At 34.5% G+C, this 72,089-nt stretch overlaps 1 pseudogene; it reads right to left on the bottom strand.

Annotated features, from left to right (window-relative positions):
- Positions 1-44,644: 44,644 nt before the first annotated feature.
- On the bottom strand, positions 44,645-45,676 carry LOC124993488 (N-lysine methyltransferase KMT5A-like; annotated as a pseudogene).
- Between the last annotated feature and the right edge of the window lie 26,413 nt (positions 45,677-72,089).

Here is a 72,089-nt window from a genome sequence, read left to right as displayed (position 1 = left end):
AAATTTCAATGCAAACACTTAATAGTCTCCATCATTAAAATTATTCTACATGGGAGATTTGTCTATTCTCATTCATTTACTCAAACATATATTTACATCATCAGCATGAACTCAAGGATATTTTATTTTAAGGGTTATAATTCAATAGTTCATTATTTATTTTATGGTTGAAATTGTTCCATATTTTACCATTAGGAATCTTTTTATTTGAGTCTAAAATTCCATTGATATACCGCCATAATTATGGATACATTTTTATGGATACATAATTTTTATGGATACATAATTATGGATACATGCTGTATGGATACAGTACTTCCTCACTTTCTGGCACTAGAAGATGTCCCTGGCTCATCATATTTATTTCTTTGTGAGTCTCAGAATCAGTCATTTCTCTAAGGAAACCAAGTGTCTTTAATTGGAGAATATAATTAAAAATGAAGTCATAAATGCTGGCTGCTCATGGCTTATAGGTTGAAATTTCTTCTAACTGCTTTCTGCTGACAGAACAAGTGAACTCAAATATTTATAAATATTTATATTATCTGTATTAGACCTGTTTTAATCAACTTTTTTGTTGCTATGACCAAAAGACCTGACAAGAACAATTACAGGAGGAAAAATATGTTCTGGGGCTCATGGTTTCAGAGATCTTAGTCTATAGACAGCTGACTCCATTCTTTGGGGCCCAAGATGAGGCAGAACATCATGGTAGAAAACTATGGTGGAATGAAGTGGCTCAGGACATGGAATCTGGAAGCAGAGAGAGATAAAGTTCTCCTTACCATGGAAAAAATATAAACCCTAGGGGCATGCCCCTAGTCACCCACTCGCACAAGTCATACAATACCTGCCTCTAGTTATCCCCAGTTAAACTCTATGGGGGATTAATACACTGATTAGGTTCAAGCTCTTGTAACACAATCCTTTCACCTCTAAACCCGTTTGCATTGTCTCACACATGAGCTTTGAAAAGGACACCTACTATCCAAACCATAACAAGACCGAACATAATTTTATGTTGATGTCTTCATCTTTCATCCATTAAAATTTGGGTCTTGACAGCTTATACCCCTTGCTTATCTATATAATCCCATCCCAGGAGTAAGAAACCTAATTCTCACCATTCACTATTCATTACTTAATTAAGCAGTATCTAAAATGTTAACCTATACTCTTTGAGAAACAATTTTATCAACTAGAGTATACTACTTAAGCATTATTTTTTACTTTAGTCTTGCAGACAGACTAATTAGATCAACATTTTATTCTCCACCCTGTTCAGGAAGATTGGCATATATTTTAAATACTATTAGATAACTTTTTCACATTCTTCATTCTATTCTGAGATTCCCCTGATCTCCTAAATGATTTTAAAAAATTTGTTGACATTAAGATTTGTGTTTTATGCAATGAGTTTTGACAAATGCATAGTGTTATGTATTCTCTTTCATGGTATGTTCACCTTTTCATTTATTGAAGTGTATCTTGGTTATTTCCTGTTTGGGGAATTTTGAATAGAACTATGAAATTTTACATTTCAGATTTTGTGTTACATCAGTTTGAGTACTGTGAGTTCTCTAAATTTGTTCTCCTCCTCAAATATTATGTTAACTAGTCTAAGTCTTTTTCCTTTCCAAGTAAATTTTAGAACCTGTTTCTTATTATCTACAGAATAGCTTTCCATGATTGTGATTATATGATTGTAGATCTGTAGATCAGTTTGGTAAGAGTTGAAATCTTAACAATATTGATGTTAGATAGAAGTTAGTAAAGGATATTAAGTGCATAGCAAGGTCATGGGTTTCACTCTAAGTTACTCTTAAAGTTTTATTTAAATTACTGCCAAGGCAGATGAGTAAGTAACCTGTAACTGATAACCTATAGAGAAATATGGGTACACAGACCTTGTGACTTAGCAAATAAAAACAGGAGGAGCTAGTTGGCAGGGGGCTAATTAGAGAAATGCATTAAGAAAGAATGATTAATGAGACTAATTTTTGACAGGGTCCACTTAGATCTGGGTAAAGTTAGGAGTTATGGCTGTAGAACCTCCCTATATCTTAGAAGAGAGATTTCCTTAGTAACATAAACACACTAAGGTAACTTCTGACTGACCATAGTATTCATATTATAATAGGAATTACTTGCAGATGAAGCCCTCCTGAATAGGATGGCCACCGTGACAGTCCAGAAAGAACAAATTAGTGTAAAAAACTCACCACTAGATGTGAAGGAGGAATTGAATACCTGCTGGCAGAAGGTGGACCTTAGTTCTCAGCACAAACATCAAACAGTAATACGTTTGGAGACAACAGTTTTCTTTGCCATTCTCTGTTCTGAAATGACCCACTCTGTCTCTTGAGAATGCTCTTTAATTAAGCCTCACTTTTCTTTTACTCTGCTTTCACTTACAATAAAGTTATCTTGTATGGCTTTTGGTGTCTGACTTTAAATTCTGTTTTACTGAAACATGAGAACCCATGTTTGGAGTTTCAGCTCCCCAATTCTCTGGGACATTGAGACTTTCAAACTGTGAACATGAATGATATTTTTATGTCTTTCTATTTAAGTATCCTTTCTTTAAAATGTTGGCATTCTCTTACACAAAAATACAGAATTGTTTTTTAGATTTGTATTATGTATTTCAGGATTTTGGAATATTATCTTAAATGATAGTGAATTTTCAAATTTACATGTCAATTCTCCTTTTCTGGCATATAGGAAATAAAATGACTTTTTAAAACATCAGTCTTAGGGCCTGACATCTCTCTTACTTGCTTATTAGTTGCAAGAGTTCCTTTTCAAATCTTTGGTACTTGTTCCGTTGGTAATTATGTTATCTTTGCACACTAATAGTTTTCCTTCCTCTGTTGCCAATCTGCATACATTTTTATTGTCTTTGTTAGGGCTTCTAGTATGATGTTCAATAAGAAAGATGAGAAAGAATGTTCTTCCCTTGATTCTGATATTAGGAAGAAAGCATCAGATTTATCACTAAGATATTTAGCTGTATTCTAAGTTTAACGAAGCATTTGTCATTAATAGGTGCTGGCGTTCAATTAAAGCTTATTTATTTATTTATTTTTGCATCAACAGGTGCATTCATGATTTTGTTCATTAACTCATTGGTAAAATAAATGCCATTGACAGAATTTATTTTTTCCCAAATTTATTGAGATATGTGACAAAATCACTTATACATAAATTGTACAGTGTAAAGTTTTCATATAAGTAAACATTTAAAATGATTACTGCATCTAGTTAAAAAACATAAACACAACATTTAATAATTAGTTTTTTGTGTGCATGTGATAAAAATATTCATTATCTACTCTAAGCAACTTTCTGGTATAAATATGTTATTGTTAACTATAGTCTCGATGCTGTACATTAGTTCTCTATAAATTTTAATAATGAATTTGTATTTTTTGAGCAATCTTTCCCCATTCCTTCACCTTTAGCAACAATCCTTTTACCCTCTGTTTCTATGAGTTTGGCTTTTTTGTATTCAACATATAAGTGAAGTCATGGAGTAATTTTTTGTGCCTGGCTTATTTTATTTAGCAAAATGTTCTTTAGGTTCATCCATGTTGTTATAAATGGAAAGATTTTCTTTTTTAAGGCTGAATGATCTTAATACAGGCACAAACATAAACCCACACATATTTTCTTAATCCACTAATCTGTTAAGAGGCACTTTGGTTCTTTCCTTATCTTAGTTATTGTGCCTGATTTTCAAATGTGAAACTATGCATACACATTTAAATAAGTCCCCCTGGGCCATGGTGGTCCATCCGTGGAATCCCTTGGACTCTGAAGGCTGAGGCAAGAGGATCATAAATTCAAGACCAGCAAGGTCAAGCAAAAGAGATCCTGTCCCAAAATAAAATTTAAAAAGGACTGGAGTTACAGATTAGTAGGAGAGCAACCCTGGGTTCAATTTCCAGTGGCACAAAAATAAATAATTAAATAAAGATAAAACATTTAAACAAATCTTATTGTTCACTTGATCATTTCATACTAATTATTTTATGCATTGTTATATTTCATTTGTTAATATTTTGGTGAAGATTATTGCATCTCTCTTCATGAGAGACATTAATCTGCAATTTTTATTTCTTGCAAAACCTTTATCTGATTTTGGAATTAGCATAATATTAGTCTCAACTGAGCTAGAGAATGTTCTTTTCTGCTATTATTCTCTGGATTTGGTTGTAGGGACTTCATATAATTTCCTACTGAAATGTTTGGTAGAATATGCCATTGAAACCCTCTGATTCTGGTGGCATCTTTTTTGGAAAGTTATTAATTATTAAATGATTTTAAAAAATAGATATGTGTCTATTCAAACTATAGACCTGACTTTGCATGAGTTTTGGTAGTTTGTGTCTTTCAAAGAATTTGCCTAATTTACATAAATGTCCCAAGTTGTATAAATAGAATTATTTGTACTTTTTTAAATGATCTGTTTAATAGACATGTGATCAATAGTGATGACCTTTCTTTCATTTCTGATATTGTCAATTTAAGTCATCTCTCTTTCTCTTAATTATCCTGACCAGAGATCTAAATTTTATGGATCTTTTCAAAGAACCATCTTTTGATTGTATTGGTTTTCTTTATTGTTTTCCTATTTTAAATATCAATGTTTCTTCACTCTTAATTGTTTCTTTGCTTCTGATTACTTAGGCTTAAATTGCTTTTTTCCTCTTGTTTTCTCAAGGGAAAGGTTGGGTCATTTGTTTTGGGTCTTTCTTCTTTCTAATATATTCATTAATAATGTGTATTTCCTTCTAAGCATTACTTTTGTAGCATCACACACATTTTGGGAAGTTAGATTTTTCTTTTCAGTTGGTTGAAAAATCAGAAGTGAATTCCTATCTTTTCATCAATCATGTATTTTGGAGAAGCTAAAGAATCTACTCAGGATTCTTTCTTGAATATAGAACACTCTATGTCCTATGGCTGGGAAACCAAAGAGTTATGGTGCAAAGGAAGAAACACACATCCAAACTAACAGATTAGTAAAAGTACAATTTTTAAAATGCTACATTGGTGTTTGGGAAGTATTGATTGATCTAATATATGCATACATAGGGAATTAATTCTTGAAAATATATCAAAGTTTTTTCTTGGAGAATGGAGATAACAATTAATATATGCATATATGTGTGTATATAAAAATCATTTTAAATGGTGAACTGAGAAGAGTTGAATTGTAAATACTTATAAATGTAGCGCTGATATATACAAGATTGTTTTTGTTTCAATGAAGACTTGGTGTTGGTGAGGGAACTGTGCTTTCAAACTCATACACATTCATGTGGGTTTTGGGGGGAGAGTAATTAATTTGTGCTTGGAAGATTTGAAGTTATTTCCTGGTGAGTCAAAAATTGTGAAACAATCTCCAAAAAAAGCCCCAATTTCCTTATTTGGTGATTCCCTTTACAACCAACGTAAATATCTGACATCTTCTCTCATTCAGGTCTGAAGACTTGCAAACAAAGTTCACTTCCATAGAAAAGGAAATTAAAAGGTTTGATTCAGGAGAGGACTGTGTTGGTTCTATCTGTGAAAAAATGCATATGTACATATTTCAAACTACCTGCAGTCCAAGGGCTTGCTTACTCCTTTCTCATCAGGCTTCAGATTTAACCAATCACCCAGGAAGTGGTACACATACGATCTCCAATGGAATAGACTAGGACTATGTGATGGGAGCAATTTTTATTGACTTCTCTAAGGCATTTGCTTTAGCTGGCCATAAATTACCCCTACCAAACATCAGGGATTTGGGGCCTTGCAGTGACTACATAAAGTGGTTTGTGTTAACTTGAGGAATTGTACAGGAAAGCAAACCTTGTGAACATAGATTCAAGGGAATTACAAATGGGACGCCTGAGGATGTATTTTATTTTCTATGCTTGATGATTATCTTACAGTCTAATGTTTTTCTCCCCTGTGTACATGTATGCTGATGATATAGTATGATTTTACAGAACAACAGTGATGCCCTGGGGTAGCCCTAGCAGCCTATAGTCCTACTTACTGAGCTGTTTTTTCTTCAGAAAGTTGCTTCAAATAAAACCTGGTGCCAAAATCTTAGTCTTCTGTTTCACTTCAAGGTTTCATAAATTTGGTACCTCATTAATGATTAACAGCCAGGTAGCATTTCAGAACAGGCTGAGTAAGCTTTGTGTCTGTATTGTGGGCTTTCCTTGCTTCAGACTTAAAAAAAAAAAAAATCACACTTTCCTGGTTTTCTTCAATGCCAGCAAAAATGTCTTTCTGGGTTGTGTTACTTTAAATATGATCACATTAGTTTCTTCTTGGTGTTGAGGGAGAATGTGGAGGAGTTGGCACCACACATGCCTGAATATTTCGTGGGCAGTTGCTGCCCCAGTGCACCTGGTTTGACAGGTGTCTAAGTGTCCCTTAGAGTCTCTTAGGAGCTTGCATTGCCCAGCAGCTGTGGCAGCTGATAAAGCCATTGTGAAGTGAAAATCTAGCATCCTCACAGGCAGAATGTGTCCTTACCTCAATGGCTGGCATGAGTGTGCTGGTGCATCGTACCAAGCCAGAAGGGGAGGATTGAGAAACGCATTCACACCAAAATGAGCACTTGCAAATCTAGTCTCTGATCATTACTTTAATTATCATAATGTATAAATGCACAATCTGGTATCCAAAGGAGCAACTGAGATTGTCAATTTTTATGGAAGAAAAGTAAAATATGGAAATTTGGAATCATGAAATGATCCATGGAATGGTTCATTTAAATGGTAGTACTATTTTTTCAAGAAGGAAAACTAAGGTTCAGAAAACTTACATAATTACTTGAAGTCATAGAGCTATATAAGTAACTAATTTGGTATTAAAGAGATAGTTTTAGGATTATAAAATCATAAGATTTTTATCCTTCATTTTGTTAATGATATCTAGGAGGAATATCTAATAGGGATGCAAGATAATGAAAGAAATAACACAGAATTTAAACATCTTTTGAAAAAATTGCTGCTTAGTCAATTACCACATTTCTGTTATTATTTGAAACTATTGTGTAAATTGTTAGCATGGAAACAATACATTTGTTATACTGATTAAAATGTAGCACAGTTAGTGTGAAAATGTTTGGCCCTTCACTGAAACTCAGAACTATTAATTATTTGTGTGGAATTTGTCAAACTCTACTAAACTCTAAGGTTACTTAATAGTCAGAGATACTGTGTGTATGTGTGTGTGTGTGCGTGTGTGTGTGTGTGTGTGTAACAATACAATGGATTAATCTGCTGAAAACCTTAATTTGATTCTTGGAAATTAGACAAAAAAAGTTTCTTTCTAAAATCTAAATAAATGATTGTTTTAATTTAAGTTACTTTAATTATCGTCTTTATTTATAATATAGATCAAAATCACATTTCTAAGATAATGACTAGTAAACTCATTTTCACCAAGATGACATGAAATGTTTTGATATACTACAGTAAAGCAGCCACCTCAATGTTCATAGCTGCTCAGTTCACAATAGCTAGATTGTGGAACTAAACTAGATGCCCTTCACTTGATGAATAAATAAAGAAACGGTGGTATATATACCCAATGGAATACTACTCAGTCATAAAGTAGAATAAAATTATGGCATTTGCTGGTAAATGGATGAAGTTGGAGAATATCATGCTAAGTGAAATAAGTCAAGCACAAAAAATCCAGAGGCTGAATGTTTTCTCTGACGAGTGGATGATGACACATACGAGGGGAGAGAGGGAATGGCAGGGGTAGGGTAAGAGAAGAATGGAGGCACTTTGGATTATGTAGAGGGGAATGGGGTGGGAAGGAAAGACAATGGACTGAGACAGAAATTATTACCTTATTTATATGTTTCATTACACTAATGGTGTGTGAATCTACAATGTGCACAATCATAGAAATGAAAAGTTGTATCCCATTTGTGTATGATGAATCAAAACGCAGTCTGTAAAAATTAAAAAAAAAAAAGAAAAAATACAAAAAAAAATAAAGTATTTCACCAGGGACATAAAGAATCACAACTTCTGAAATTTCATAAAACTGCATACAGCTGAGAAAGATACATTCTGAAGAAGTTTTGTGTATGCACATGCAGATTTTCTGTTTTTCAAAAATGTTTTTCATAAGTAATTGTCAACAGTACTTCCTGCAAGTGCTTGAACACTAAGAAACAAAAAGCCAAATATCAGAATGAAGACGCTTTGGGAAACACATATTCATCTTCCTTTGTTTCCACCAACCTTAAGTCTTTTGTTTCTTCTCTTCTTTTCCTCCTATGAATCTGGCCTTCCTGATTTACAAGGCTTCTCGCCTTCCAGTCCAACTATAATTCTGGATGCTTCTCAAAAACTCCTGTATTCTGTTTCCTGTAGGAATTGGCTAAAAATATGTCATTTGTTAGAAGTTTCCTTCTACTCATGGGCTCCTATGAAAATCCTCCCTATCTTTTAAGACAAAGCAATTTCTATGTGAAAGTTTTCTCAGTCATACTGCACAGAAAAAGGGTCTCCATTTAAAACTTCATCATTAATTATTTGCATCAGCTACATCATAATTATATTATCTGAACAAATTTCCTATGTCACATTGCCTTATTAGATTGTTGATTTTGTTGTTGTTTTAGTGAACTTTTTTTTTTTTTTTTTTTTTGCCTCTGTGACTGAAAGACCTGACAAGAACAATTGGAGGAGGAAAAGTTTACTCTGGCTCATGATTTCAGAGGTCCTAGTTCATAAATGGCTGACTCCATAGCACCAGGCCCCAGGTGAGGCAGAACATCATGGTGGAAGACCATGGTGGGGGAAAGCAACTCTGGACATGGCCGCTGGGAAGTAGAGAGAAAGTTCTACTTGACTAGAGACAAAATTTATACACCAAAGGCAAGCCCCTATTTACCTTTCTTCTCTAGTCACACCCTATCTGCCTAATTAATCCACTGATTAAATTACAGCTCTCATAATCTGGTCATTTCACCTTTGAACTTTCTTGCATTATCTCACACATGAACTTTTGGAGGATATCTTTTATATAAACCATAATAAGGCTATATATTTTAACTCATGCAGAATGTTTAGCATTGCTTTACCTATAGTAGTCACTCAAGACTCCATTGAAAAGTAAATGACATTGATTCAACATGAGTATGTCAGCAAACTTCAGGGTCTGTGACAGTAGCATTATTAGACTTTATAAATGTTGAAACCCTTTATAGGAGCCACCTCAAGCTCTATATTACCACATTGATATGGAGAATATACACTTCTTTTTCTGTTATCATATTCATAAAAATGTAATAAGCAAACATCATCTTCCATAATGGTAAACAAATAAACATTTCAGGGTATGATTTAATAGATGATATCTACAATTTTAACTGCTGTTTTGTATTATGAATGTCAATCAAGTAAACTGTTGTTAATGTCAGCTAAGATATATAACATCTAGAAAATCATAATATTGAGCTATTAAACCCTTAGAAGAGACTGACTTTATGTTTATAGTTTCCATCTATATTTTTGCTGTTAAGAAGCAATACGAAGACTATATTCATCCTCAAAGTGGATGAAATTTGTAGAAAATTTTGGCAGCTCCAATTTGTCTTGTGAAATTTCAGTGACAGGTAAGTATTTTTATTTTGATGGGTGACATGTTCTTGTAACTTTCTTTGAAATGTATCCAAAATGGTTTTTAGTAGTCTTGGTATTTTCAAAAGTTTTATGTTTGATATTTGATTGTGTGTGTGTGTGTTTAATTCTTCCTAGGTATTATATTGGTTAGCTGATCAAGTAGTTTGTATTCTTGGATTATGTTTGTTTCCCTAAGATTCCACATGGTCAAATGAGAATTTAGGAATTGAGTTTGTGTAAATGGAATAAAGCAAAACTTCTTTAATTTCTAACAAGTGAGCTATTGTCTTGAATGTATCACAGTTTGCTCCACTCAAATGCTCATGAACATCTATGTCCTATATTATGTTGTACATGCTGTGAGTCATTAAATAAGGGGAATAAAATAATGGAAGCAAAATGTTTTAGTTAGTTTTTCTTCACTGTGACAAAAATATCCAAAAAGAATAATTTAGAGGAAGAAAAGTTTATTGAGGAACCACAGTTTTGGAGATCAACTCCATTGTTCTGAGCCCAAGATGAGGCAGCACATAATGGGGATAGGGCCCAGAAGAGGAAAGTTGCTCAGCTCGTGATGAGGTTGGGAAGCAAAAGAGGGGGAGAGAGAGAGAGAGAGAGAAAGAGAAAAAGAGAGGGGAAAGGGACTGCAGGTCCCTTCCAGTGACCTACCTCCTCTGGTCACACTGCACTTGCCTATAGTCACCACTCAGTCATTCCAACTAGATGGACTTATTAAGTTAAACTATCACAATCCAATCAGATCACCTTTGAACATTACTGCATTACTATAGGACCTTTTGGGGGATACCTCCTAGGTAAATCCTAGGAGGTAAATCCTAGGTAACATGATAGTAGCCAAAAGGCATTTTTTTTCCAATAAAAATTTGATTGACCTAATAGTTGTGCATTGGGTACAAAGTGATATTTCATCATAGAGTTGTTAACCTATTATATGGACTAAATTGTTTCCCTTCCTACTTGAAATTTTATGTTTTATTACATGTATACATTATATAGTGTTCAAATCAAGGCAATATGCACATCCATGAATGACCTCATAACATTTAAAAATTTTTCATGGTGGGGGCATTTATTCCTTCCAGCTATTTTGAAGCTTACAATACCTTATTATGGTCTCTAACTTTTTCATTTTGACTCCAAAGTGAAAAAGTATTATGATAATGTATGCTCCCTGGACTTTTAAGAAATACCAGAGAGAAAATGTATTTCTAAATAGATGTTTGTTCTTTTCATTTCAGTCTAATAAAAGTTTAACAATGTCCATAGAAAGTGTTGGAAGTACTTGATTTAGGGTTGTGTAAGCTGCAATGGGTGGATGAATGACGCATTTTTGTATGATCAATGTTATCGAGATGGAGGTTGTGTAGGAAAGTGTAGCTGTTGAGGTTTGGGATGATTCCTGTTAAGGATTAAACATTCTTTTAGGAGAAATCCTTTACTCTAAGGGATTACCTATATACCTGTTGCAAATAAAATTCACCCTGCATGATACAGACTCTTTCCATGCTTCATATTTTATTTCCCCAAATTTCCCATATTCTTCAGTTGCAATCAGTTCCATATCTTACTGTTATTTTCTTTTCCTTTAACTTAAAACATCATTAAGCATCACATTTTTACAACTTTTTTTTATTGTAAATTCAAAGTGGACCAGTTGCAGTGACACAAGCCTGTATGTAATCCCAGATACTTGAAGGACTGAGGTAGGAGGATCACAAGACTGAGGTCAGCCTCAACAATTTAGTGAAACCCTGTATCAAAATTAAAAAAAAAAAAAAAAAATGAAAAGGGATAGGAGTATAGATCAGTGGTAGATCCCAGGTAGTAGTCCTGGGTTCAACTCCCAGTACTACAAAACAAACAAACAAAACCAAAGTATAAACTGAATGAGCTTTGGTCAAGGTGAAAGTACGTAGTGAAAAAAACTCATCTTTCAGCATTTGTTTAATGTATTACATGGACTAAATTGTGTCCCTTCCATATCAAAATTTACATTGAAGCCCTGGTACTATCTATACACTCCACTCTGCTTTCCTCATCATGTCAGGGAATTGCCACTCATGAGGTCCTTTTATGCAGTGGCTTGTAACAGTTCCTGGCATTGCATACAGACTTGATGACATATTAAGAAAAGAAGCTTTTTCTCCTACACATGGTTTCTTAACCTGGTACTCTTTTTCAGAATTGGGTCATATGTTCATGACTCAACTATTCACAATTAAAGCAAAATAAATCAGCATGATGGACAGGGGCCAGTCAATTTTCTGCCTGCAGTGTTAGGAGTCCTTCAATTCTATTAAGGTCATAACTACTGGATAGCAGAAAAGAATTTGGATATGTTAGAGAGTAGAATTGGAAATGGCTGTTAATGAAGCAATGCCTGCCACTCTAGGAATGAAACATATATAAAATCGATAACATGCATCTGTCTACGTATTTATCATTTATCCATCTTTCTATCACCTATCTATCATTAAATCGGTGAGGTTTTTTCCCCCCATTAAAATGACTAAACTATTTTAGAATTGGCATGGTAGACTGGAGCACGCTGTGTTGTAATCATGTAGTGAATAAACAGCTGGCAGTGTGTAGGATGTCCTTACTTATTTCTGGATGTGATTCCTGTCCTGAGGCACTACTAAAGCACCGGGTAATGGTTGCTGAATGGCCATTCATCCAAAGGAACAAATAATATGTGAATCTGCCTGGGGACACAACCAGCTAAAATTGGTTGGAGTCATGTAATATGCATTGAGCTTGGTCAAGAGAGGAAGTTGGTCATAAGCTCAGACAGGGTGTAATTGGCTCAGGACAAAAGAATGGATGAGACTGGGTCATGGTAAAGGATCTGGATAATGTACTCAACTCATTTGAAGCTTTTTTCATTCTTAGCCTCATTTTACAGAATTTCCTTTGTTGCCACGATGCAGCAGTTCCTCTGGTGGCGTAAGAAGATGATTCCATAATAAAAATAACCAACGAAAAAAATTAAGAATGGTAAGAGAAAGGGAAAACTCCAGGTGCCAAGAAGTTCACTTTCTCAGCATGCATTTTAATCTCAGCACTGGGGGTGCATTATGATCCCCTGGTGGCAGAGAGCTTGTGTCTCTGCTAGCTGAAAAACGTGAGAATGTAAGACACCTTAATTAAAGTTGGAAGCAAAATTTACAGTCAGAAGTTTATGAAAATTGGAGTAGCAAAAATTGTTTTTATTTCTCTCCTTCTTTCCAGCTTTCTGGTTTCAAAACCACAGGGAAGAAACACAAAGGATTATAAAAAGAAGAATGTCTAATTGCCATATACTCACCACATGCTATGTGGAATAAATTCCTGCAGTAGGTGATGTATATAAGTATTTCTTGCCAGTAGTCAGGGAAGTAGGTTTAAATATTAAGTTTGTGAGTAAAATGTGTAGAAATGACCTTTATCTTCTGTGAATAGAACTACAGTGCAGAGAGACCTTAGATGGTGGCAGAGAGCAGATGCTTGGGGAGCAATCCTGCTTTCTGAATTGTTTCTGGTGGCTGTGCTATACCTTTGGATCTACTCGTTAATTGGGTAAGCATCATTAAGCCTCTTTGAAATGGAGGATGTGTAGCATAGGGATACATTTAAATATTTGTTCAAGTTTTATCAAGATCATTGAGAGGAGAATACAGAGTAGGGAGGACAATGGGGACAGTAACTTCTAAAATGAGCATTTACCAGAACCTTGTTGGTATTTCATGATAAATGATTTGACATAATATCAGCTGCCTATACTTATCCTTCTCCAAACAATAATATGCCTATGATATTGGTATTATTGAATGTTATCATTATGCTTATCAGAGATCATTGTCCATTCTTGTTTTGTGATGATCCGCTGCCAGTGGCAAATAAATTTTGCCCATATCAGGCATGCCATCTCCCAAAATTTATTTTTAGCCTTCTGTCTTGTTATGTCCTTTTCCTTGTTTATCATCTATGAGTAGGATGATAACATCTTAACCCTGTATTCATTGAATTTTTTCATATACTACACCTTATTTCAGAAAAGACTTAAGATAGCTATATTCATAAATTTGTATGTTTCAAACTATATGACTTCTCTTAAATGATTTAGACTTCTGATTTTAAAAACATATAACATAGGTTATATTGCTGGCTAGTAGTTTTCTGGCTGTTTTTCATTTCCTATTTAGATTGTACAGCTCCCAATTTCTCAGTTTGGACTGTTTTACAGAAGCAACAGATGAAGTACTAGTGTTTTCAGGTGATCAGTAACATTCAAATGTCTTATAGATCATAGCTTCTTGCATTCTTTTTAAAAAGAGTCTTCCTCTTCCTGAAATTAAAGAAGATATTTAAAGTCTTTGAAATGAGAGCTTTCTTCTTCCACATGGTAGAAAAGCCAAGAAGGGCTGTCAAGTGGTGGTGATGATACTTTGTACACATTTCTACTGATGCTTTCACCAGGCCACATCAGTTTTCTGTTTATATAGCTGCCTTTTTATCAGTCTCCAAGTTGACAGAGTTCATACCCTATCAATTGAATATTCCAAAAACCCACATCTTAGAAACATGGTACCTGTCATAGAGTGGTTGTATAATAAATATGAATTGAATGAACAAAGTCTAGAAAGGAGACGACTTGTCTTTTTTGTCCTGTGGGGGAAATGTATTTTTGCTTAAAAGAATCATCTTCTTCAGTACAGATCCACAGCCAGAAAGCATAGGCTGAGATGCCTGTGAGCACTCTTAGCTTAGAGTTTTTCCTTCTGCAGTGAAGCTAAGCTGGCAGAGTGAGGATTGGTCAGAGGGGAGCCGGGCAGGGAGGGAGAAGGGACTCCTTATCTTATCCAGTAAGCCAGAACACCTGGGTAGTTACCCCATTGACTTTTTGTCCAAAGATGATGCTCAATTGGGAGTGAAACTGAGACCAGGTTTTACTTTATCCACTTGCCACTCAGGACAAGTGTGTTGTAACAACTGTCACAGACCGCAGCTCTTTTGTTGAACTCTCTGCTCCAAATGCTCTGATAGCATTTACGTTGCTACTCAAAGTTATAGTCTCATATTCCGTTCTCATAACAGAAAATCCCTCAGGTAAAAGGGCTAATTAAATATACATGGGTTTTCCCTTTTGCCAAAGGACAGCCAAATACCACTTCCTTCACATTTGCTTAAGGACAAGAGTATTTCAGTTTCAAAAAGGAATGCATTTTGTTCTAAAATAAAATATGGCACCTATGAAATCATGTAAGATGTAATTTAAGGAAAACCAGCTCAGTATTATAACAGGATTTTCTTATCAAGCTCTCTCCAGATGCTGCAGCTGTCACTTAGGCCATGCCAGTGTCTGGTGTCATGCCAGTTTGATGCAAGTTGGTTCCACTTGTCACCCTTTCAATTTCCCAGATGGCCTCAATTTTAAAGGGCATATTAGCATTATCATAGCAATCTTAAAGATGTGTCTTGGCGTGACTTTAAGCTCATTTTGTTTCTAAGTCACAAAGTATAATGAAATACCACTGAGATAAAAAGGATTTTATTGTCTATATATGACATCAAATGCTTCTAATCTCTGACCAAAGAAATTGAAGGTTTTAAAAAAGGTTGTTCCATGGAATACACTGCAGTGTAGCATCAAAGAGAGTAAGAGGTGCTTTAGAACACAGTGGTTTAAATAACAGGTAGGGAGTACTTGCCTTTGCACATTTTGAAAACCCCAGGCCTATCATGTGCAGAAGTAGTTTTAGTGGAAGTCTGTCAAAGCATTACAGAACTGTATGACAAAATAGAAAAACCTGAAAACATAAATGCACTCTAAATTTAATTATTAAACAGTAAAATTACTTGGTCTGTCAATTATTAATGTAAAATTCAAGCTTTCTTGAAATATAGATATTTACTTCAGCATTTTTAGATACCTTCTGTTTGTGTGTTGAATTGCTGCCTCAGTAGTGCATGATTAGATTCTGTGATAAGGATGTTTGTTTAAGAAGAAGGAATGTCTCCAGGAGACTGTTAGTTGCTAATAACACTATTTATTTGGCACTTGGAGTCATCGCTAAGGAATCTATGTTTAAATTAAAGATTGTCAGCACTTTTTAATCCTTTTGCCTGTATCATTTTCGACTTCTCTCTGATATCTCAGAAACTCAGAACTTTACTTTTTTTTTTTTTCCTCCACAAAATAAGGAAAATGAAACTGACTTCACTGGGTTGTTGAGAAGTCATAGAATAGATACAGCTTTAGCAGAGTGCTGGAAATGTCCTTAGTACTCCATGATTGCTGAACCCACTCTCTCAAACAGAAGTGCATACTTGCATGCAGTCACGCACACACACACAGAAATGCACACACAGACAGAGAAACAGACATAAATTTTGAAATCTATATCAGAAAAACTTATCAGCAACTGGTTTGCGTGGGTCTGGCTAATTTTTTGGAAAAATAATTTAAATTTGATAACAATCTTTAGGACTGTCAATCACACTATGTAGAAACAGTGAACATCAGCCTAGTGGAGGAAATAGAAGGGCTGTGTGACCTTCCTTTTAACATAATCAAAGTGAAATTTCAGAGCTGGAATATCTTCAGTTCTCTGAGTCCCTAGCCCAGCATTAGAACAAAATATGTCCTCGATGTTCCAGTTCTATAATTGTCTACTGCCCTCATTTGGTCCTGGAACAGGGAATAACTGCACTTCTCAAAGGGATAGAACAAGGTGCGGAGATAGGGTCAGATTGTGAAAGGACTGTTTACATGTTAAGGGTCAGTTATGGAGGAACCTTGAAATTACTTTTGTACAATTGAGCTGTATGTCCAGATCTTTGTTTTAGAAAGATGATTTCCTCAGCTGCATCACTGATACACTGAAGTAAGGAAGAACTGGTACAGGGAAAATTTAAAAAGAAATACAATAGCAATTTGGAAGTGATTTTCTTGTTATGTGCTTACCACATCCTCTAAAGTAGTAGAGGGTGGTGATTAAAAGCTTTGTTCCTAAACCTGGGTTTGAATTTTTGATCTACGATCACTAACTGTGGAGACTATGGGCAACTTAACTAATTTTTCTGTGATAATGACTCAGTTCTTTCATGTATGAAACCTCAGGAGATACATCATAGGTTTGTGACGACTAAGGAAACTTATACACATAAATTTATGGGAATTACTCCTGGCTTATATAAATAAGGACATGCACTAGAAACTTCCAACGATTAGCAATTCATTGAGTGTCTTGACAGAGAAAGGATAGTTTGTGTATTTAGATTTTATTTTTTCTCTGTTTGTGTTTTACAGTGCTAGAAAATTAATCCAGGGTATTATGTGTGGTAGGCATGTGCTCTACCTCCGAGCTACATCATCAATCCTCGTTTAAGTTTTAAATTAGTGAGACACAGATTAAATACTTGCATGAACTTCTTAACACATTGTATCTATCCCTCTCTTGTTTGAAATTTGAGATCAGCAGTTAAATCTTATGATAATACATATTAATAAATCATCATATTATGAACAATGATAACTCAATGACCTGAGTTCATTGGAGACATAAATAGGACCTGAACCCCTCTAAGTCACCATTTGGTAATCCTTGTCCTGTGATATTATCAGGGTGGTTAACTGGGATTTCTAAATGAAAATGCCTAAAAAATAAGAAATTTGGGGGTTTGGGTTGTGGCTCAGTGGTACAGCAATTGCCTAATATGGATGAGGCACTGGGTTCCATCCTCAGCACCACATAAAATAAATAAATAAATAAAATGAAAGTATTGTGTCCATCTACCACTAAATATATATGTATGCATATTTAAAAAATAAGAATTTCTGTTTTTTTTTTTTTGTACCAGGGATTGAACCCAGGGGCACTCAACCACTGAGTCAAATCCCCAGGTTTTTTTTATATTTTACTTAGAGACAGGGCTCACTAACTTACTGAGGCTGGCTTTGAACTTGGATCCTCCTGCCTTAGCCTCCCAAGTCACTGGGATTATAGATGTGTGTAACTATGCCTGGCTAAGAACTAAGAAATTCTTAATTCATTTTTGTGGAATTTAAATTTTATTTTCATTTTAAAGAAAAAATAAAATAACAAAAGTTTTTAGATTAAAACATTATTCCAAATTTGGAATAAATGTACATTCAAGTATAATACTTAGACACAACAGCAATGTTTTAAACCACTGCTCTCTCTGGGAAAGTCATGTTTCGTCTAGCTGTGGATTGATAGATCCTTTGCTCTGATTGGATGAAATTTCTCCAACACCAGAAGTCCTAAAGAGGATCATATCTGCATTAGTTTTGACTCTACCTCTGATCAGCAGAGAGCATGGGCAGGTTTTCTCAGCTTCCTCTTTAAGAAGTCGTGGATAATGACTTCTTTACCACATTTCTTAGACTGTTGTGGGACAAATTCACCTTATAAAGTTCTACAAATACATGGGATTTTATATCTGGTACCAGCAGCTTACCACCAGAGGCACCATTTTGGTGCAGAGGTCTTCTTGGTTCACATGAAGAGAACTACTTGGTTCAGACCTCAGTTGAACTTGTTTCTCCTCTTCTTTCCCAGTTATGTGTGTTTAGGTAAATCTCTTGATTTATTTCAGTCCAACACCATCTGGAGAATGGAGATAATGATGTTGCGAGAAGAGTGTGGTAAATTACCATCATTCAAGTATCTGAAAATTAGGGTTCTGTGAATTGAGTTCGCTGCCACGCCTAATTTCTGTTGCTTTCTTTTATAGAGGTTCCCCACAGTCACAGATGCTGATGGCCCAGATAACCGTTTAGGACATTTGTTGGTGGGTTGAGTGGGGGAGTTCATAGGATTAGAATGCATGCACCATGAATCCTATGGGGACTAACGTCTGCAGATATGAATAAGTAGAGTGAACCAGATGTATCTGGTTATTTTGATAAGCATTATCTCTGTTACATACATCCAGGCTGGCTTTTGAAGGTGTCTTAACTTAGGTAGCTTGAAGCTTCTCTAATATGAAACATGTCACAAGGCTCGTCTGTTTAGAGTTTTATTTTTAAATGTGTTCAAAGTTCTATAAAAGAAATAGTAGTTAATATAATGAAAATTATGACTTCCTCTTAGTGCAGTGTCCACTGACAACCATTTTCAACTCTTGTGGTCTTGTAGCTATTACCTTTTTTTCTTTCTTTTTTCTTTTTACATTGATATTCTTAAAAGTGATTGTGCTGTTTCTTAAATTCTGTATTTGGTATTTTCCATCTATTTTGTACTATTTAGTAATTAAAAATTAGGAATTAGAATTTATAATTTAGCTATCTTTTTATCATTCATTATATTGAGATAATATTATATAATATACACATATAATATATGTATAATATATATCTTTCTTCTGTCCTTAAAATGTAGTTGTAAATTTTGGTTAATTACATGTTGACAGGTTTTCATCATCAAAATGATGTAATGTTCTTTTTATTATAGAGTCAATTGCAGACTTATGTTCACTTTCATAAAGAATTTTATTTATTTTTTTCCCTGAAATTAGTTGGCTCCTTTATTTCATTTGTCTGGCACTCATTGTGTTCTAGTTTTCCACAAAGCCAAACCTGTCTGATATCTATCACTTCGATTTTTCCTGGTATTCTTTGGAAACTCCTCTTCATTTCTTTGCCCCAGTGCTATCTAGCAGGCTGCCAAACTATCATCTTGGGTCTTCCTTTTGTGTATAGTGATTCTCTTTATTACCCTCCTCTGTTCCGTCTTTTATTCTTGGATTCCCATGTCTCCCTTATTCTTTCTTCTCTGTTTTCTCTACTTGCTGAGTGAACTTTCAGTGTTGTCTTTCTGTTTCTGTGTAGCAACCACTACATGAGCTAGTTTGATCATTTCCTTGCAATTTGGGAAGAACTAGAAATGTTCATTACAGATACAATAGCTTTCTTCAATAATAAAATATTGATTTGATAGTGAGAATAACTGAAGTATCGTTTCAGTCTTCATAATGTACCTGCACTGACCAGTGGAGCAGGCCCCGTACCACAGCTAAATTTGTTCAAATTTTCTAGTTTGACTTGATATCTGTTTTGTTACAGGGAGTTTGTAACTCTTGTAATTTTTTTTTTTTTTAAATCTTGAATTTTGTGTGATTGCCTACTATGGGTATAACTAGAAGAAAGCATCTAAGAAATAAAATTTATAAGGGAAAAACAAAGCAAAACTTAATTTTTTTGCATTTCCCTGATTCTTTAGAAGTACAAATTTAAAATGACAGCCTTTATTAGTGGTTAGAAAAATAAACATTTGATAAGCAACAATAATACCATACCTGTAATTTAAAAGATAAATTTTGTCAAAAGTTACAAATATGAATACTAAAGAATTTCTATTGCTTCAAGGTCATAAATTTGGAGCATTTAGAAAATGTTAGTAGCTAAGAACGAATGTACATCAGCCAGTAGCTTAATATTATCTCTTCACAATATTGAACAAAATAGTAAAATTTGCTTCAAGGGTATTAGCAAGTAGCAAAAGGCAAACTGCAGGAGCTTTCTCAATTTATTTACCTTATATTACATTTTTTTCTTAGAATCACATACAACTTAGAATGTGTTGACATAGGGGAAAGAATGCATTCATAATGATTCATATTATATTTTAAAGATATAATTTCTATCATAAGGCAAAGGAAATAAGAAATAATGCTGATATTTTAAGATAGCCCAGTGATAAAACATAGGTAGATGGTCATTTCATACAGTTTCAATGCAAGGGCTTTATCGGTGCAGTTTAATAAATATTTGTTGTTGATATACTGAACATAAGTGCTTGTCCTAGACCCTGTGATGCCTAACACCAAGCAGCAATAAGCTTAAAACCTAATGGAGCTGACTGAATGTACCCAAATAGGTATGACTCAGAATAGAAGGTGAATTTCCAAAGCAGAGACCTTAGCCAAGGACTGTATGTGCAGAGAAGACACAAAAGGTTTTCATAAAGAAGGTGGACTCTGTGTTTTTAATGGCAGTATGATAACTCACAAGGTTAGGAACCCAAGGATATATAATTTCATACATATGTTATTTTGCAGTCTACAAAATTCTTACAAGTATAATATAGTGGTTGTTATTTTTATTGTCCATTTTACAAATGAGGAATGTGAAATGCTAATGTCTGTATGATTTTCTTAAAGTCATAATTATTACAAGTACTTAGGAATGGCATAGTTCAAAAATGCTTCCAAAATCCAATTTGATGATGACTTTAAGTATAATCCACTCTCATGATGTTATGGTTGGCAGAGACCTAGAAATGTCAGTCTTACCAGATGTGATTTGATGTACAGGAACACAGTGTTTCTTTGACTCTAAATTATGTCTGTAATAATTCTAAAAATTATTTGCCACAATGAATATAGATGGCCTATAAGAGTGCTTTCAAATCTTCTAGATCATCAGAATCACCTATGAAGATATTTTAAGAACTCAGTCAGTTCTCATTAGCATAAACAGTCTTATCTATTTTATCTGAAAAACTAGGACTCATGCTAATATATCAGTATGTTTAATTGCTCCTTGGATAGCTGGGATTATGTGCTGGAAATGGAATATAGTATTCAATAGTGAATTGAGAAATGTAATTATTTTCATCAAATCACCATCATTTTCCAATATAGCATTTTGTATTGCATTAGCTTTCTATTATAACTAATTTTTTTATGTAACAAGGGACTCTGATGTGAAACCAAAAATGTTAATGTCATATGATTAAAATGGGAAATATTTGATTTCCTAATTTTGACAAGAATTAACATATCTTTTACCCAGAGATTTCCAGTGAACACACTTTTCAGGCCCAGAGAATTTCTTCATTCCACTACCTCTAAATATAACCAGTTTAGTTACTATTCCAATTCTCATGAAAATTCTTTTTATTTGTAGATACATAACTTCTTCAAGTAGGAAAATCAACTACAAAAGTTCATGTTGTATATTTTAAAATTCTCCTTATTTCAAGTGAATTTGAGTGGTTTGGCCACCTTTCTGAACCATAGAAGAACATTTGAGATCATAGGAATAAGAGGAATATAGAATAAAGGACTCTAGAGTAACTATCTAAGGCAGTAATAAACAACTTACTGTTAATCACAGGTATCCCTGCCCTGAGAGGTAGGGGATTTGACTTTAGTTGTGGGTTAGAAACTGGATCAGCCAGTCACAATCCTTGTGTGACATTAACTGTATGATTTCCTTTTTCTAAGTCTCAGCTTTCCAATCTGAGTTGTTACGTGGTTCAAGTGATAAAATAGAGATCACATAATTTAATAAACTGTAATGTGTGATTCAGATATGATGGTGGTAAGATGGTGAAGGTGCTGAAGATGATTTGGCCTTAAGATGACCAAGAATGCCTTAGTAAAGGGAAAACAGAACACACATCAGAACTACACCATTTTACAAAAAAAAAAAAAAAAAAAAAAAGAACTATACCATCTTACATACATGTAAAAAAGAGGTCTACATAGAGATGTTTATAGAAAAGTGTTGTGATTCTGTATTTAGCTAGTGATTTATAACACAAGTCATATTGGTTGTGTTTGTTTATATCGATGATAAATGTATTTAGTTGAAAAAGCAACTTAATAAAACTCCTGATCATATTGTGCACATTGGGGAGACAGGACTGAATCCATCCCAAAAAATGATGTAAAAAGACATTTGTTCAAATTCCAACTTTGTTAGTAATCTTTAATTTTTGATAAATTATTTTAAGTCCTGAAGCCTTGATGTTATCATTCATTGCTAATTAAGGTAGCAGGTTTATCAGGATTCCAAAACAATGCATGTAGGTAGATACTCCCTCCAAAGACTGGCTTGGTTATTCCTAAATGTATCTTTATTAAATATACTGTTGAGAATACAATGCTCAAATGCTGTTGCACAATTGTATGTACTTCCTTTTATGATGGACTGAATATGTTCTCCAGCAAAATACCTATGTTGTAGTCCTAATCCCCAGTAGGTCAGAATGTGACCATATTTGAAAACATTTCAAATACATTTTTAGAGAAATGGGTAATCTAAAATGAGTTCATTAATGTGAGTTCTAACCTACTATGTCTAGTGTCCTCATAAGAAAAAGAAATTAGGGCACAAAATGTATACAGGAGAAGCCACACGGAGAAGATAGCCATTTACAAGCCAAGGAGAGAGACCAAGAACAGATCCCTCCCGCACAGCCCTCAAAAGAAATCTGAGCTAGAAATTTTATCTTGAAGTTCTACTATCCACAAATGTAAGAAGAAGAATTTTTCTTGTTTAAGACATTGAGTGTGTAGTATGTTGTTGTGACTGCATTACAAAATGAATACACTGATATAGATGTCCTTTTAAAAACATGTTGGCAATGTTGAGTGTGCAAGGCCTAGCCTAGAGATTGCTGCAAGCCCCATGTTTGTCCCCTTCTCTCCTGCATATAGTAGGCTGGTTTCCAAAGGGCACCCTTTGACAGACACAATCCTTAGGTTCACCTGAGAAGGAAGTACAGAAAATATCACTCCCTAGAGGAAAGGATGTGAGGTTCATTGTTTACCCATGTTGGAGGCGCTTTGGGTTCAAGGAGTCTCTGAATTCAATTGAGGATGATCATTCTGCCTTGCTGTGTCACAGAGGGTCAGGGGATAGGCACATCATCCAAATTTAAAAGACAAATGTCTTTTAAAATTAAAGTGCTGTTGAGTGTGAAAAACCTTCACTTTTCTGGAGTTTTAAGAACTTGTCATAAGTCAGAATTATCACTTAAACTTTCCATAGAGATGGGCCAATCTCAGTAAAGAAGCAATGAAAAGTGAGAAGACAGAAAGATCTGACTATATGCATATCTCTGATGTCAGATTTCAACAAAGTTAAGTTCTAATTCTGTCTTTCCTAATTTGATTATTTTAACCAAGGCATACTTCATTGCAACAAAGAAAGACTTAACTAACACAGGATGTATGGTTTAAAAAAAAAGAAAAGAGCAAAAGGGCTAATGAATGTGAAATTTAAAAATATGAAGGTGCCATTTTCCTCTATAATGAGCAATGGTTAATAGATTAATATCTACTTTTTGTTTTTGCATCTACTACTAAATTCATATAGGTAAAATACATAATAAGATAATAAGTAGCAACTTTAAATAAGAACTCTATAAAATGGTATAGCTTGGCAATGTAGCACATGCTGTAATCCAAGATACTCAGGAGGCTGAGGCAGGAGGATTTCTAGTTCAAGGTCAGCTTGCATAATTTAGTGAGACTGTCTTAAAATAAAAAGAGCTAGGATATGACTCAGTGGTAGACTACACCTGGGTTCAATCCTCAGTACCACAAAACAAAAACAAAAACAAGGAGAAAAAGAATTCCATAAAAGAAAAAGTGATACTTCTTTCTGTGTACTTTCATTCCCTAGTATAATCATGATTACCCGTTTGTGTGCAAACTTCAAGAAATTTTTAATAATGTCCACATTAAATATTTCAACACTATTTTAACCACAAAAATAGAGGATGCTTTTAGCTACTAGTAATAAAAAATTTCAATTAAAAGTGCCTTTGGCATTGAGAAAAACTTATTAATTCATATAACAAAAATCTGGATGTGCCATTTTCCAGCACTCTTGAGATTAAGTGAATGCCACAATGATGCCTTTCACACAATGTTTCCTTTAGCATGTTATGATATCCCCCTTCATGGCCACAGGATAATTGAAGTCGTTCCCAGTGTCACACCTGGACATCACAATACTAGCAATGAACAGAGAGGCATTTCTTCCTGAGTGTCTGTTTTACTAGTGAACTGTTTCCAGAAGGTTACAAGCAGATATACTTCCACAATTATTACTAAGGGAAATAAGAATTTCTGTAACTGAATTACACCAAGCATGTACTTTCTTCCTGTTTCCTGAATTCAGGAAGGATTGTCTAAACTGAATACTTCAGAACATGATACCCTAAAGAATTCTGAAGAAAGAGACTGAAAAGTGAAAGATCTGATGTTTGTAGTTTAAGAGGGCAACTAATGGTGTCTGTATACAAGACTCATGAAATACAAAACCTTGACATTTTTTGAACTCAGCAATATATAAAATGCTTATATAACACTATTTTATAAATGAAAATATAGTATTTACCTTATTCACTTTTAAAATTGAGGCTAAAGTAATATAACATAAAATTAAACAATTTATAGGAACAATGTGGTGGCAATACACACATTTACAAAATTGTCAAATAATCACTTAGATATAATGATAGAATATCGTGTGTACTTTGATGACAGTCCAGTTTCTCAATAAAAGCTAATTGATTAACTTTATAACTAGTTGTCTCTTTTAGTATTGAATAATAAAATGCTGACCCCTTTTTCCCTGATAATATTTTTGAATGTATGAAAGTTAGCTCAATTAAAAACCTTGCTTGCAGAAAGTTTAGCCATTAGTCAAGAAAATTCTGTCACATTCTTGTTTTGATAAGATCATTTACATTCCCGGTGTCTATTATAATTTTTAAAAATTAAGTAAATATCTTTTATTCTTCAATTTGGATATATATTTCATGTAATTTGAATTGTAGATTGCTGACATTTACAGAACATGAAGGAAATTACCTTTCACTATGCAGTTGGTAGCAGGAAGACATGTACATATTTATTTCAGTTTGCTAGATGCAATTTGGTAGGTGGGTAGAGAGCCAGGTAGGAAAATGTGCTGTGTATCATATTTTCAAAAGGCGACCAGATGTAATTCATCTGGTTATGTAGGTTGACTGTGCTTTCAGAAGTTGATCATTATCATTTAATATCATATTGGAATGTTTTCAAATCTGCTGTGCCAGGCACAGATTGTTCTCTTTGAACTTGATGCATGTCAAAGAACTTTGTAGTTAAATATAGAGTTGGGATTTCATGGCTAAAGTATGTCTGCTAGAAAAAAGTAAAAGTGTGCAGAGACTAATCATTTTCCTCTTAGAGTTAGAAACACCAACCTATTACCAGCATGAGCTTTTTCTTCCTCTCTCCCCTCTTTCCCTCTCTTTTTAATTTTATAACACATTATCTATTTAGTTTCTTGCACTGCATATACTGCAATCACATTAGGGAACTTGAGAAATTAATTGACTCAATATCTCAGAAACTTGCTATTTAAATGGGTAGAGAAACTCATTATGGGAAAGATGAAACTGAAATGACTGAAAGTAGGTGTTACGATTGCCTTCGTAAAACACATTTCAGCTTGGGGCTGATTTCTTAAAACATCCTGTGACTAAGGTATGCAAATCTGTCAATATCAGTTTGATTTGTTACAAAATAGAGCAAATATAAAATTATTGCAGTGTTGAGAAAAAGCATACATGAAGAAGTAATTTGAATTCTAATTAATTGAGAGAGATTTAAAGTGAGAAGAAATCAGTGGGACTGTTTTTCTGCATACCATTAAAAGAATGTTGAGGCCTACTTTGACACCATCTTTGAGTCCACTTGATAATGTTCTGGGGTGGGAAACACTCTGAGGTCTTGAAATATTATACATTGAATGTTAGGCCTCTGATGTTCAGAAACTGAGAAAACTTCAACAAATTGATCTACTTCACCTAGACTCTATTTGCATCTGATAAATTTGTTTTATACCATTTCCTCATTTATTCTGGAGACTATTAAAAAGGGTATTTTTAAATAATTCATAAATTGTTGAGATTAGTGCTAAGCTAAGAGTAGGTACTTATAAAGTTCAAGCTATTATTTTTTATCTATACAGCACTCTGATAGGCAGGATTCTTTAGATGTTCTTATTATGGCAATGTGTCATCTGTCTTTTAAAATAAAAGGTATTTGGGAAGGGTGATGTGAATCTATGGTTCTTGGTGTCCTGACATGCCTGAAGGATAGATAATGTTTCACCACGGTAGCGATTCCCAAATTTGCCAGGTTGTGCGTGCGTACCTGTGTACATGGGTGTGCAAAGTCCTCAATGACACCAACATTCATACAAATGGGGATGGCATGATTTCAAATTCAATTATTCCTTGAAATTTTATGCAAATAATTTTGGAGTTTTATTGTTATCTCCAAAAAAGAGAAATATGCCTTATGAAGTGGACATGAATAAAATAACACTGATATGAGTTGATAATTCTAGTTTCTGAACTTCACTCTGGGTAAGAGCTCATTTGCTTTCCTGTTACCATTTCAGAGGAAACTGCAGTATATGCTTCTTAATTATCAGATGAAGAAATGTACATACTTGTGCTGCTGTTTTTTTCCTCACTTCTCTGATAAGTGGATTTACTCTGATTTTGTTTAGTTTTGTTTTGTTTCTTAACATGTGGTAAATGTGAGAAAGTTAAAGAAGCTGAAAGCAAGGTTTTGATATGATTGAAGATATCTGAGCAGTATCCTAAAAGACACATAAAACATGTAAAATAATTCCTACTGTTTTTATCTATTTCCTTTTCTTCTTTGTGTCCTAGCTGCCAGTCTATCAGAGCCACTTGGTGATGAGGAGCAGTTCTGGTTGAAAGAGCTGACATTCAGTCTACTTCTCTGTAAGCCACTGAAGGGACAGTCAGGTCCTGAGAATTTCTTGGGACATTTGGATTCTGTAAAATCTGTAATTTGACAAATTTTGGTTAACTTCAGCCAAGAGATACAAACAAGAAGAAACAGATTTCTGTCAAAATGACTCCCAGTGTTCTCGAGTGCAACCTAAGAACTCTCAGGAGTAAGATTCCTGTAAGGTTTAAAATTGTCTAACACTCTTCATGCTCTTCATTTCTCCACAATTATCTGCATTTCAACTGCCTGTATGTCAGCAAAAGAAAACAGACAAAATGGTTTTCAGTACAGGAAAATATAGCTCCTTGGGAATAACTATTTACAGATATATTTTGAGTAAAACATTCTGAAAGTTTTGATATTGTGGTTCACTTTCATCTTTGTTTATCAAAATATTTTTTTTGCTAGATTTAGACATCAACAGAAAGTTATCATAAAATAACTACATCAATGGGGCATTTTCAAACATCATGCACCTTTAATCCACATGTACTCCTTTCATATTGTCTATGTGCTGGTAAGAAATGTTTTAAGATGCACATATGGATACTTTCTCTAGGTAGCGCAGAATTGTTGCAGATAAAGCTTTGATAAAGAAAGATAAAGCCTATTTTTATAGAATGATTATGTCTCCATACTCTGTACACCTTAGTTCAAATTAGAGGATAAGATTGACACAGATTTCATTAAAAAGGTCCATTGCAGAGAAGAATCTGCCACAGTGCTTCCATGTCTAGTTTGGAAAGTCATAATTTGCAGCAGCATAGAAGGTTAGATCCAGAAAGGACCTAACACATATTTTTGTCCAATGATTTGTAGATGAAGAAGTTTAGATGGAGACTGAAAGGATCTTCCTGCTCCAGAAAAGAAATTAGGTTTAGATCACAATAATATTTATTCCAGAAATATTGAGTTCCAGGTTTCAGGTACTATATGTACATCATGATTAGCTCGTTGTATGTTAAAAACTTCTTAGCTGAAAATTCATTTAAAACACCTAACTTACCACACATCTTATTTTAGCAATGCAGTACACTGTAGGGTAAGGATTGTTTGGTGGTCTTGGGGCTGACTGTGAGCTGTGGCTCACTCCCCCTTCTTAGCATCAAAGGAGAATATTATTATGCTGAGAAAAGGTCAAAATTCAAAACTCAAAGTATGGTGTGTATTTCTTTTGCACAAACATAAAGTTGAAAAATCTTGAGTGAACCATTGTGGGTGGGAACCATCTGTACTGTATTTTAAATCCTATAACCATTTTAAGAAGTTGGCATTTGTATTTCTGTTTAACAGATAAGACAGATTTAAAGAAATGAGATGATCACCTGTATTCTGGTTAGTTAGCAAGTGATTAATCAGCTTGAAACCTAGTTGTCTTTTGGGGATATTTAATAGTAAGACAATAAATATTTGTTGGGTAAGTGAATAAATGGATGGATTTACAAGAGTCATTTCAATGCATCATTGTCCCCCAACACATCATTGTAGCTCCAGTATATAATTACTTGTTTTAGTTTAATTTCATTCACAAAAGCTTAATAGACATGTATAACCTTAGCTGAGTATTCTCCTCTAAGACTAATACAATTATAATGGTACATGTCTTCGCGATAGAGAAATGACCTACGATTATTCATTATTAAATATATATGTGCAAATTCCAGACCTATCAAAAAAGGATGTCTTGGCCTAATTAACTTTGATTTATGATCTATCTAGGAAATGACTATGAGTGGGCAGATATTGAAGTCATTATATTCCTACAAACTATCTTCCAATGGAAATAAGTGCGTATTTAATTGGTTGCACATGTGATTCCTCTTCTATCATAAAAATTAGAATATTGAAACATGATTTAAACAATTTTGAATAATTTGCAATCTAAAGCACATGTGAAAATGCAATCAAATATATTTCTGATAATATTATTTTCATTTTTAAAGTTTAACCAGTTTATTAAATGAATAATCACAGATAAACTCAGAGTATGATATAAATCTACTATGATGATATAAATGATATAAATCTTTTAATAGTATTTCAAAAAATCAAAATATTTTAACTATCTTATTTAGGCTAGAATATTATCAGTTTTGCTTGATAATTAAACTTCTGTACCTACAGAGATATTTAATTCTCCTTATTCATGTACACATGGTAATCAAAATCTGTAACAATTACTTCTCATTCATTTATAGAGTAGGCATGGAAACCCACCAAATTTTCCAGAAGCCAGTAACCAGTTTTGTTTGTTTATTTTGAGAATAACCAGTGAATTTATTTTTTATAATAAAGTCAAACACTTGTTAGAATACTGTTTAGGACAATGAGAATATTAATTTTCTTTCTTTGCATTCCTTATTAATTTTGTAGAATACAAATTCAAGAGAGAGTAGCTTGATAGACCTGATTCTGTAGTAATGGGTCATGAAACAGTTACATAATGACATGAAAAGATGAGTATTTGTATTGGAGGGAAAATAATCTGTGGCTTAATGTCAGCATTACTATAGATAAGCTGCAAAAACTTGGCCAGTGTTTTTCTATCCCTTTGAACTTCAATTTTTCAATCTATGAAAAATGGACACAATAGGTACTATTCATATCATACAGTTGTAAGAAACTAAAATGAACATTCACTTAGCATTTACTATATCCTTAGTAGGCGTTTCCACATAAATCATCACTATTTTGGTCCTCTGAATGACGACGTACAATAAGAATTATAACCTACCTCATTTTCAACATTAAAAACTTTCTCATCCTTATAAGGTTCGGTGAGATTGATAAGGAAGAAAAACATCCTTTGATTCAAACTCAGGACAATTCGATTAAAAGTCCCTGCTCACTCAAAATATTAACATCATATGAGAAAATTAATTAAATATGAAAAAATACTTAGTGCCTGTTTGGCTCTCACCAATCGTCAAATATGAATGGATACAGGAGCTTTCTCCTCTTGAATGCAAATTTACCCTTTCTTTAATCTTATTTTTCATTTTAGCTTCAGTTCAAAAGTGAAACAAGAGTGATACCTTCCATTTTTGCATGTGTGTGCAAGTACTTTTAAGTTTATGTCCTAATGTAGAAAGCACTGAACATTTTTCTTTGACCACAAAACAACCTAACTTCAATTTGATTCTCCAGTCACAGACCAACAGGGGGCATGAGAGCACTGCTAACTATTGGAGTGGTTGTCCAGTTGAACGAGAATTTTCATTTGATGTTCCTGAGACATTTAAAATATCATTATAACTGGCCTTAGCATTTGCAATTACTCTACTAGAACTCGATGCTGAAATTTAGTGTATTAATAAAGTCTTGTAATTCTTCGCAATGTTAATGAATCAAACATTTTGATTAACTAGGCATGTGCGGGGGAAAAAGTTAAGATGGCGTATTCAAATGGAAGTAATTAAAATGAACACAGAGCTGGAAATGAAAATGTGACACACATAAATGACTCTATTATCACAAGATAACAGAATGCTGTTCAGGCATTTTTCCTGTAACCGAGTGGACCACTAGCTAATTGTCTGTCCCTTTGCTCTCATCCTTCCCACTTAGCAAGACTTTTGTCTCTGCTACTTGGAAGAAAGAAAGTTTGAAGAGGGAAGTCCAAAAGGGTTGGGGCTGGATCCTTAGAGGGCATCGCCTTTCAAAAGAAATCGAATAGTATGCCACTTGCTTTGATTTGTATAATATATAGATAATTATATATATTATAACTTTCTAGCAAATGTTTCAAAGGCTAGTGTCAGAAGGAAAAGAGAAATGAAGTTATGTTTGATTTGTGTCCTATGTCCCTGAAGAAATTCAAGAGTCCTCAGGACCTTAGAGCAAGCCGTAGAGCTTCATGAATAGAACTTCCATCAGGAGTATGCCCAAACTTTGCCAGAAAGGCATTGTTTTTCTTAAGCAAGGGAAGAAAGAAGAATTATCTTCCTTGTGGATGAAGCAGGATAGGACAAAGTAAGTAGACAGATTTGTGGGTTAAAAAGGAAAAAGGTGAACACAAACTGACCCATGCACTCATTTTTTTTTTTTTTCCTAAGCACATTTTATGATTGTTTTTTTTATTATTATTATTGTATACAAATGGGATACATGTTGTTTCTCTATTTGTACATGGAGTCAAGGCATACCATTTGTGTAATCATACGTTTACATAGGGCAATGATGTTTGATTCATTATTTTTTTCCCTTCCCCCCCACCCCTCTTTTCCCTCTATACAGTCCTTCTTTCCTTCATTCTTACCACACTCCTTACCCCTAACCCTAAACCTAACCCTAAACCTAATGCTAACCCCTCCCACCCCCCATTATATGTCCTCATCCGCTTATCAGCGAGATCATTCGTCCTTTAGTTTTTTGAGATTTTAATTCTTATAAAGCCCACTTCTTTCCCCAGAGGTGACTTTTTCAGTGGTCATACTTCCAGATTTTCACCTGGGACAAAGTGAACATAACAAGGATTTCTTTTTTATTTATCTGAGAATATCATAAAACTGAGTCCCAGATGTGGTGATTTTAAAAAGTAAAATTATATAAATAGGATGACTTATAATACATTTGTCATATATGTGTTGAGTACATTGTACACAGTTGTAAAAGATTTTCTAGTAGTCTTAAGATACTGAGATAAATTGGAATTGCTTGGAAATTTTCCTTTAAGAGAAGGCAGACTTGTGGATGTCTTTGGTATCTTTTGTAATTGGTTTGGGTCAGGATTTGTCTACGACTTCACATTCATTTAATTTGAAATGGATCACAACTCTGCAGGGTATTAGAGTCCAATGGTAAGATTAAGTGCGTAGGTCTGGACACTAAGTCTATTTCAGACTGAGTAAACAATAAAGAGACTGTCTGTTCTTTACCTCTGTGGTTCCATGACCAGTATTTCTTTCTTTTATTTGCTTTCCTTCCTTGTTCAGTCCTAAAGACTATTTCTCTCTTTGCTACTCCCACTGCCCACCCCCTGCAGATTTGATGCAGCCCAATTGAAACCTATTTTCAATCAGAAAGACTATAATAAGTTTATCAAACCAACTTCTCCTGATTTGGAAAAGGACCTAATTATAATGTTCATAAGTCTTAATTTTTGTCTCAGTTTTCACTGCTCAGAATTTTGTAAGCATTTTCTCAATTTTAAGTAATTGAAATGAAGTCCACACTATAACCCTGCTCTTGATAGTAGTGTTTTGAGGTGGTTTTAACAGTGGCATAAATGAATTTTCTGTAATCCATCCTCTCTTGTCTAGTTCCTCTTGTGACCAATAGAATTCATTTGGTCAGTAGCCATGGAATTGAGCGAGGCTAACTGGCCCATATGGCAATTGAACTTGCAATCTTGACTTCATTAGCACCATGCTCCAACCAGCTGAGCTAACAAGCCAAGAAAATCAAATTAGACATTATACAGAGCTCCTCGTTAATTGCATTTTCCTCTTTGGGGTTCTTCATTACAGCTACTTTCACCAATTACCAGCTTTGAAAGTGTGAGGATTGAGTCTATGGGGCTCATGTTCATTTTGCCCCTTAGCTTGAGATTAGAGAATGGAATACACTATTTAAGTTCAGGCAGCAAAGGCATAAGACTATATCAGCAAAATTATAGCGCCTAATGTTCTTTGTCAGAGGCTGAAGTAGCACATTTCAAACATCCCAAGAGCAAAGCTGCTGCTTTTGTGGGCAAAATGGGGGTAGATATGGTTTTGGCAGCTCTTAGATCCTTTTTCTGTGCACTTCCTGTCTAATCTATGAATATTATTTCTGTCTTTAGTTTCCATTCACTTCATTCAAGAATATGTATTTGTGCTTTCATGTGAACTCTGGATTCCAGATGAAACCTAACTTCTATCATGCTTAACAACCTGGCAGCCCAGCCTTGTATCTGAAATTCAAATCTGTTTTGCCCAGAAATCTGACTTTCTAAGTAGCATGTTCAAATAACAACAATCTACCTGTGATTCTTGATAATTAATCCAGTGTCCTACTCACTAGATAGCATGTGAATAGGACTTAGTTCTTTCTTTGACTAAATTGCTAGGCATGGATAATAATAGTTTGGATGAATTTAATTCATTTTAATTAATTAACATTTTGACACATACATACTTATAAATTCCCTAGGCATTTACTAGATTAATGTTTTATGATGAACCACCATGCCAACAAATATTGTGGCTGAAGTGTTTAAATAGGCTGATTATTTGGATGCATTTTTGGCAATGTCATACAAAGTATTATTTAAGATATTGATTTTTGACATTGAAAGGAGTGATGATTACAGACTCTGTCTCTTAACACAATCTTTTAGATTTTATTACTCCATGGATTAAGATAATTTAGTAGAATTTAAAAAAACACTGAATATTACAGTTGATCATAACAAATTATCCAAATGAGGTAGGAGTTTAGGGATATCAAGATGGTGGAGGCAGGGTACAAGAAAAATGCCAGCAGGAGAGGAAGACTGAAGATAAGTCACCATGTCCCTGTTGATAGGTCTCATTACCATGGCAACTCCCGCCATGGAGGGCTTATCACCTTAGCAACTCCTTCCACAAGTTCTATATAGTCCCATTACCATGGCAACTCCTGTCACAAGTTCTGTATTCTAATTAGGTGAAAACAAAGTAACCAATGGGGACAAATAGGGCAAGGCCTTCTGTCAGGTCTATAGGGAGATGAATGTGACATAGCTCAGCATATAAGACAAGATTCCCCCAGACATGGGATGGGATATTAAGTCACTCTTGCTAAGCCCACTCCATCCTACTTTATAGAGGATACTTTCCCCTTCCTTTCAATAAACCTATGCTCTGCCTGTTACTTCTGTACATCCTGCTTAATTCTTTGTTCAGGATGGCAAGAACATGAACCCTATCTGGACACCCCACCTTTATGACTAGAATTCAAGTTCTGGTAGGAGAAGTTTTTGTCTTATTTATTACTTGAAATAATCTATTTTCTTGGAGGACAAAGTTAGAATTTTTAAAGATCTGCAGAGATCATCTATTTTGACTTCATTTTACCCATGGAAAAATAGGACATAGATAGAAAAAAATAAGTAGAATAGAAAAAAATAAGTGAGAAAGATCTGCAAGCAACTCAGTATCAGAGCTAAGGGTAGAACTCAGGTCCAGGTGTTATGGACTGAATTTTGTTCCCTTCTGAGGATACTTAGAAGTCTAAGTATTACATTTAAAAATAATGCCTTCAAAAAGATAATTACAGTTAAATGACATCTTAAGGAGAGACCCTAAATCAATGTGGATATCCTTATAAAATCACCAGAAAAATGTCTCTGTGAGGACCCAGTGAAAAGGTGGCCATCTGCAAGCTGGAGAGAAGACCTTATAGGAAACCAACCCTGCTGGCACCTTGATCTTAGACGTCAAGCTTCCACAACTATGAGAAATAAATATCTGTGGTTTAAGCCACCAGGTCTGTGACATTTAGTTATGTAGATTGAACTCATACACCAAGTTTCTGTCAAAGGTCTTCTGATACTCTATGCGACAAGTTCTGAGGTTAAAGGAAAGCACACCTTCTACCTATGACACATATCATTCAAAAGGTGTCACAAGAGCTGACCTCCTCTGAAGATAGTAAAATTAATTTAAAAATCTAATAGTGGTAGTGACGGGATGTCTGGCTGGGATTGTATCTCTCCACTTCCCTCAGAACCTGGTACAGCCCACAGCTGGAATTTAACTTCCTTGTAACTGTATCCTTTGCAAAAGCACTCTCAAAAAAAAAAAGTTAAAAAGTCATAACTTCATCTGAAGAATCCCTTCACATATGATCTCTGAAAGGAACAGTCTTAGGTCTTTTGTTGGTTCATTTTCTATGCAAAAGCTACCCCCTTCTTTTTCTTCAGTGCTAGAAATTATTGAATCCAGAGCCTCATGTATGCTAGGCAAGTGTTCTACTACTGAACTATATCCCCTGACAAGAGGTAGAGTTTTAGAGAATAAAATTAACACTATTTACAGATTGTTATTGCATTGCAATAATTGGCATTATTTGAAATTTAAAAGATTTAAAATATTGCATTGTAATAATAATGATAATTAATTATGATATGTAATCCTTTTCCTTTTAATACCTATATAACATAAGCCCTGTGTCTTTAACCTTATTTAGGAATAAGGAATCAAAAACTGCAGTCAGTTTAAAAATTCTATTTTCATTTCCTATGTTCACCTGCTTCAGAGGTTTGGTTTTGGTACAAAATGATGGCTATAGCTCTGGCATAAAATCCCTACAGTGGGTTCAACTACAATCCCATTCACACTACAACTAGGAAAAATCATAAAAATGTGATTAATTTTATTTGAATCTGCCCAGATATTTATATCATCAGTACATAGAAGATATCAAGCCTTTTTGTATATACTTAGCCTTTGCTCCTTATCTCTATCTGAAATATTCTTGCAACAGAACTTGGCAGGCCGATTTCTTATCTTCCTTATCTTTTGGGGTGACTCTTTGGTAAGGTCTTGTTATTGCCTATGTCTACAGAATCCCTCCTTCATCAGTATTTATCTTTGCTACCCCACCTTCTTTAAAAGTACTTATTACTGATCAGTGAATACTGATACTACACAAATATTTACAGTAACTTTTGTCATGTAATTGTAGCATAAATGACTAGAATAGAGCATTATATGTACAAAGTAGTTAATTGATATGTTTTATATTATGCTATGTATTTAGTAATACATAGAATAAATTCCAGATGATGTATTATATATTAACTTTTGGCATTTAATAAGGTGTGGGTGGGTTCCAGTTGCATGTCTTCTCTTGTAAGTATAATTGTTGCCTAAAACAGGTTTGAGTATCACCTTTGACTTTAGAGTTCTTTTCAGTTTGTTTTAAATTTGGTGACATTCCTTAAAAAATAGCATCTGAATGCACATATTCACATATTTTCTGATGAAGAAATATTTTTCATTTCTATGGCTCGAAATACAAATATCAAATGGATGGTTTTTCTGTAACTTGAGGTGCATACTTGTGAATTTTACTTATGGTTTTATTCATTTGGTGTATTCATTAGTCAGATATTTATTGACTGTCAGATGCTTAGCTAAAAACTGGAAATATCTTACATGAGAAATGCTCCTTCTCTTAAGGAGATTTCAGATAGTGGAAGAGACAAAAAGTATCAAGTTAGCAAAAATGAATATGTAATTACAAAGTTTCTGATGCCAAGAGAAACTGAATTGCATTGAGTAATAGAGTGAAGCTGGAAGCCATTTAAGGAGATCAGGAAGAAATTTCTGATGAGGTGAATTTTAATTCTATGTCAGAAAAATTTAAAAACAGGTAGAAATATAATCAGTAATATCATTTTTACTGCAGTCCCCTATTTTCAGTGCATGTATCATTGAAACCAGCCCCTAGAATGGCAATGGTCTTACTGCAGTTGATAGGTTTTCTTATTATAGTTTTTCTTCAGAATCAAATGCTGAGTAAAAGGGGTATCTATTTTTCAGCAGTCTGTCAGATAAGCTGCACACTGGAAACCAGGATCAATTGTAGATCTGACAACATAGTGGAATGTTCAGTTAACTTTAAACTGCCTTTGAGAGAAAACAAAGGGGTTCTGAATAGTCTAATCACTTTTCCCAAAAGGCACCTGTGAGTTTGCTAATTTTCCTCAGAGGAAGTCCGTGCCGAGGGAAAGGAGAACATAGGGCTCCCAGTAGCTGCAGTAGGTAAACTGCTGTTTTGCACTTGTTTTCTCTTTATTCATGTTTTCCAGAGAAGAGCCATAAATTGGTTAGTAAAAAAGATGCTTGGAATGTTTTTTTCTTTTTCCCTTGGAATCTATGCAGTCTTCAATCATGTATCTATATGTGCAAAGATTATTTGGAGACTTAGAGATGCTGTAGAATGAAGCTTCAGTATTTAATATGCTAAAAGGTTTTTAAAGACTTAAAGGGCCTTGCTTTGAAGGGCTTTGCTGTTTCAATAGAATTCTGTGATACTTGGTACAATTTCCAGTACCAACTGGTCATATTTCTGAGTGCTATTAAGGTAGAACTAAGTTTCTGTTCTAGTCATAATGAAAACACACACACACACATACACACAAATGTATACATGTATCTATAGTTATATCTGTACAAATACAGTTCACACACCTGTGTGTGTAATGTGTATTAAATATCTTTTAGAAATATTTTAGACAATTTTCAATATTCATGTTATTTGTCAGAATAAAGTTTGTTTCTAAGAATACATATTCCCTGAAGGTAATTCAAGGAAGAAAAAGTTATATTCATTAAGATATTCATTGTTTTATTCTTATGAAAACAACATCTTGGAAGCTGTCCAAATGTTCAACTATTAAAAATGTTTATTATGTTATTAAATTTCCTTCCTGTCTGAAAAAATATAAACTTTATTGGTTTTGTTCTGTGTAATATTTTGCCAGTCATAAAATAAAGTTGTGGGAAATATAATACAACATAAAGTATTTAAACTAATATGTTACCTGATGGGGAAGAAAAGATAATTATGTAATTTTCCATTACCTCTCAAGTTACTGTTCACTGGGTAACCAACACAATTCTCAAATTCAACTTACCCAGAGCCAAACTCCCACTTCAAAACTGATCTCTTTTCTTATTGAACTTTAAGTCCTTATCTTATTGAACTTTATCACTGTAAGTGACAAACTGAATATCCAGAGGCTCTGGCATTGTCTTTAGTGAATCTCCATCTCCATTCCCTTGACCTAGACCCCCTTTGGCCTGGCCTTCACCTTATCATGATTCATACCTGAAGCAATCACTGCAATATCCTATCTTGGGACCTGAATTTTCTTTCTTCCCTGACACATATCTTCCCGTAAAATACAGATGAGGAAATGAGGTACCCTACTTAGAAGTACTGGTGATCTTCTAGCATATATGGGACAAAACCTCAACTCCTTTTCATTAGATAAATAGCGACAACTATGTCTTATATATTTTCTCTCCAGTGACTATTTCTTTCTAGTGAATAGTTCAGTATCCAAGAAAGAATTTGGGATTTTGGTAACAAGAGGATTTTATCAAATTAGGGTCAGATGTGATGTTGAAGATTTTGAGTGTGTGTTGTGCATCTAGAAAGTTTTGGCAGTCTTGTATATAAAATCCCATTTTTGAAGAAGAGAACCACAGAATCTTGTACACTTCTACATATATACAAATGAAAGAATATATGTCAGATTATTGAAAAAGGGCATAGGGGAATGTTAATTATTTAAAAGAAAACCCTTATATATCTATTAATATTCAATGGTTACAGTAAATGTGATTTATTACTGTACTATTACATTTTTAACATTAAAATATTCTTAAGAAGTTGATTACAAGAAAATATGGAACAACACTGGTGATAATTTTAATGATTTTAAATTAAGGGTGAGTAGCAAGACAAATCTGTATTTGTCGTCTGGATTGCCCTTTCAGTTCTCTAGGACAGGCAGGTATATTCTGTAGGACAGATGCTCTACAGAACAGAAAATATATATTTGGCTGGAATATAATTTCAATTACAGCATTCTCCCCTCTAATATATAGTAGATATGAATAAAAAGTAGAAAGATTAATAAACTCTTTAAAATTATAATAATTTGGAATTCATCCATTACCTATGTTAAAGAAGAGAGTAATTTCAAGTAAATTCTATCTCCTTACCTTCAACAGAGAGATAAAATATTGAGAGATTTTGCCTGCTCAGCATGAGGTGAAGGGAGTTTGATGTAAAATACTGTGAGTTGAGACAAAAAGACAATTAAAATAACCTTCATTCCTCCTTGAAAGTGGTAGAAAGAGTAAAAGACCTTCAGGTTGTAGCTAGACTGACATAAACAGAGTTCAAACATTTGCTCCTGGTGAGGCTACAAGCAAGAATTGATTGGGTGCACAGTTATCATTTGGATCTGCATAAGGATTAAAACATTTAATCAATAGGTATTGAATAAGTAATTCGTACATGGTCTGCTAAAGGAGAAATATGTTGCTGGCATATTCTTTTAGAAAGGTTAAGTATTGTCTTTCTCAATCACTTTCAAGAACAATTAAAATTTTAATTAACAGATTCTTACTTTATTTGGCAAGAATTTTAAGCATCCATTTAAGAAAATTGCTCCATTTAACAGTTATTGCTGGACCAGTTTGGCAGGAATCATGGAGAAAAGAAGCAGAAAGTAAGATTACTTTCGAAAAGATGCATCATTCAACCATTCTTAATATTCTTACTCCACAACTTTTCCTTTGCTTCAGTGATTTTCACTCTTTTAAGGCCTAAATATATAGTCTCTGGTTTTGAGTATAAAATGCATAATTAATTTGAAATAAATTTTCATTATGATTCTCATTCCATGGTTGATATGATTCTGTTTTGTACCATTCCTGAATATTTTATCATATTTATTTCTTAATCCCTTGACATATCTTTAATGAGATTCATATGAATGAACTAAAGGAACTAGTAAGCAGAGAATGGAAAGATGCATACTTAAAATTGGAGTCTGCCTTGTTGATCATTAATCTGTTTAAATGGTGGTCATCTAATGATTTCCTAATTAGCACTTTCTTTCTAATCATATCATTTCTTTTGCATTTTTCCTCTGAACTCTTATATTTGAATCAGGGGAGAATCATGTGAGTATCCGTTCCCCAAGAACACCCAAGTAGGCCAGGAATCTCTCCTCTTGCCTCCTAACATCACCTGCCTGCTCACCATTCCTGTCTCACAATGTGTGGTGTTCCTCATGTACCTACTTGCTGTTTTTCTTACAAAGATAGATTCATAATTTTATAATAGCAGGTATGAAATATTTATGAGGAGACATTTAGGTAAATATCCTTTATTTGTTTACCGTATACTTACCTCATCCGTTTCTCTTCATTACCTTTTGCATTTGTAGTTTCGTTTTCCTTCTCTTCCACAAATTCTTTTGACTGTGGTATATCTTTACTGTGGATCGAGCTGCCTGCATAATTTTCTCAGTTCGCACTGGAATTCATTTTGCTTTCACTTTTAAAAAATACTTTGACTAGGCAGAGAATGTATGGTTGGCATGTTGACCCCTGACTCACCCCAGAACATTAAAACATCAATTTATTATCTTGTATTTTTTTATCTTTTCTATCCCAAAGTAAACTTTTATTGTTGTTGCTGCCTCTAACTGTGATGCATCTTATTTTACTATTTTTAAGATTTTCAAAGATTGTTTTCCCTCTGTCTTTGTTCTCTTTGGTCAGTTATATCATGATGCAGCTGACTTGTAAATTTTACTTCTTGGATTTCTTAAAATTACTTTTATCTCTAGATTGATATCTAATATCAGAGCATTTAAGAGCCATTATCTCTTCAAAAATTACTTTTGTCCTCTTTTTTATTCTCTTCCCCTTCCGTGACTAAAACTCCTTTTATGGTATGCCTTTGTATACTGCCTATGTTATTTTTTTTTTTTTCTCTTCATGCTTAAATCTGGATATAGTCTACAAATTCAGATAGAGTACTGAGTTAGTACTCACTAATCTTTTCAGCTTTATCCAGTAACACAACACCTGGTGGATTCCCCTGAAGTAGCATTAGTCCATTCATGAGGGTGGAGCCCCTATACCTAATAACCTCCCAGGAAGCCTCACCTAGTCAGGGTTCCACCACCTCAATACCATCAAAGCAGGGACCAAGCTTATGGTACAAGGACATTTGGGGAACACACCATACTACTAGGTACGCCTGTACTTAATTTTACTTAAATTCTAGATATTTTGTATGAAAATCAGAAACAATCCAGATAATGTCCTCTTCTTGCAGAGAGGATTCATCCTGCTCTCTGAAGGAAGACAAAAAAGCAGAACACCTCAATCCAATCAGGAACTCAATTGATTAGAGGCAGGTTGCAGACTTTGAAATGATTGTTCTCCCCCTGACTGCCTCACTCCTGGTGTGTAGTCCCACAGAGTTTCAAACTGAGAGTCTGAGGATTTCCCAAATTATCTCCTTATTCCTAGGATCCTAAATATGACTTTTGAATTGCAAACAATGTAACATGGCAGTCATGTCCTGCTTTTTTTTGTTGTTGTTTCATTTTGTTTTTTTTGTTTTTTTTTTTTCAGTTAATTGTCCCTTTTCTTTTAATCCTCTTGTCTTAAGCATCTTATTCTATAAGTGTCTTATGGGGAAAACTAAAGCCCAAGTGTTGAGCTTACTTCCCCGAATCTGTCTTCTCCTGGGGATTTTGTGGCTTCAAATGCAGGCTGCTGTAGCAACACTGACTTTAGTTTTCCTCTTTCTAGCTCTTTGAGTTGCTTGCAGTTCTCTCTGCACTGCAACTTTAGAAACACCTTGCTTGGCGCTTGACCTCAAGCTGTCTTCCAATAATTAGCAAATGTTCTGACAGGAAAGAGGCAGGCAGGAAATTTGGCTCATTTCAATGAGCTTAATCTTAATCTTATCCTTAATCTTAAGGTATAGTTGCTTTACTGGTTTCTAGTGCATTCCAACACATTAAAAACAAATTATGTGATTTTCTGCCCTTTATACAAAGGATTATTGACTGAGCATAAACTATTTCATCATAATCAAAGGAAAAATTACTGTTCTATAGTATTATTAAGGTAACCATTTCTGTATTTTGGACTATTTCTCCTGTCTGGTTTGTTTGCTTAAGAAATGGATAAACTGTATTCATTTTAAGTATCAATCTCTTGTTTACTGAGCTGCAAAACTGAGCTGCCTACCCTGTGAGGCTCTGACCACCTGTCCTCTGCTGGCAAATCTTTCATAACTAGCACAGTTACAATGACTTTAGCTGTTATCTCTTTGTTTGGTGTATTTAAATTGTCTAAATTTATCACCTGTTGTTATTTAGTTTTAATAACATTTTTAATATGATAGTCATTCTATGCCTTTTTAATTTTATTTTTATTTTCCTGTTTACATTGTACATACATATGTGTGTATGTGTACATATTGCATATATGATTTGTTTAATTATTTCATCAATACAATAAATTGTATTGATCTATACAATTTGTTTAGATCTTGTAGTTTATTTGGTATATGATAGATCTATAATGATTTTCTAGAAATCTAATTTGCACTTAGTTGTTCCACCATCATTAATAAAATGTTTTCCCTATTATTGATTCATTATTCTTCTTTTACTATTTATTATTACATTTTGGGGGTATCATTTTTTCCTCATTTATTTTTTTCTGCAATAAGATACTATTACATATTTATGTAGTGCACATATTCATTGGTTTAGCTGATAGTTTATTTTTCAGGAGTTTCACATTTTTTGAAGTATAATTTTCATTACATTTTAGCATAAGTATTCGGAGTTCTTTATTTACCTCTCTCAAAACCAAAATGTTTTGGGGATTTTTCGTTAGGACAATATTGAATTAAAATATGTTTAAAGTTTCCTAGAATTGATATGTTAACAGTTTCAAAGTATTCTTTTCCAAGAGTGTAGTACTGGCTGGTATAGTGATGCACATCTGTAATTAGAGCTACTAATAAGTTTGTGTGGATCAGGAGGTTGAAGGCCAACCTGGGTACCTTAGCAATACCCTGTCTCAAAACTAAACAATACAAAGGACAGGGATGTAACCCAGTGGTAGAGTGCCCCTGGGTTCAAGCCCTAGTATGGTAACATATTTATCTACAGTAGATATACAGATGTAGATAAAGATAATACTCATTCCATTTTATTAGAGTTTCTTTTTTTTTTTTTTTTTTTTGGCCTTGTCTGACAATAAATATTTTAATTTGTTTCATTTTTAAGATGACAAATAACTTTCAAGTTTATTTCCTTTTTTTGTTTGTTTGCTTAAATATAAAGCTAAACCACAAATTGGTACAACTAAGACATTTTATCTCACATTTAAATATTCCTGTCGGTCCTCCTCCAATGTGCTGACCACTGACCAGGCTACTGGGTGTGTGTGGGGGAGATTTTCTTGGTAGCACCATCCTGAGGCCCAGGGTGGGGATAAGGATGAGGACAGGGTCACACTTAAACTCCATTCACATTTGTCTCCATTCGCATTTACCTGGGACCAGGGTGGACAGGAGCCCCAGCCCCATGGAACTGAAGGTGGACAGTGAGTGAGAATCGGACCCCTGGAGAGGGAAGAGGAAGCTGACTACTCCTCCTGCTGTCACATTCAAGATGAGACCTGAGCCACAACCTTGCTCCCTAGCTGTGGGCCCTGCCTGCTCCCTGTGAACCTGATGCCTCTCTTTGAGGCCAGTGGTGGTGGCTGGGCGGGGTCCTGAGTCTAGGCTCACAATTCAAGTTATGGCTGCCCTTCACAGGAAGGACACCTGGTGGTCTGACAAAAAGAAGGCCTCCACAGAAGTTCTGGAACTTTCAACCCAGCAGAATTGGGCAAGGGCAGGAGATAGGGTAAATAATTTCTGGTCCCGCTACAAAACTTTATTTTTGATTAGAATAGAGTATCATCTCAAATCTCTTCTACAAAAACAAAACAAAACAAAAAACCCAGAGCAAAACAAAAAAATTGCAGCACTCCACTCACTTCAAGACCTATATACATGTAAGTTGTTTTCTGTGGTTTTTTTCTTTTCTTTTTTAAAATTTTTATTATTATTATTTTTTAAATAAACTCAGTGTTCACATTTCTATAAAGAATTAACCCGGTTTCAGGAAGCTCTGCCTTGGCAGGTATAGGGAACAGCGTTTGTCCCTGCCTGCCTGCAGGGTGACTGCTCACCCTGATGCTTCCAGGTGCCCTGAGAAGGAGCTGCCTGGGAAGAGAAAGTCTAGGCCCGGTCATGCCCCCGGCCACGGTCAGTAAACTTTCAAGAAAGCAGAAGGGAGGACGAGCCTACTACGAAACCTTTTAAAAAAATATTCATACACTTCAAGGTGCACCTGTCCAGACGTGAGAACAAGAGCTTGGAGACATCCCGTCCAGACCATGGGAGGCAGAGTGGCCCTCACACCCGCCTGTACTCAGTTGTCAGGGTGTGGGGACAGTCCTGGCTCTTCACCTGGAGACAGGAGACTCCCCGGCTTCCTAGGTCATGTTTGACTCTTTCCTCTAAAACTTGTGCTTAGTCTTTGACTGCATGCAAGAGAAGCACAAACGTTCAAGTTGTATGCAAAAAAGGTACAAAACAACTAGAATATAAAAGTTTTAGTAATATAAGGCCATCTGTTCAAGCCCCACCTTGGAAACCTGCAACAGATATTTAAATACTACAGTAAAAAGGCATTTTAACATACTTTTTAAAAACATCTGAAGTAATCTGCTAAGATTAAGTGTGTCAAAAAAAAAAAAAAAAAATCATTTCCTTTTGAGGGCACTTTGCCCTTTGAAGAAGGGAGGAGGGTGGGGAAGGCGACAGAGTCAGTGCTTCAGCCAAGGGTAGGCCTTGATGGAGGCCCTGCTGCGGTCCCTGTAGTCATACAGCAGCTCCTCGCCAGGCGCAATGTCGCGGGAGGCGAGGAGGACGAGGTGAGGCAGGCCATCGATGTTCAGCAGTTTGTTCTGTCAGTTCCCGCATTTGCTGTGATTGATCAGTCTTCCCGGGCGATTTTTGTCTCTGGTCACATCCACGCAGTAGGTTTTGCCCAGATACTAAAATAGTACCCCTCGCAGCCCGTGGTGGGGTCTTTCGTGTACAGAGACTCTTGCTTCTGGGCATCTGTGATCTCGAGATCCCGGTGATCCTCCAACACCAAGTCGCCCCGAGAGAACTGCTTGGTGGCCATCACACACCTATGCCATCAGCGAGGTCAATCTTCACGCCTTCTTCCTTCCCACTTTCGATCAGCTCATCTGTTCTCTTCCTTTCTGCAGACTGCCGCTTGGCCAGCTCCTGGAGCTCCTTCGGACTGGGCGGAAATCTGTGAGTCTGTGATTCTGTTGCGGTTTTCCTTGAACTTTTTTCTGAGGGGCCTGTTTTCCCTTGAGGGACTTTCTCAGGGTCTGCTTGGCAACGGCTGCATTGGTTGAGTTACAAGACGAGGTTGGAGTTTTTGGAGGTTCTGCTGCTTCAGATTTTTGGTTCGGAAAAGGTGTCAGGGGACCATTCCTGGCGTCTTTGATCTTCTGTTCCTCGGACTTCATTGATCTTCCTATCGCGTTCCCAGCATTTCTTTTCTCTTCTTGTTTCCGTAGATTCCAGCTAATGGTTTCTTCTGGCGTTTGACTTAGTGATGTGCAACTGAGTTCTCTTCCTGAATGGGGGAACGCATTCCAGAGCATTTGTTCAGGCTCATGTAGGAGTAGATCATTGATTGCGTGGCAAATACGTTCTCCCCGTTGGTGTGGGGCCTCCCCGGGCCCCTCCGCTTCACGGACTCCAGGCCTGGCTGCCGCCGCCACCGCCACCGCCTCCACCGCGCAGGGCTTGGACATCTTCTTGCTTTAAGCCATGGTCCGGCTCTTTCACCGCCTGGATCTCCCGGGAAACCCAGCTTTTGAAAAAAGTTGCAACAACTCTAGAGTTTCTTTTAAACATCAAAATAGTTTGATATTATTTTCCATTGGTTATATATATTTCTTTTTTCCAGATATTTGATATATTTGGTATTGCATGTTACAAATTAGAATAGGATATTCTACTAAATAGTTTCAAAATATCTGTGTTTACGTGGTCATTTTGCATTTTGTTTTTAATTCTCATTTAAAAATTAGTCAAGAGTATTTCCATTAGGCTATAGGGGGTAATAGTAACTTAAAATGTTCAACCAGATTATAAGAAAATAATGACAATTTTACCTCCTACTATTTAAAAATTGCATTGTGTATTTGTTTTAGATCCTATATCATAAAACGTAATGCCTCTCAAAATAATTAATTATTAAAAATGGTAGTTGAATTAAATGACCTTTTAATGTCTTTCAGTTGATAACATTATTATTATTTATAATATCTTTCATGAGATACTAGATGTGATGATATTAAATCTTCTAATATTTTTTCAAGTTTTCATTCTTCACAGAAAAACTAGATAGTAATGGTACCTCTTAACATACATTATTGAGTGCTATTTTTCTTTTATTGTGGAAAGAACACAACATGAGGTCTATTTTCAGTAAATTTTAAGTGCCATTTGTGGCATTATAAATTATAGGCAAAATGTTGTATAACAGGTCTTTAGAAATTACTCATATTTACAACTGGAACTTCCTGTGAATTTTCTAATTTTTGTTTGATATTCACATTTTATGTCTAAAAATATCTTGTGTATAATTTACTTATGCTACAATTTTAGTTCTAATGATCTATTATTTGCTATATGGGCAAATTGGATAGTTCTGAGCTATTTCCATTTTTTGAAAAGTTTATGCAATATCTATATCTTGTTATTTGAGAGTCTTTACAGACAAAACTGTATGAGCACAGAACAAGTTCTGCAAACTAATCCCTTGATAATTTTCTCAATTTCTTCCCTTGTAATTGGGTTTTATTCAAATTATTCATTTTTTTTTTTTGTGCAAGCAATTTTGGTAATTTCCAGTTTCAGAGAAACTATCCATTTCAATGAAAATTGTTTCTTATTGGCAAATGGAACAATATTTTATGAAAATTTTCCATTACATAATAATTTATTTAATCTTAGTTGTCATAATTCTATCTAATCTTATTGTTTGCCACTTTTTTCTTTGGGCATTATGGTGATTAAAAAAAAACAGACCAACTGAAACAAAAATATATTATTAAACTCATTCAAATGACTGGATGAGAAGGTAGGGAGCATGATTGCCCTCAGCTCCCTCCCAACTGACAGAATCTTCTTTACTGACATAGGTCTGGAAGTTAGATCCATGCATTCAGCTCTCACACTCTTCTTGGTTTCAGAATGTACATATATTAACATGGAAAATTCTCTCTGGGATTCTAACCTAGGCAATGTGGAGAAAGAAGATCAACAGAACTAAACTCAATTCATGTAATCTTTGGGGTTTTGCACCATGAGTATATCATTACTAAAGAACAGTCAAGTATCCAGTATGAGCATCAAAGCAAAACCTTGATCTGGATCCTTTCTTGCCAAAAACATATTCCCTGATCTGTACATTTGTGCATTCAGTTGTTCTGTTCCCTGTTCCCTGTTCCTGCTGTTGCTCTTTTTGCTCTTCATTCAATATGACTTTTAACTGTACACACCCCTTTAGGCCTCTCTACTCTGCTTTCTGCCCATCTTTCTAGTCAATTCAGTTCTGTTTTTTGGCTGCATGCCTTGAATTTCTCTTAATGATATATGTCACCAACACTTCTCATTAAGCTACAATATTAGTTTCAGGAGTCCTACCATTTGAGCATTTGCTAAGTTTCTAAATGCTATTCACTCAGTGTGGGAGTTATTGAAATCACTCCAAATATCTGTCATGTAATTTAAAAAAATTAATTTCTAAGACTTTCCATGTAAAATGAGGAGTGGGAACTCTGGAAGTCAGAGTACAGAGTTCTCTGTCTGGAAGTCAGAGTACAGCTTCCTCCAGAAATACACTTGTCTTCCCATAGGTACTCTGCAGTTCTTTCCCTCTCAGTGTCACTAACGTCTAAACTCAGTGGAAAGAAGGGGCAGTTAAATGGGGACCACAATGGTCCAACAGCAGATATTTTGATCTAATATTAACTGAATAGGAGAGATGCAGAAAGTGCCTGAAACTATTTTCTGTTAAAAAACAAAAATATTTTTTGGCTTTGAAGAGTGGAAGATGAGAATAGGGGGCAGAAACTCTGTGGTAGTAATTGAATTAATTACCAGAGTATAAAAGCAAGCAATGAGGCATTTAAAGGAGAATTTGAGAAAATGAAATAAAAGAATTCAGGAGAAGAAATTGCAGAACATTGTAACTTCACCTAATCTCAGAAATCTATCAAATTGAAACCACATTTGATACAACCATGTCACCTATTAAGTGAATAAATCTTAAATTTGTTTATATTTAATTGAACATATAATACAGAATAAAAGCATAATCCATACACTTTGTAAGTTACTGGATCTTAGGGAATTAAGTCTAACTCTGATGTTGGCAGTAATTAAGAAAAGACATCATTACAATTTGCCAATAGCTCCTAATTTCCAATAATAGTACAATAAATTGTACAGGATTTTCTGGGCAATGATGTGTTGAAAGAATCCAGAAAGCCTGTGAGGAATGTACCACAATTTTAATGTAGGTTTCTTAATACTGGTAAGAAGTTATGCCAGAGACCTAAATTTTTAGTTATCTGTATTTCAAGTAGAAATAATATGTGATATAAGAAAAAAAAGTGAGTTCTATTTACAGAGAATAGAGGAAGAAAAGCAGGATTTAGGTAGATTAAAGGTCTGACTGGATAGTTTTTCAGAACTAGAAAAAGTATGGCGATATACAATCTATTCATGGAGCCAATAGAAACTATTGAAATTTGTATTCAGCAGTGCTTTTAGGTAGAAAATAGATGTTGCTGTCAACGTAAGAAAGAGAAATAAGTTCTATAATTATAGTAAAGGCAGTAAATGTGGAATCTGAGGAAATAGCAAGAGAACTAAAGAACTAAGGGTTACTAAATCAGACAAGCAGATGATCAAGGAGGAGTTCCTAATCAACATTACATAGCCCAGGAGTGGCTCTGTCATCTTATACAGTTGCATATGAGTGGGGAAAGGGACAGATACGCTTCAAAGCAACCTGCAAGTCAATCCCACTAATTGCGCTCACAGCTCTTAACAAGAAAAGATGGGTCAGTTAGCTTTAGAAATTGCTGGAGATTATATAAACTATATAGTGACTTTTTTTGTCCAAGATACCTAGCATAAATTGATATTTATAAAGACTATTTTTGTTAATGCTATTTTAAGCAGTTTATTTATTTCCAGATCTATTGAGACATAATTGATATACAATTTTGTATGGAAACATGCAAATCCTGTATATGGAAATAACATATGCTACAAAGTGTTAGTTGTGTCTCTTCCAGATTGATTTTTGCCTGCTTCTTATCACTAGTTTTCAACATGTTTCTCATACATTTTGTGCGGTAAGGTCAAAATAATGAGTTTTTAAATGTGTAAATATTAACAAAAGGGAAATTACCAAAAAAAAAAAAATATGGTAGTGAACTAAAAATAACAGACACAGGGTTCTTATCCCTAAAGCTACTTCTAGGTGCCATGCCCTGCCCTCTGATCCTGCCATCTGTCTTCTCCAGAGCTGCCATGTTTTCTAGCCCATGCTTTTGTAATTTAGCACTTGCTAGTTCTTTCTCTTTATCATGTTTATCTACCAAAAAAGGTTCTTATCCATGGTTTTTAATGTATATTGTTTGCTTCAATGGAGAAATGGAATCATACTTCTCATGAGTTTATAAAGAAAACTGAAGTGAGTGTTTCAGAACAAGAGAAAACTTAAATTAAGATTAACACTCAATATCCAAGTCCCTATAAGGAAGAGAGCTATTTTGTGTTCAAATATTGTAAAAATAAAATAAAGACAAACATCTATCAAGAAGTCTAAGCTTTTAGAGAAATTTGGACATCTCTGAACCCTGCCCCTCATTGGTAAACATCATCCAGCTTAAAAAAAATGTGAGCAGCCTTCTTTAAAAAAAATTCAGTAGGAAATGAATCATTTTTGCACAAATTTTATATACTATAATTTATTTCATTAAATTTCACAGTTTCAGTGGTTCTTTTTATATATACCGTTGTCCTTAATGTTTCTTATATATTCAAATCAACCAATATGTATACTTACATATATACCTCCACACACATACCTAAGACCCTTTTTTGTGGCAGAAGGCAATGTCATTTAATGATGGCAATGATGGATAGCTACACATTCTCAATCGATGGCTTCAATACTGGCTCATAATCCTACAATATTAAAAAGAATCTCTTAACATTTACACTTGATGCTCTTTAGAAAGCAAATATATTTCTGTTCCTGAATAAAACACCAAGTATTAAAGATTTAGATAAATTACACTGACTGCTGCTAGTGGTGTCCCCTGCAGTGAATTAAAAACTACATTGAGCATGAAAACAAGGACCAGATGTTATTTTTACAGCCATTGTTCAAATGGCTCCAGTGAGCTGTATTTCCCTAGTGCTTCTTTGACTTCTCATACAGAAGATGACTTATGGGAATTTTATGTCTATGAAAGGATAGATAGGGTGGCAGTGGTGGTGATAATTTAACTCACAATCCTATCATAAAATGTCTTTCTGAAGTTGAGTAACAATTTAACAAGACACAAAGATTCAGTTCAGATTGAGAGTCCTAGATTAGCACATTCCATCTCCTATCATCATGGCACAGAGTCATGGGGATTTATACACCATAATAACAAAGGGAGCATCAAGAGACATGGGGGCTGCTTCACATTCCATTATACTCTATTTAGCATAAGCAATGAGACACAAGTCCTGGGGAAACTCACTCCTTGTTTTCGGGAGTTAATCTGTGGTTTAAGAATGTCTTTCAATGGGACAGACTTGAGGATATGATGGAGGATTTCTCCAAAACACCAAAGTAGCACAGATAATTGGAATTGTAGCATTCTCATCATTTGTATGATGTGTTTTACATAGTGACAAATTTACCATATATGTGTATGTGTGTGTATCCTAGTTGATTTCCATAAGCATCAACAAAACAGAGGAAAAAGACTTCTAATCAGTTTAATGCTTAAGAGTAAAATATTGTATGGGGATATGATTAATAAGCATTTGTTTCTTGGATGGAACTTATCTCCTGTATATTATATACCAAATAACTTGTGACATGAAAAATGCAAAAAAACAAAAAAAAAAACAAAAAAAAAACCAAAATGGTATCGTGAAAAAGAATTTTTAAAAAATCTATTTAAACCTAATCATACTGTAATTTGAATTATAATTCTTCCATCTAAATGCTGGTGGATTTCAGAAATATTCAACACTTAACTTCTCATTTATAAATTTAATGTAAAAATACACTAAATTCCAGGGATGATATAAACAAGGAACTTGGAAAATCCAAATACCACCTAAACAACTGAGTGTGTTTTCTTCTTGTAGTTTGCTTATTTTCCTAATCAAACACTTAGTGATATCTTCTCTGCTTCTCTTCAGACCTCCCCTTAGGATAAGGATATCTTCTCCTTATACTCTGCCTCTAATACCCATTTCTTCTAAGAGGTCAGCCTTGATTGCTCCAGAAAGGAAATGCCCACTTTCTCTGAACTCTTAATTTCAAAAACCTTGCTGGATTGTGCAGTCATGGGGACCAGGAGCTATTTGATGTCCATCTTTTTTCCAGAACCCACTTTGAGGCCTTGCACTGGCTGCTTCAAATGTATTGCACTGATGACTAAGTGTGTGATAATAGGTAGAATGAAAAATGTTTAATCTAAAAGGGTTGTCTTTCAAGGTGAGATATATATATGTATATACATATTGTTAGGGGCAGTTATGGTTCGGATAGCTCCCAGATAAACGCTCCGCAGACACAGGTCTCACACGAGGAACTTTTATTTTATGCGGACGATTCACATCCGCTCGGGGAAAAGGAAAGAAGGAAAGAAGAACATGGCACATGGTTTCTCCTCAGATATTGGAATTTCGCGGGCTGGGAGGAACCAATTGCGGAGGAGAATTATTACAGACTGACTGATGTACCAATGTCATATTAGAACATAATGTGGGAGGCAGGAAGATTACGGCAACGTAAGACGGAAATTCCTGTAATGGGAGAGACGGGTGGAACGCAGATTGACAGGTGGTTGGGAAGCCGGATTCCTTACACATATAATGTATATATATATAATACCAGCTATATGTAAATATATAATGTAAGATACACATATGTATATATATAATGTATATATCTAATATGAGTTATATGTAAATATGTAATGTGATATATACATATATATACATAATATTCACCACAAAGAAGAATGAAATCTTGCCATTTGCAAGAAAATGAATGGAACTGGAAAACATCATATTGTGTAAAATAATCTTAATGAGACACAGAAAATATCCTCTATTTTCTCTCATATGTGGAAATGAGAAAGAGAAGGAGACAAACCTCAAAGTAGAAGAGGAACTATATGGAGGGTGGATATGATTAAAACACAATCAATATATGCATGTATGGAAATATCACAGTGAAACCCATTAATTTGTACAATTAATGAGTTAATATTTATAATAAACAAAATGTCTTTCAGAGTTCTTTCTTGTACATTCTTTCAAGGTAGTAGGGAATATTTAAAAAAATTCAAGGCACTAACAGCTATCCTAACACTTGTTTTTAGCAGCACCTAATATGTAAGAAGTAAGGGCATGGAAGCTCAAAGCAATTAGGGAACAATTGTAGCTTCACACAAGCAATGTGCATGAATAACCAGGTTATGTCTCAAAATCAAAGCCTTATTTCACATCTTTAAATAAAGTGAAACTCTGAAAGATTCAAGGGCAGAACCTAGGTTTCCTAAGGAGAAAACAAAGGAAAAGACAAAGAAAAAAAGAAACAATAGTGGGAAGAGAGAATAGAATGGGAGATGCTGCATTTTAACTTCAACCTGGAGGGACAACAGGAAGTCACACCAAAAACAAAGCTAATGACACTCCCAGAGGTCTATATCCTGACCCACAAAATTGGCTCAGCAGGATCATTGCTTTGGCTTATTCAACTCTGGAAAGTAACTAAATGTAGGGATAGAGAAAAATCTAAATTCCTCATTATTCAAGACACAGCTGAAAGAGTGGGCAAGAGGTGCATGGAAGCCCTTCCAGAATCTGATTAGTTGTGCATTTACTCTGTGGCACTGTGGACTAAGAAAGAATATTCATCCATAGAAAGAAGCAGAAACTCCTGAAGAGAGGAAAACCACATCATACCTTGCTTACAACAATGGAACTACCTCCAAAAATGGTTTTCCTCCCTCCAACTCCTGCTGTTTCATAATTATTTTCCCACAAAACAGCCAATGTTTCATTTTAAAAAAATTAAATAATTAGATAATATCATCTTTTCTACTTAAAATTCTCCAATAACTTCCTATTGAACTTAATTTTCTTTTTAACATCCTGGCATGTTCTTTCATTTGGGTTATTTTTACAAAAATGAGTATTCAAAAATTTCTTCATTTGAAAATATGCTTTGCATTAATTAATTTAAGAAGAAAATAGAAAGAAATTACACTAGTTTTTGCTCAATCTATTAAAGAAAGTAGAATATATACAGCTATATTTTTACAATATTAATTCAAGAAAATATCAATTCATGTGATACTCTCCATAGCCATAATTAATCTCTGAGGATTTTCTTTATGGAAAGAATAATTATTTATTCTTTTATATATTTCCATTAAAATTAGAGCATAGCTAGTTGAAATTCTATTCTAAGGTGCAAATTGAGAGCAAAATACTGAGATCAATATTGAATAATACACATTTGAGCTACTGTTGTGATTTAAATCAAGTTAGAGCAAAAATAATCGATGAATACATATTTACTATTTCCCTTTCGGAATGGATGAATCTGATTCTTCTTTTGTCCTAAATTTTTCTTTTACACATTATTAAATCAATAGATGTGTATCATAAAATTCAACTTACAAAGAAATACATTGCATCAAAATTCTCTCAATTCTTAATCCCATCCTTTGAATAAAACCATTGTGAACAGTTTTGTTGTTGTCTATCTCTATGAGTGCAAATATATGTGCGTGCACACACACATCCTACAAGACAGGGTCCTACTTCATTTGCCAACCATATGTAGTTGGTTTCCAGGTTACTCACAACTTCCATATAATTTGACTGCAAATGGAAGATTCCCATGATAGCCTTCTAGATTAATTTGCTAGAGAAGTTCACAGAGCTTAGGATGATATTTTCTTACGATTGTAGACTTAGTACAAAGAATATTTTCAATGAATAAACAGATGAGGAAACACCTAGGGCAAAGTGTGGGAAAAGTTCAGAACTTCCATGCCTTTTCTTGGTGCTTGAATTTCCACATATTTAGTTTATCAATCTGGATAAAAGTTTTCCAAACCCTGTACTGTTGGGTTTTTATGGAAACTTCATTAGATAGGCATGACTAAGTCACTGACTCTTGGTAATCAAATCAATCTTCAGCCTTTTTTTCTCACAGAACTGAGGGAATAAGACTGAAAAACCAACTTTCTCTAATCATATGGTTTGCTCCTTTGGGCAACTAGTCCTCATCCTGAGAATTTATAGGGGACACCAGATTAAATCTAATTAGGATAAAAACAGACACCATTGCTACAGACAGTATAAGGATTTGAGGACCTATGTGGTAAGAAATTGAAATAGGAACCAAATATCTATTACTATGTCACAATATTGTGAATTGATTTCTTGGTTGGCTCAGACTTAAAATTGCCTAAATGTGTAACTTGGGTCAATTTTCTAAAGGTCTTACACTTAATGGAGAGGGACATGGGTTGGATTTTGGTGCATAATATGTATTATAAAAAATAATTATGAACTTTTTTCAAGATTATGTGATTAATTAAACAAATTGTCATCAATGTATTAAATAGATAGACATGCATTTCTTTTGGAGAAAGAAGTTGAAATCAGTATATTCAAGGTTAAAGAAAGAACAGAAACTTATGTGAAGAAGTGGGCAAATTGATTAAAGACCGCTATTTCAAGAATTATGAACTTTAAGGGAGAGATTAAAAGGGTGGTACTTTGGTATCAATTGTAGACTAATATGAGATGACTGAAGTCAATTTTTGTAAAGTTTCAGAGCTAATTTGGATCATTATAAAATCTTGATTTATGGAATATTGATGTTTACAAATGTTATTTTTTCTGGTGTTAATATTGTTGAAATGTTGATTCAATGAGACATCAACATGTACTGAAATACACTTAATTTCTTCCCTTGAGGATGTGGTAAGATAATTTTTCTCTAGCCGGGGGTACATCTCAGTGGTAGTAGTGCTTACCTAGCATGTGGGAGGCCCTGGGTTTGAAGCTCAGCACTGGAGCAGGAGAGAGAGAAGGAAAAGAGAGAGTGTGTTTACCTTAAGAATTTTAGGATGACTAAATATGATAATATGAATAAAGTCCCTAACACAATTTTTAGCATGTAGCAGCACTCAATATTTTTCTATAACTCATCTTCATTCTCTAAGTCTTACTTTTAATGGAAGAGGCTAAACTTAATATCTAAAGATAAATTTATCTCTAATATCTAAAGATAAATTCTGTGATTTTAATTTAAAAACTAAAGAAGGGATAAGAATGAGAGGATCAATTTGAAATCATCCCACTTTAAAAGCAGGAGGGTTTCTCGCTTCATGTGCTGATTTTGGATTACAAGGACCTTAATTGGCCATAATTCCTTATGACCTGTGTCTTGTTTCCACAAAGTCCAAGTGCCTGCAAGTTAATGAGGAGCAAAAGTGTAGTTGCCTTTAAGACTGTCTCATATCTCATAAGATGTTCTCATATCTTACTTTTGATCTCCTGTTATTATTTCACAAACTATTTTTCAAGAAACAGGTAAATTTACATATATTTAAAAGAGATCAAAACCATACTTTCTCAAAACATGCCCAACTAGTAGTTCCCTGTGTTATCTGTTTTGGGTCTTGTGGTCCTAAGTCAACACACAATATGTTTTTGCTTTTGAATAATCCATTTTCCTATATACTACCACGAGCATCTTGCATATCAGATCAGTAATGGTCACTGTATATTATTATAAAGTTAATGCATCTTAGGATCCTTCTGGTTGGTGCTGTACATCATCCCAGGCAGAATTGTCAGCTTCGTGCTTGCAGCTGCTCTCAATCTGTCATCATAAATGATAAATGAGCATTGGAGTCTTATTTTCTATTGTACATTATCGTCACTACAAGATTGCAAGACCAGCATATCTTGGCTTGCTCACAAGACCCTTTATGATGATAAGAACTTTACTAGAAAAGCAGGGAACCTTACATTTCTAACTAAATAATGAGTACCATAAATCTGCTAAAATTTTGGCTTAATACCATTGGAACTTAAACTAAAACTTGTGTGTGTGTATGTGTGTGTGTATATGTGTGTGTGTGTGTGTGTGTATAGATATATACACACTAATTGAAATGATTTTTAATTTACATAATTATTGGTCCTTGAAGCACAACTGGCGCCATTTTTCAAATAGATGTTGTTGAACACTTGTCAGCAAATCTACAGTCTGGATTCTTTCCCTGTAAAGCAAACTATTAGGTACACAAGCTCCTAACTCTGTATCCATTGATAGCCTTCCTGAGGATTGGAGTAGAAGGTGGGAGGTGGGAATTTGTTGAGGTTCATGTTTTTTGCTGTACTGTCAGGAATAAAGGTTTTTGTTTTTGATCTTGAACTCTTGTTTATTCTGCCAGTTTCTTCCATGAAATGTCGGTAGATAAACTTGTTAGATTATAGGTAGAGTCTAAACTTATCACAGTTCCTGACAGTATGCATAAGAAAATGAAGGGGATTCTGAAGATTTCAATGTAAAAAATTGTCTTAAGAAACAAAAGTCAATAAAAACTAGATATATATTGATTTATATTTATTTCTATTTCATTTTTTATTTTTATAAATCTATTTGCCAATAAGTTTTGTGCAGTACAAATTATGTTTGAAGATAGAGGAGCATCAAAACTGATACTATCATTAGGGGATTAAAATTTTGGAGCCATACTTTTTCTTTAGAAACCAGAATTATCTGGATGCTGTAATCCCAATGGCTTGGGAGGCTGAGGCAGGAGGATTGTGAGTTCAAAGTCAGCCTAGCAATTTAGAGAGACTCTAACCAACTTAGTGAGACACTATCTCTAAATAAAAAATAAAAAGGGCTGGGGGCATGACTTAGTGGTTAAGCAATCCCTGGGTTTAATCCCTGGTAACAGAAATAAAAAAGAAATCGAAATTAGTGTGTGTGTGTGTGTGTGTGTGTGTGTGTGTGCTAGAGAGAGAGAGAGAGAGAGAGAGAGAGAGAGAGAGAGAGAGAAATTTAATATTCTAAGTGAAGCTTATCAGAAATAGGTAAACCATACTTAGAATGAATATTAATCAAGGAAACACATTTAAGTTACATGCAGAAAAATACTTTGTAGGCCTTTTTGAAATGAATTTAGTCACACAGGGTATTAGACTAGAGATCTTAATTCTATAGGCTAATTTGATTTTAATGGACCATTAGCATTTTCTTAGAAGAACATTATAGTGACTTAATCTATAATTTTATATATGTGTAGTTGGCCATACTGTTTGGTCATCAGATATTTATAGGTAACTTCTTCCAGTCCCATTTTCTCTCTTCAATAGGATTTGAGTGTTATTTCTACTAGTAATCCCACTGCTCTTATGTGTGCGTGCACTTCACTAAGCCATGGTGATTTTAGTCATGGTGATTTTCTTTTGCCATTCTTTGTTTAGAAATGGATATTTGATGCCATTTCATTTAAAGAGTTGTGAGAAGAATTCTGTGGAGGCACGTCTGAATATACTTCCCTTACTCTATAAGTGAACCATAGAAGGGGATTTTCTTCTTTACTTCCAATATCTTAACATGATATTTGAAGGTGTGATATCCACCTGGCATGGGGGTCTGTTAGCCTGAGGTCCCAGTATGTATGCCAGTGACCCAGAGCTGAAGAGTGAAAGAATCTGGATCATGGAGGAGGTTGACCCACTGGAGTAGCCAGTTCTAGTGCCAATTATCTAGTCATGGTGCTATGTGAAACAGTACATTTCTTTACTGCTAAATACACATTAATCAATATTTATATAACTCTTCAAAAAATTGTGTGTGTGTGTGTGTGTGTGTGAATGTGAGTGTATGTGTTGGGTGTGTCTAGGAAAGAGGAAAGATTAAAAGTCATAGAAACAGTTAAAATCTGATCTAGTCCTAGACAAAAACAATATTCATGAGGACATCTTAAAGAATATAACAGTTCATCAAATGAGGATCGTCATTAGCTTTGTACACTATCAAAGATAATTTCTTGATAATTATCCTTTTTAGTTTCTGCAAAATTGTAAGTCATAATATTCAATTTTTATTTTTATACACTGTAAATCTTATGTTCAAGAATAATATCTTCTAATCCCAATCTTTGAAACAATTGAAAGAAAATCAGTTTGCCTTGAACACAGGCATGTGTGGGCAATGGAATGAATATTTTGCTGCTTGGACCACCTCTTTTCCTAAAATCTTCGGAGGGCACCATGGAACCCATAGAACTCAGTATGGAAATCTTTGAAAAGTGGGAATTTGTGCTTAGGATTGTGGTTACAAATGAGAAAAATAAATAAATCTTATATATGGAACTGTGGATTTAAGCTGGAATTATGTGCCCATCATGTCCTCATCAAATATGCTCAAATGATGGTTGTAATGCAATTTTACCATCATGACTAAAATTCAAATTAGAAATAAAAATGATGTATTTATTATTCTGAAGCATGTTTTTAACATGAGAATTTACTTTTAAGACCAACCTGGAAACAAATTATTGCCTACTTTAAAATTTTGGATTTTAAGAAAGATAACTTATAAAACTATCTTTTACATAATACAGTTTCAAAATCATCACTTAAGTTAATCTATCCTCATTTAAATATAACATCTTCAAATGAGAAAAAGGCAAAGAGACTTAATGTTTAACAAAAGCAAAAAATCATACACACAAATAAACAAACAAAAATATACGTTTCTTTTCTTCTTTTTTTTTTTTTTTTTTTTTTTGGAGCAAATCTTCCTTTTGTAAGCAATCAAAAGAAAGACTTAAGAATTGACCCAACTACAGATAATCAGTCTAAATAAATGAACAGCACTAGGTGTGAAGAGGACATTTAAAAATACCCAGCACTTAACTTTTTTTTGCATCGATTAACATAAAGTGATATATCCTATTGAACGAGAACAGATGCTGCTTTCTCTTCATGTCTAGTATTGTATTCAGTTTACAATCTTGCAAAACAATCAATAGGCCAAGTTCTCTTCCAGTTTACTCTCCTTTCTGCTAGCCTTATGCAATTAATCTGAGTTTAACGGGCACAGCAGATCAAATGAATGCTGTCTTTAAGGTAATGTAGCAGTTCTTCCTCGGAATCACATATTTTTGTGCTTGGGCAATGTGGTAAGCTCTCCTTTCCTGAGACCCTGTGAAGTCATAGACAATGTCCTAGTCTTGTCTTCCTGGTGGTAAGATAAGGAAAACTTCAAAGAATATGATAATGAAGGAAACTAAGAAGGGAAATTAGCCCCTTCCTATGACTCCAACCTTTAGGTAGGGATCAAAACCGAGTGACCATGGCTGTAAGTAAAAGAATGGACTCATAAAACATCTGAAGAACTCCATTTGCACAGTGGTCATGCAGCCTATCCTATGTATTTCCCCACTGGTAGGCACAGGGCAGCCCTCCACTTTGTCCCAGCCTGCCTCAGCCAAAGAATGAGTGTGTAACAAAAGGCTCATCCTCTTTGTTGAGTCATCTAAATTCTTTGTTTGAAATCAGAAAATGGTACGGTGGAGCTCTTGCAGTCCTGGGGTTGAATAATTGGCATAGTTAGCAGGATCCCAAAAAGGAATGTACTGAGTTGACTCCAGAGTCAGAAAGGGACATGGGATCTGAGGGGAGCAATCCTGGGCTCACCACAAGCCTCCACGTGGTTTGAGGTGACTTCCCTATGGGAGGAGTAGGGACCACAGCATGCATATGCCCCCACCTGCAAAGAGGGGTGCTGCAAGTGTTGGCAGCGGCATTCAAAATAGTCATGGAAAAGTAAAATCAAATAAACTGCTGGAGTGGCAGTGGCAGGGCCCCTGCTGTGTGCATTAATGACAGCCACAGCCCAGGAGTGTGCTACTGAGGTTTGTTTCCTCAGAGCACAAGAGGAGTTAAAACCAGGAAGAGGAGCCTGTTTAGATGGGTCAACGGCAAGGAAGTGCTGTTACAAAGTTAAGAACTTGCAGAGGAACACCTGCAGGTCATGCCACAACTTTATGCTTAATTAAGGGAACATTGCAGATCTAGAGACCTTATTAGGGCTAGTGGAAACTGGGACCCTCAGACGTGGGGCCCACTCTGAGTCCACTAGCTTCAATGACTCAGAAGTTGAGGCAGAGGGTGAAACTACAAAGGAGGCTAGACTGTTAAAATACAAAAATTAAAGATTCTGCAGAAGCAGCCAGAGAGGAATGATCCCAGTCTTCTCCCCACTCCAGAAAGATATTTACATACCAACACGAGACCACATACCCTTATCATAACTGGTGGAACTGGGGTCCAAGTTCAGGCAGAAAATGAAAAAAGTTATGCTAGCATGATTGTTCAACTTGTGGGACACTGGAGCAGATAGGATAACACCACAGAATTATCTAAAATGTCTTCAGTGACTGCCTATCCTGATTTATATCAGCCCTTACTATAGTGCTGTTAATGAAAGTTTGAGATCATTATTAGTTTTGCTGCTTCTTGCCTCTTGTGACCAAATTTAGGAGATATTCCTCTTCTCAGAGGCACCTGGGCCTCTATGAAAGATTTATAGACCTATTTGTAGGGATAAAACAGATAGGGAAAAACCATGCTATTCATGTGCAGTCTTTCTCAGGTCAGACAGCATGACTTTCACTGCTGGGATGAGGAATGCAGTGTTACCCTTAGACCCCACTTTTACTTATAATGGTCTGGTAGTAAGAGTATCCCCATTAGTAAGGCAGTCACTCCAGTAAGTAGTACCACTGATAGCAGATCTAGGGAGAAAGAAAGAATGGCAGAACAGGAGTCCATAAAACCCATCCTAAACCGAAAGAGTCTCTTCAACTCCCATAAAAGAAGCTGGTAGACTTCATAACAGCAAGAATGGATGAAATAAAAATGGATAAACAACCTAATGCTGCTTTAGTACAATTATGGAAGTAATTGCAAAGGACAAAAGACTTCATTCTTACCTCTCAATAAGGAAAAAGAAAAGGGGACAGTCATACAAATAGAATGTACTCTTACTCCAAAAGGAAGCAATTCCAAACTTCGCCCATTAGGAGATGTAATGAAAACAGAGTCCGCAGTTACCCCTGAAAAATCTTGGGACTCTTGGTATTGGGATGACTGGGGGGGAGGTCAAGGTTCAGGGGTACAAGTCATGTACTGGATAAAAGACTATATATAGAATTGGCAATATACTGGTCTTCAAAAATATTCATAGAGTACCAGCATTGGTGGACAAGGGACCTGAGAGTCCATTGATACATGGCATTCTTGACAAATTGTCATGTGAATTAACTGCTGTGGATGGATATGAGGGAAAAACATTGAGAGTTCAAGATATAACCTTTATACTGTGACTTGGATGCCTGCTGTTTACCTCCCACCTACTGTCCACAGCTCTCATTTCTAATACATTATAGGTGTTTATATCTTATGGGGTAAATGTCTACAAAATATAGTAGAGGAATTCCATTTGTATTGCCTGGAGATTAAGTATGTGTCAACTATAAAGCCATTATTAAGGGATCATCCAAAACACCCTCCTATTGTTTTGCTTGAACCTAGATGGATAGTCACCACCAAATGATATCAGCTTCCTGGTAGCCATTAAGAGGTAAGGGAGACCATATGTAAATTGGCTAAAGTAAATATACTTAGCCCAAACCACAGTACTTTTAACTTCTTTCTATAGCCAGTGAGAAAGCTGGATATAACTTGACATGTGACAGTAGGTTATAGGGAATTAAAGAAGATGATCCTTCCACTTCATGCAGCCATTTCCAACATAGCCACCATACTGGGAGTGTTTCATACTCAATTGGGAACATAACATTACATATTGATTTTGTTAAAGCCTTCTTTATCATAGCTATGACCCTTGAGAATCAAGATCCATTTGCTTTCCCTTGGGAAAACAGACAATGAACTTTCACTATGTTACCTTAAGTATATTTCCATAGCCCCTCAGTGTGTATGGTAGTAAACCTGGTCCCCACCTTTGCTGATAAAAATTTTTTTAACAAGACATGTCTGATTCTCTTTCAGTGCCCACCAAGTCTTTTGACTTGTTTGCAAAATACCTCAAAGTACATGTCTCTGGTTTGCAGGTGAAATTCTTATGTTGACAGGTCAGATAAGACAAAGGTTAACCCTCAGGCCATAGTAGTTAAAGTTCAGGTATTTCTACTTCCAAATACATTAAAGAAAATATAAGAATTTTTGGGTTCTGGATTATTGTAGGACTTTTATCTCTCATCTGACTCAGTTAATTAACTCCTTATATAGGGATTTAATGTGTGGGAGGTATACAGCACTGGATTGGACTGACTGTCATACTGAGACATTTTATCAGGCACAATGAACAATAAAACAGGCACAAGTCCTTAGAACAGTAGATACATCAAAACCTGCTGATCTTACGACCCTGGTCATTTCAGATGGATTTGGGGCTTATGGCAGCAAATCAAAAGACACAGGACTTCTATTGGATTTTGGTCAGAGTTATGAAAATGGGTGGAGGAATGTTATAGCCTGTTTGAAAAAACAACTGCATATTCTTATGCTGTTGTTCTTGCCATGGAGGCATCAGTCAAGGTCAGAACCACTTACCACATCAGTGAATGACAACAATAAATGACCAAGGCCACATGATCAAGGATGTTCAGATGGCCACCACTATGAAGTGCAGTGAATACCTTCAACAGTGAAGACTAGATAACATTTCGCTCCTCAGAACATCAACAGTTCTGGGACTGGTCATGAATGTGGCAGAAATGAACAAAACACCAGAAAATGTTCCTTCACTCACTCACCTATACAAAAAGACCAATCTCCAGTGTGAAGCCAGCCTGGTACTAAAAGATCAGGAAGGAAACCTCCAAAGTGTAGAGCCTATTATTCAGGGACTGAGATTCTGTGTATCAACAAAAGACAAGGATACAACAGTCAGTGGGTAGAATGCGAGTGGTATGGATGGTCATTGCTCAGGCCCATGAAGTCTCTGAACTGCCAGCTGGACTCTATTCAAAAAACTTGTAATGTGGTTGCCTCAGTGGAACAACCATGGATGATTAATGGCAGGTCTCTGTGGGGAAAACAACTATAAGAAGACATTTGGCATTGTGTCCAAACCAAAGTTGTCTCAATATACCATGTGAATGACTGCCCTTTGTCCTTTCTGGTTTCCAGGCAATAATGAAACTGACCAACTGGCAAAAATAAGCTGACTGGAGGAATCCCCAGAAGAGGAAATTGCCACCTGGCTACATCACAGATTAAAACATGCAGGTCAAAAGACTATGGGCAGATTGGGGCTTTTGCAGTGTTGGGGTTGATCACCTTGCATTTTACAGCCCCAAATCTCTCTATTGCCCGTGTAAGACTTTCATATCAACTCTGCTTTCAGTCTTGAGATATATGATAGATTTGTAGAAGTGGGGAAAGAATATAGAGAATCTGTGGTATGCCTGTCAGAGATGATACGAAAAACAAAGATGAAGCAATTAAAACACAAATTTATTCTTTGTATAGCAGCTTCGACTGCACAATCATTTGTTCATTATTTAGTTCATATTCCATGCCAGAATCCAAGATAGGCAACAAAGCATTATGCCTCTCATTCAGCTAAGTCATCTTGATTTTTTCTAAAAAAATCTGAGTTTATCACTCTTACCTGAAACACTGTAGTAGTTTCCTTCCTAATAATTCTGGTTGTAAATCAAAACTTTTTATCATAGCTCTAAAGTCTTAGTGCCTGACTTGTGTTTCTGATTTTAACCAAAATCTACCACTTTCTTCTTGCTTACTTTGCCACAGCCTCATTGCTCCAATCTCCTTTTACTTTGGGTATTCCATATTTGTTTCCCATTTCCCAGAAATCTCTTCTCCCAAACGTTGCCAGGATCGAGTTCTCATCATCAGGTTCTCTGGTTAGTTATCATCTCCTCAGGAAAGGTCAAAGTCTTTTTCCCTGTTGAATATTCTTGTTAAAATTGCACTGAAAGCCGAGGTTTCTGTAATTTCTCTGATTGCACTTATGGTTTCAACATTTTCTTATTGCTCTAATTAGCTGCTCCCTCTAAATGTTTTGGTCTGAGTGGATATCTTCCTTTTTATTCTAACTTGAGTTCTGCATGAATCAGTGTTTATTTGCCCTGGTATTTCTTTATATTTTGAGTGTGAGAATGTTTCAGGGTGTATAACTTTCCATAGGTCCCCATACCATATTCTAGTTGGAAAATCTATTATGTCTTCTTTTTCTTATTTACTTCAGAAAATTGAATACCAATGGAAAAAGCTGGATGGGCATATTGAACATCTAAATACTATTAACCTGAGATAAATTTTGTGATTTAGATCATAATGAAGATATATGTATATATGTATATGGGTTATATATACATATATATTTATATTTCTGACATAAGTATGTTCTAATCTCCATATTATTAATGTCCTCGTTTCATCAAATAATCAAATTCCTGTTCTAAGTAGCTTTATGTTTGGATGATAACTTCTATAGTTTAAAAAAGAATTCTTAGGTTTCTAATTTGTGCTCTTTATAAAGGGAGAAATAAGTGCATTCTTTATCACTTCATTAGAAGAACTCACCTTTTTTGTATATTTTAATTAAATAGTTAATTTTAGGCCAGCCGTGTAATAATACCCCTCAGAATTATTACATTTTAAAATTTTGCTTATGAAGTTAATTAGCCCTTTTCTGGGTTCCAACAGTTTTCTCTGGGGTTTGTGCATTGTTTTACCAAAGTATATCCACAAGGAATATTTTCAAAAAAGATACAAGGGGAGGGGGAGAATTTTCTGAATAATGTTATGAGTAGAAATATTCCTTATGTCTTTCACTCACTTGAATGTAATAAAACACAAAATTCTAGAGAAAATTAGTCTCCTTCCTTGGAGATTTCTAATATTCAACACTACTGAAAAGCTTTGTAGGCTGTGATTTTTTTTTTCTCTGAGTATCTTTAGGATGTTTTTCTTTATTTTTGCTTGTGACCTACAGTGGGGTGTTTCTAGCTGTGCATTTCTTTGTTACTCGTCAAGAATTTTCAGTGTGAAATTTTGTCTTTCCTCCCAACTTTGGAAATTTTTGTTTAAATACTTGCTAGTTTTCTCCCATATATTTTCTGTCTTCTCATTCCAATAGTCATTTTAACTGATATCAGGTATAATGTTCATGAGCTTTTCTTTCCTTTTTCTCATATTTTCTTTAGGCTCATCAATTTATCACAGTGCTTCTATTTCTTTAAAAGTGTTGTAATTTTCAACTGTAAACAATTCTTATCCTTTCAATTCTTTTTGCTTCTTTTTAAAGTCAGTCCATCCTTATTTTATGGTGCATGATTTTTCTTTAAAAAAAAAAAACCCTTTGAAGATAATATTTGGAATTTTTTTCAAGTACTTTATTTTTCAGGATTTCTTTAAGTTCATATTTGCTTTTATTTTTAAGAATTTGAATTTCCTTCAATTTCCTACTTGCAATGAGTTATCAGTTTGAATAATGTAGGTGTCTTTGTAATTTTTACTGGTCATTTCCTGCCTTTTATTTTAATATATGAATTTTAGGGAGATCCCATCACATGGCACCTTCCACTTCAGACCAACAGTCACTCAGTATTTTCTTTTCTAAGTTTCCCAAATGGAAGGCTTTGATCAGAGGCTGAAGCTCTTCATTTCCAAACATTTCTAGAAAAGTTGCCCTAATTTGTTGGAGAGAATTTCTCTTCCTTCAGTCAAGGACTAAATAGCACCTTTAACGACAGGGTGGAGGGAGAGGGCTCTCAGATCAGTGTTTCAACAAACATTATGGTTTTCAATCCTTTCATTTTGGATTGTCTTTGTACCTGCAGGCTCTCAAGGAAATTCCAACAATGAAATCCAGTCCATATCTTACTGCTGCCTTGTCATTGGAGAACTCTTAGGTATAGTATTTCAGGCACTCTGATATGAACTGTATGCTATCTTCTTTCTAGAACCTATTCAAAATCTCTGTTGTTTATGTGATGGACTCTTCACATCCTGAGCACCTTCTTAACTGCAATTCAGTTGAGTTTTCGTAGTCGTGTGAAAAGAATTATAAAAGAAATAAAAACAAAATGTATAGGTATTCTCCACTTTCCTAATATGTAACCATTAGAATTACATGTCTTACAAATATAATTTCATCATCAAACATCAGATGGAATAATGGGAGTCTAGTACCAATATATCATAAATTAAACTTTGAAGAAATTTTCTTTTCAAAACGAAACTTATCCCTATACACAAAGCAATAAAAATTACAAGTTAATAGAATCTTGGAATACATACCATGAAATCATATTCTACCCTTCATATTTTAAATGTGAAATATTCTTGTTAAAATATTTTAACAAAGTTTTCATGTAGCTTCAAAAAATAGTTAAATTGAAATGAAAATTGTTTCCTTATTGAATATAAAGATATAAGAAGTTAGAATAATCTATTCAAAAAAATTAATGAAAATAATGTTCTTAACTTACATAAAGAAGACAAAAATTTGTTCCCACTCTTGTGTATGAGTGGGAACAAAAAATAAGATGTTAAGTTAAAAATTATAGATTTCATATAAAATTTACAATGACATTTACTTACTATGAAATACATATGTTAAAGTTATTCTGAGAGAATAAACAAGTATAAATAAAGAATGTTCTGGTCAAATATTAGCAGTAAAAGGATTTTGCTTTTATATTTACATATACTATAAGACAGTAGCTAAAGTATCTGATATTTTCATGACAGCAGAGATATAACTGAAATAGCTCAGAAATAAACTTTGTTCAAGGTACTTTGTTCATTAATAGAAAAATATGTAATCAAGTAGAAATAAGGAAAAATAATTGATGTTTTTTATTCTAATCTGCAAGAGAAATAAATTCCAGTGTGATTACTTAGTTTAATATAAGTAATGCTAGAATAACAATAAGATAGTAGAAAAGAATATTTACCAAATCTCCTGTGTGAAATGTCTCTCTATAATACCAAACACAACAGGAAATCACAAGCAAGTGACTATAAAGTTTTAATATGTCATTAAAACCAATTCAAATAGACTTGGAATATACATGCGGTAATAAATTAAAGGTAACTTCTCTTTTAAGAAGTCATGGAAATGAATAAGAAAAATAGATATAAGCTCTATAAATATAGGAACATACAATAATTTAATGAATTGAATCAAAAGTACAGCAAACATAGAAACTAAGAGAACTGTCCAAAATTAAATATTTTAAGTTGAGTGTCATTTATGCACAGTCAAATGTACAGATTTTTCAGTATGGTTTTTAGAATTTTGATAAATCATTTTTAATATATCATTAAGTTGCATAATCTATACCCCAACCAAGACAACATTAGCATTGCCCCAGAAAGACTCCCAGGTCCTTGGTAGTCAATCCCTCCTCTTTAATAACTGTTTTTGAAATCCAAATACATAGAAAAATGGTATCTGTGCACCTTTTGTTTGGGATTCTTCCATTCAAAATAATATATCAGTAGATTCTTCCTTTTAATATCTGAACACTATGGCCATTTTTATGAGAAACTCCCCCTTTTAATTCTTTTACATATTGATAACCCTTTTTCTTATTTTAATTAATGTTTTAAATAAACTCCTTCTTATTACTCCATGTGCACATGGTCCTGTTTTCTTATTCCTCTTGAGTAAATATTTAGAAGTGAAATTTCTGGGTTCTTGTTGGTATGTGTCGACTCTATAGAACACTTGCAAACAATGTATTGGGAGTGTTTGTTTTTTAACATGTCTTGGCTTAAACCAGTACTTTTAAGTGACCACTTTGGAGGGTTTTGTATTTCACTGGGGACTTCATTTCACTTTATCTGATCACTAAAACTGTGAGGCACATTTTCATGTATTCAATCAGCCATTTCTCTCTCTTCATTGTGACATGTCTATTAATAAATTTTGTTAGATTTATTGGAGATCTTATATTATTTGGATATATTCCTTTTTCATCTGATCTTGATTCCAGGTAGATATAAGGGAACTGTCATTGTGAATACCAAGATTTAATAGATTTTTAATAAGTAAATGGTCTTCAGTAGATTGAGGAAGTTGCCCTTCTACTCACAGGTTTTATTTTTATATTTTTGTCTTAACAAGTACAGAATTTGGAAAAATACATTTTCTGTATTGTTGAGGCTATCATATGGTGTCTCTCTATTTTTCCTTTGATCTCTAAATTACATTGATTTTTGAACGTGGAAACGAACTTTCATTTCTGCAATAAAAGTTACTAGTACTTTTATGTTTTAACCTTTACAAAATTTATATGTATTTAATTTGCTAATATTTAATTGGTTTTGCATCTTGTGTTTATAAATTAGGATGGTTTATAATTTTATTTTTTTTTAATATTTTTTGGTACTTGGAACTGAACCCAGGGGTTCTTAATCACGTAGCCACATCCCCAACCCTTTTTATAGTTTATTTAGAGACAGGATCTTGCTAAGTTACTTAAAACCTTGCTAAGATGCTGAGACTGGCTTTGAACTTGCTATCTTCCTGTCAGTCTCCTGAGCTGCTTGTATTACAGGAGTTTTTCAGTGCACCTGGCTATTTTTCTTATACTATACTTTCAGGTTTTGGAATCAGAATTAAGATAGCTTCAAAAACACAAACAAACTGGGTAGTTTTTATTTCCTTTCCATTTCTAAAACATTTTGTGGAAGGTTGATAATATTTCTTCCTTATTTGTTTGACAAAATTTTCCATTGAGGAAAACTGAGTGTAGAGTTTTCATAGGGATGAGTTCAGTTATACATTCAGTTTCTTTCACAGATAAAATTTCACTTAGATTTTCCTTTTTTGTTCTGTCAGTTTGGATAAGTTGTAATTCAATATATTTTTGTTTTATTTCATTCATCAAATTTATTGCTATCCAGTTGCATACAATCCTGTATTACCATTTTAATGTCCATTGAAACACATTTATATGAGGGATCCCCAAAAAGCTCATGTATGAGACGGTGGGCAATGGAAGAAAGTTTAGAAGTAAAGGGATTGATTTATGATAGTCTGAACCTAATCAGTGCATTAACCCTTATAAGAATTAACTGGGTGGTAACTGTACACGGTAGGGTGTGGCGGGAGGAGGTGGGTCCTGCGGGTGTGCCTTTGGGGTTCATATTTTTTCCTTACTGAGCAAGTCTTTCTCTCTTTCTCTCTACCCCCTGGTGCCTGTCCCCAGCTGCTTTCCTCCATCATACCCTTCTGCCATGATGTTCTGCTTCACTGGGACCCTGAAGAATGGAGTTTGCCTTCTATGGTCCAAGAACTCTGAAACCAGGAACCCAAAGAACTGTTCTTATCAGGTCTTTTAGACACCGTAGAAAAAATAAATAAATTAAATAAAAACAGACTAAAAATGCTTCTTTTATCCTGGTCAATTTTCCTAGAGTTTATAATTATGAATCATCTCTTTTTTAAAAAAATCAGTGTTTGCCATGATTCTCTGTGATTTTTCTGTTTTCAGTACTATGATTTCACTTATTATTATCATTATTATTAACTTTTGCTTTAATTTTTCTGAATTTTTTCTAGTCTTAAAATGTAAAATTAGATAATTGATATTAACACATTGTTCTTTTCATATAATCACTCACATCTACTAATTTCCTTTTAGTATTGTTATTGAAGCATCTCACAAATGTTGTTTTCATTATAATTTGATTTAAACAAGTTTTCAAATGAGCTTTATAATTTAGTCTTTGATCCATGAGTACTATTTTTTAAAGTATATTATTACTTATATAAAACACATTTTAGTATTGGGGTTTTATTTAGATTCTTTTCAGTTACTAGTTTAATGTTTTTGAGGCTGTAACCATGTTTTCTGTGATTTTAGTCCTATAAAATTTATTGTGACTTATTTTATGCTCCAGTTTGTATTCTGTCTTCATGAACACTTCATATAAACTTGAACTTGAAAGAAATGTGTTGTTGGTAGAGTGTTTTATAAATATTAATCAACATTGATTAAAGTGTCATCCAAATCTCCTAAATACTTACTGAATTAAGGGTACTTCTATCAATTACTGACAGGGATTGCTAACATTTTCAATTATGATCTTGTGTTGTACCTTTCTTCCCTCATTTCTGTTATTCTTTATTTTGTGTATTCTAAAGTTCTACTATTAGGTGTCTAGAAATTTATAATTGATGCTGCTGAAATATACTTTTATCATTAGAAATGACTCTAACTCTGCTAATACAAATCATCTGATGATATAAACATGGCACGCTAGTTTGCTTAGACCTGGGGTTAGTGTGGTGGATGATCTGATATGATCTAAAAGTCATTTTAGATCTGCTTATTTTCAATATTTTTTCTTAATTTACTTCAGTTTGAATGATTCCTCTTGGCAACATTCATCTTGCTGAAGCTGTGTTGTGTCATATCCAGTCTTGTCTCAATGATACCTAATTAATTTTTACTATAATCTTTCTCAGTTCTAGGATCATTGTTGTTTTATAGATTCCAAATTTCTCCCCAAATTTCCAATATTTTCTTTCATTATGTGAGCATTTTCTTCTGGGTTTAAAAAAATATTTTTCACAGTTATATTAAAATCCTGATTTCTTTATTTCAATATCTGTGTATTTCTGAATCCACTTCAATTTATTGATTTCTTTTTTGTAACTCCTTGCACATGTAGTAATTTTGGTTGTGTGTACTAGGACTGTGAGTTCTGAAGTGTGTTACTTTCCTTTGAAAAATGATGAGTTCTGTTTAACAGGCAATTAGTATGTGTCCCAATCACCCTGATCTTGTCAGGGCTTAGTTTTAAGCTTTATTTGCATTGCCCTAGGACATATCCTTTAGATCTGGGATATGATATTTATCTTTCTAGCTTTTCATAACAATGGCAAGAATGATATTATAAACCTTAGTTCACAGTTGTCACCTGTTGAAATTTCTACTAAACTTTTTCAGTATTTTTAATTTTTAATTTTTATTTTTTTAGTTTTACAGGATAGTACTGTATGTTTTGGCATATTTATACAAACATGGATGTACATGATGTGGTGATTTTATGTATGTACATAAAAAGTTAAGTCAGATTCCACTGTCTTTCCTATCCCCTTCCCCCTCCCTTCCTTTATTCTTCTTGATTTAATATACTGAAATTCTATTCTTCCCATCCTTGCCTTGTTGTGTTAGCATCCACATATCAGAGAGAAATTTTGACCTTTGATTTTTTTGAGAATGGCTTATTTCACTTAGCATAATAATCTCCATATCCAACCATATACCAGCAAATGCCATAAAGTCATTCTTTTTTATGACTGAGTAATATTCCATTGTGTATGTATACCATAATTTTTTTATCCTTTCTGTTGATTGGCACCTATGTTGGCTCCAGAGCTTTGCTATTATGAATTGAGCTGTTACAAATATTGATGTGACTGAATCACTATAGGGTGCTGCTTTTAAGTCCCTTAGGTTTATACTAAAGCGTGGAATAACTGGGTCAAATGTTCTCCACGACTTCTTGGAGACTTGCCCCACAAATGTACATTCCAGAATCAGCATTTGAGGAAAGTTTATACAAACATGATGAACTTTCCCCTGTGTCTCCCTCATTCCTGGAATCTTTACCCATTATTTCCATGTGTTGGGGCAGTTAGTAATTCCAAACTCAGATTCCTTAAGTTGATTAAATTTATGATGGCCTACTTCATGTGATGTTAGGAAAAACAATCCACAAAAGTTGATCTCACCTACTACAATTTAGTTTTAGACAGTTTTCCACTAATTTCTGTCTTCTTTGGGTAAC

This window comes from Sciurus carolinensis, chromosome 9, assembly GCF_902686445.1.
Source record: "Sciurus carolinensis chromosome 9, mSciCar1.2, whole genome shotgun sequence".
NCBI lineage: Eukaryota > Metazoa > Chordata > Mammalia > Rodentia > Sciuridae > Sciurus > Sciurus carolinensis.
This window is presented reverse-complemented; position numbering and strand designations above follow the sequence as displayed.